This window comes from Salmo salar, chromosome 15, assembly GCF_965601325.2.
Source record: "Salmo salar chromosome 15, fSalSal1, whole genome shotgun sequence".
Taxonomy (NCBI): domain Eukaryota; kingdom Metazoa; phylum Chordata; class Actinopteri; order Salmoniformes; family Salmonidae; genus Salmo; species Salmo salar.
The window spans coordinates 91,179,018-91,249,261 of record NC_138305.1 but is presented as its reverse complement, the minus strand read 5'-3'; the positions used below and the strand labels follow the sequence as shown (position 1 = coordinate 91,249,261).

At 43.1% G+C, this 70,244-nt stretch overlaps 6 protein-coding genes and 1 non-coding gene across 9 annotated transcripts in view; 3 read left to right on the top strand and 4 right to left on the bottom strand.

Moving 5' to 3' along the window:
* The window catches only part of LOC106572493 (voltage-dependent L-type calcium channel subunit alpha-1D), a 33,029-nt gene extending 31,904 nt beyond the window's left edge, over window positions 1-1,125 (bottom strand). Inside the window, 2 exon segments of the mRNA XM_082961503.1 lie at window positions 825-930; window positions 1,115-1,125. Of these exon segments, the coding sequence (XP_082817629.1) occupies window positions 825-930; window positions 1,115-1,125 (117 nt within the window).
* A 14,171-nt stretch (window positions 1,126-15,296) lies between these two features.
* On the bottom strand, window positions 15,297-18,161 carry LOC106572442 (PRA1 family protein 2). The gene is made up of 3 exons (XM_014146626.3): window positions 17,886-18,161; window positions 16,635-16,852; window positions 15,297-16,467 (listed from the first exon to the last, which is right to left on the bottom strand). Exons 1-3 carry the CDS (start codon window positions 18,089-18,091, stop codon window positions 16,328-16,330), a joined length of 564 nt encoding a protein of 187 aa, XP_014002101.1. The 5' UTR covers window positions 18,092-18,161; the 3' UTR covers window positions 15,297-16,327.
* Window positions 18,162-18,268: 107 nt separating this feature from the next.
* Window positions 18,269-21,498, bottom strand: LOC106572441 (mitochondrial import inner membrane translocase subunit Tim17-B). Its single transcript, XM_014146625.2, has 6 exons — window positions 21,334-21,498; window positions 20,135-20,234; window positions 19,977-20,040; window positions 19,739-19,867; window positions 19,383-19,493; window positions 18,269-19,274 (listed from the first exon to the last, which is right to left on the bottom strand). Exons 1-6 carry the CDS (start codon window positions 21,357-21,359, stop codon window positions 19,201-19,203), a joined length of 504 nt encoding a protein of 167 aa, XP_014002100.2. The 5' UTR covers window positions 21,360-21,498; the 3' UTR covers window positions 18,269-19,200.
* On the top strand, window positions 20,603-23,433 carry LOC106572440 (polyglutamine-binding protein 1). Of its 3 annotated transcripts, none has more exons than XM_082962153.1 (7): window positions 20,603-20,914; window positions 21,976-22,043; window positions 22,128-22,233; window positions 22,370-22,470; window positions 22,589-22,726; window positions 22,845-22,902; window positions 22,990-23,433. In XM_082962153.1, exons 2-7 carry the CDS (start codon window positions 21,977-21,979, stop codon window positions 23,150-23,152), a joined length of 633 nt encoding a protein of 210 aa, XP_082818279.1. In that variant the 5' UTR covers window positions 20,603-20,914; window position 21,976; the 3' UTR covers window positions 23,153-23,433. The 3 variants fall into 3 exon arrangements, with proteins under 3 accessions (XP_082818279.1, XP_082818280.1, XP_082818278.1); XM_082962154.1 differs by lacking the exon at window positions 20,603-20,914 and adding an exon at window positions 21,449-21,728 and having other exon boundaries at window positions 22,592-22,726; XM_082962152.1 differs by lacking the exon at window positions 20,603-20,914 and adding an exon at window positions 21,449-21,728.
* A 147-nt stretch (window positions 23,434-23,580) lies between these two features.
* On the bottom strand, window positions 23,581-32,826 carry LOC106572439 (G-patch domain and KOW motifs-containing protein). Its single transcript, XM_014146623.2, has 11 exons — window positions 32,587-32,826; window positions 30,087-30,280; window positions 29,824-29,963; window positions 28,707-28,813; window positions 26,423-26,624; window positions 26,023-26,155; window positions 25,265-25,442; window positions 24,553-24,664; window positions 24,356-24,425; window positions 24,155-24,240; window positions 23,581-23,988 (listed from the first exon to the last, which is right to left on the bottom strand). The coding sequence occupies exons 1-11, from the start codon at window positions 32,787-32,789 to the stop codon at window positions 23,860-23,862; spliced, it is 1,554 nt and encodes a 517-aa protein (XP_014002098.2). The 5' UTR covers window positions 32,790-32,826; the 3' UTR covers window positions 23,581-23,859.
* A 21,345-nt stretch (window positions 32,827-54,171) lies between these two features.
* On the top strand, window positions 54,172-69,859 carry LOC106572438 (membrane-associated guanylate kinase, WW and PDZ domain-containing protein 3). The gene is made up of 4 exons (XM_045696102.2): window positions 54,172-54,454; window positions 57,647-57,763; window positions 63,245-63,364; window positions 69,507-69,859. Exons 1-4 carry the CDS (start codon window positions 54,175-54,177, stop codon window positions 69,851-69,853), a joined length of 864 nt encoding a protein of 287 aa, XP_045552058.2. The 5' UTR covers window positions 54,172-54,174; the 3' UTR covers window positions 69,854-69,859.
* Window positions 60,365-60,460, top strand: trnap-ugg (transfer RNA proline (anticodon UGG)). The gene is made up of 2 exons: window positions 60,365-60,404; window positions 60,425-60,460. It is a non-coding gene; the product is annotated as a tRNA-Pro (tRNA).
* Window positions 69,860-70,244: the final 385 nt, after the last annotated feature.

The window sequence follows — 70,244 nt, the reverse complement described above, 5'->3', positions numbered from 1 at the left end:
CCAGTTAGCGGTGCGCGTTAGTTGTGTTTCAGTCGGTGACGTCACTCGCTCTGAGACCTTGATGTAGCTGTGGCTTTTGTGGAGTGATAGGTAATTATGCTTATTGGGTGACTGTTGTCGATGTCTTCAGAGGGTCCCTGGTTCAAGACCAGGTTGGGGCAAGGAGAGGGACTGAAGCAATACTGTTACACAAGGACTGACCATCCACGATATCAGTATTATATTTTTAACCATGTTTTGAGGCTATAAAGTATTTGTTTACTTTTATTTATAAACAATGGATTAAAACAAGCTGATATTTTGGGTTCTGATGGTGTATGACAGTTGAACTGAAGTTCAAGTGGCATTTATAAGTTATATTGTTCAGGAATCAATGGGTTCATAGCATACATATTTATAAGACAATACATGGATGTAGAAATTGCAGATTGCCCCTTTAACGGCATTATTCTTTAGGATTACACCCCTACCTTCACAGAAGCTGTTGTAGTCTACCTGTTGGATTTTCCCTAGACTTTTGATACCACCCTTTGATGTGCCACATCTCACTTCATAAAAGACCTCCAGGTTTTCCTGAAGTTGTTCAAATACTTTGAGCATTTGCTTGTGCCTGCCTAGAGTCCCAGATGGGTTTTGCACTTTTAGGTGTATTCCACTGATTCAGTTGTGCCAAGTAAGCTCAGCTAAATTAGCTAAGATTTCAAATACAGTATATCTATTTGAACCCAGGTTTGGCCATTATATAGCACTCCCAATAACCCAGCCTCTATGATCTCCCTGACTGACACCTCAGCCTCTATATCAGCCGCCTTGCACCAACTCACCAGGTTGTGGTTGGTGGAATTGGAGTCCTCCTCTGGGAAGGGTTTAGATACACCCAGGGCCACACAGTTGGCAAAGATAGCAAGTAGAATGAAAATATCAAAAGGTCTGCAGGACCACAGTTAAGGGTAAATACTACACACCACAGTGAATGCATGATTGACTTACAGTTTTTCTCAATTGCGTACAAGCAATTTTTGGATCTTCGTTTAAATGTATCTATTGCAGAACAGCAATGATCAAATGCTCAAAATACATTTACAAACGTCTGATAATTTTCTTGCCTTTGTACCTGACGTGCATATCTTAGACCACCTTTTGAAAAACGTTAAATACAAATGTCATCAGTAAATACAAAATTCACTGTTAGGTGTTTTGTTCACAGACATTGTCTTCATTAGAAGAGAAATGTGTGCAATTGTCTTCACTGTTTCCTGCTATCAGTAAATACTACTGCACAAAATTCCAAATCACCCCATCAAGGTCATTCCATGTACTGTACAATGTAGGGAAAGATCTAGGCAATGGGGACTGTCTAATTTTTATGATTTTGTACAATATTGCTGTTATGCAGAGATGTAGAGAATGAATGAGGTTACTTTCTAAGTATCTTTGGGTCATCATGTCTAACATTGTGACCTTCTATTATAGAGGCCTCCACATTCATAGCAGTTGTGTTACTCCATTGTACTCACCTTTCCTTATTTATATTGTGGATTGTGTTTCTGTGTGCCGATGTAAAGTCTACAAAACTGTGAGCAAACCAGCCTATGTATTGAACACATGGAATTGAATTGTGATAATATCAATGAATGAATTCTGCACACAATGTGCTTATTTTTTTATTGATTTGATGTGTATAAAATTATTTGGTGAAATATGCATAATAGGAGATGAATTGACCATAATTCTGCACCTTTGGATAGTTGTACTTCCAATTTTGATCACCGTGATTTGGTGACTGCAAAGAAGATGTATTGTTCCCTTTCAGCCAGTCACTCAGCATAACATACTATGGGGAGTTAATGACCAATCATATCCACCTGAAGAAAACTGAAATCACACCACACGGGCCAATGGAAGCCGAGCCCACCCTCGGAAGCCTCGCCTTCCTGGCTGTAATACCGGGACTTGCATTATTTTTCTCAATTCTTGCTCTTCAGCTTGCCTGAAAGAAGAACATGTCACACAATTTACAAACACAAATACTACGAGATTTGGCTCAGACTAAGGTGTCTATTACTGGGGGGAGAGTACTCGTCCCCCTAGATGTTGTGAGTTTTGGGTCTTGGTATCGATTTTTGTGTTTGCTAAAAACCCACTACTTTCTGCTCTGCTTGTGTAGCCAGTGATTCCTTGCATGAGTAAGATGGCCAGTGGTAAGTGTAAATTAAAAAAGGCTAACCTGCCTTTTCTAACCTGTTTGAACCTAAAACGTACTCTAGGGCATGTGGTTTCACAACTTAAATTAAAGATACTCACGAGTGCTGTCCTGTTTGTCTAGGTTGGAAACATGCTCAGGAGGCTTTGGCTCGGACCAGTTCATGTGACCATTGTCTCCGGCTGGGTTCAACTTCCAATGGGTGTCGGGCTGACTTTGTGAGAAAGATTGGGTCTGCTGGTGAAGGGTCTTCCGGTGAAGCGACCTCGGGAATGGGGTTGTCTGAGGCCGGGAGAGAGCAGCAACAGTGGTGGGAGTTGACAGCTTTGGATTCGGCGGGTGAGAGTGAACCCTTGCTGAAGCTGTGTTATAGGGCAGCAGATCACCTGGGGGCGGATTGGCCATCTTCTCCCTAACAGCAGAGTTCCTCCAGGTTTGGCTCGGCTATGGAGTCCTTACAGGCCCGGTTCGAGGTGAAACAAAAACAGGACGCAGCTCTACGGGTCCTTTTCCCACAAAACTCCTTTGCGGGGGTGGCTCGGCAGTTCCCAAGGCGTGAAGGAAAGGGTCCAGGCCAGATGCGGGTAGCCCCGGGCCAGGGAGCGGCTTCGAGTTCATTTAATAACCATCTTGTTGCTTCTGAACAGCGGGAGACGCCTTGGCACAGACGCCAAGCTGGGTCGAAGGAGAGTGGGGTGAATGCTGATTCTTATGCAGTGCTGGGGAAGGAGCAGACCCCGCAACCTTTGCTGGAAGCCGGGGAAGGGGCCCTGTTCTTGGGGCCCTCCTCCCCAAGCATTGACTGTGGCAACAGTGCTCCCAAGTGGCTTGGTCAATGGGGGCAAGTTACTGGTTGCTGAAGTCCCCGAACCCAGTGTGGGCCGGGTATCAGAACGGCGGTTCCACAAAAGCACATTGTTTTTACCCAAGGTTCCTCTGTGTTCAAGTGTATTGAGGGTGCGGTATCATCCAGGTGTGGGCATAATAAACACAGTTCCTTCCCTACATTCAGACATACAGTTGTCAAGAGTGGTGGATATCAAAAGAAGCATGAAAAAAAAACTGATCATCCCAGTCCTCAGAGTGGTGCTCTACCCATTCAGGAGCTAATTTATGGGAGACTGGCAGCGTGCTCTGTCCAGTGGCGGGTATGGGGGAGGACAGTGACAAGGGGGTACGGTCTGCAGTTGGCTGTGCGTCCTCCTTCTTTTCGTGGCGTCATCAATGTTCCCCGAGGTCCTAGCGCCTGTCTTGAGAGAGATTTCCTCTCTCCTTCAAAAGCAGGCTATTTGGGTGGTCCCTGTGTTAGAAGTACAGAGCGGTTGGTACAGCCGGTACTTAGTTCCCAAGAGCAATGGAACGTTGCGTCCCATCCTGGACTTGCGTGTTTTAAACAAGCACCACAAGGCTTGCGAGTTTAAAATGCTCACACTTCGCCGGCTATATTGGTTCACGTCCATAGATCTGAAGGATGCGTATTTTCATGTGGTTTCTCCCTGGCCTCCCGAGTAGCGCAGCGGTCTCAGGCACTGCATCACAGTGCTAGAGGTGTCACTACAGACCTGGGTTTGATCCCAGGCTGTGTCACAGCCGGCCGCGACCGGGGGACCCATGAGGCCCTGTGTCGTCCGGGTTAGGGGAGGGTTTGGCCGGCCCCATATCCTTGTCCAATTGCGCTCTAGAGACTACTTCTGGCGGGCCGGGCGCATGCACGCTGACTTCGGTTGCCAGCTGTACGGTGTTTCCTCCGACACATTGGTGCGGCTGGCTTCTGGGTTAAGCAAGCAGTGTGTCAAGAAGCAGTATGGTTTGGTGGGGTTGTGTTTTGGAGGACGCATGGCCCTCGACCTTCGCCTCTCCCGAGTCTGTGCGGGAGTTGCAGGGATGGGACAAGACTGTACCAATTGGATACCATGAAAACGGGGTAAAAATAAATAAATAAATAAAAGATATGGGATCTGGGGGTTTGGCCCCTGAAAGGTTTATTTTTATGGCTAGAGGTTTACCCTCGAACATGATTACTACTATACAGTCGGCGCGTATGCCCTCTACGAAAGGGTTGTAAACATATAAGTGGTGTGCGTTTGAGGCTTGGTGTCAGGTTAAAGGAGTTTCTTCTTTTCAGAGCTCTTTAGTGGAGATTTTCATGTTCTTGTAAGAGCTTTTTGAGCAGGGCCTTTCTTTTTCCACATTGAAGGTTTATATGGCAGCCATCTCGGCGTGTCATGTAGGGATTGACTGCTCTACCCCGGGGTCTCATCATCTGGTGGTGCGGTTCCTGAAAGGCATGCGTTGGCCCAGACCGGTGTCTAAGTCTATGGCTCCAACCTGGGACCTGGCTTTGGTCTTGTGTGAGCCTCTGTTTGAACCATTGTCGTCTGTGGACCTGAAGGTCCTTTCATACAAGACTGCTCTGCTCATAGCCTTGGCTTCAGACGAGCGCATTGGGGATCTCCACACACTATCAGTACACCTTTCCTGTTTGGAGTTCGCACCTGGCGAATCCAAAGTGATGTTATGTCCTAATGCAGCTTTTGCCCCCAAGGTCCCTGGCGTATGAAAGCAAAGGATGAGGGTTGCCTAGCAGTGTGTGTGCTCATTGTTTAGGGGCATGAGGATTTGTGATATCTGTGCTGCAGCGAGTTGGGATTCCCCAGATACATTTGTGAAGTTTTATTGCTTGGATGTAACTGCTCCCAGTGTGGCTCATAGAGTTCTTATGCCTGGGTCCGGGAGTGGGTGTTAGGCAGCATGCAGGTTGCGCATTTATCCGGGTTACAACAGTTCTCTGTAGGTTGGAGCCTTAGGCTGCCTTGGCAGCATGTGAGTACACTGTTTCCAGGTTACTTCAGGTTTCCTGTGGGTTTGAGACTCGCGTTGATTCTATGCAGCGAGTGTGTGCAATTTACCAAGTCACGACAGGTGTTCTGTTGTTTTGGACTTGCGGTTCCTTGTACGAGTTCTGGCATTTTGGGCTTGCAAGGTAAGCATTGTTCTTGGAACCTTGGGGTCTATGGACTTGGTATTCAGTGGCAGAGTGTCAATGCGCATAGCCACTTAGCAGCAGGTTCTGGTTCCCTATATGGAGCTCTGACAGTTCAGGCCCCATGAGGCTCTGACAGTTCAGGCTTCTCGGGTAAGCCGGTGGAACCTGTGTGTGCTTGGGTTGCCATGGGCCTCCTAGTTTGGTACCCTCTGAGCCAGCTTGGCGTGTGATTGTATGTCTCCATCGTATGTTATACTGAGTGACCGACCGTCAGGGGATTTGGCTTGCTGAAGAGCGGTACTGAATTTAATAAATGAATGCGATCCCCGGTATTACAGCCAGGAAGGCAGGGCTTCCAAGGGAGGGCTCGGCATCTTTTTGACTGTTGGGCGTAATTTCAGTTTTCTTCAGGTGAATATGATTGGTCGTTGACTCCACATACTATATTATTTTCACACCCTGATCTGTTTCACCTGTCTTTGTGATTGTCTCCACTCCCCTCCAGGTGTCGCCCATCTTCCCCATTATCCCCTGGGTATTTATACCTGTGTTTTCTGTCTGTCTGTGCCAGTTCGTCTTGTTTGTTCAAGCCTACCAGCGGTTTGTTTCAGCGCCTGCTTTTCCCCAGTCTCGCTTTTTCTCGCTCTCTTGGTTTTGACCTTGCCTGTCCTGTCTCAGAGCCTGCCTGCCGTCCTGTACCTTTGCCCAACCTCTGGATTACCGACCTCTGCCTGACCTGAGCCTGCCTGCCGTCCTGCACCTTTCCCCAACTTCTCTGGACTATTTACCACTGCCTGCCTTGACCGGTCTATTAGCCTGCCCCTTTGGGATTATGAAACTATTGGTTATCTGACGTGATCTGCATCTGGGTCTTACCTTCATATCTGATAATTATAACTCATTCCCTCCTTCAGGGAACAGTAGTGATATTCATAACTGTACGATCTACTGAGATTTCTTTTTTTTTTTTTAAACAGATGAACTTTCTGTTTTGTCTGTTTGGACTAAGTACGGTTGCGCTATTTTTGCAGGCAGTTTTTTTGATGAAAGTATTTGCAATTTGGATGGTATATAGTTTTAATGTATGTATGTTTTGAAGGCCACTTACATTTACTGTTTTGCAAAAGGCCACAGAGTTCTGTGTCTTGTGGACAGTGTTTTGAAATCGACAACATTTCAAAACACGAGGGGGTTTAACATGCATGCACACACACATGCGCACACACACACACACACACAAATGCACACACACACACGTGTTCACACACACACACACAGAGGTACATCATCATTGAAGGATATTTCCATTCAACAAGGGCCAAGGCAGCCATGCGGATGGGGTTACTGAGGGTGAGGCAGCAGAGAGCTCGAGGAGCTCGGAGAGCAGATTTGTTGGCTTGCATCTGCTTCTTCTGTCCTCCACCTCTCTTCTTGCCCGAGGCAGCAGAGCCGAGGGTGTCGGACTTGTCCCCGGCAACCGAGCCAGCCAAGGAGACTCCATCCTCTGCAGGAGACAGAGGGAAGATAGTCACCATTCATTCATCAAATTTATTTTCTAGGTTATTGCTATGTAGTTACTATGCACTACTGTGTGTACACAATGTTGTGTATTATTTATTTGTATTTACTAGTCTATCAGGTAGCCTACTCTTTAATATTGTGTCAATTACTCAAACTGACCAATAAAAATTGACAGTGAAACGAAAATATTATAAACATATCAAACCTGGGAGTTCATTTGGATCCTTCTATGTCCTTTGATACCCATATAAAACATACCTGAAAAGCATACTTTTTCCATCTAAGAAACAGTGCCCGGCTCAAACCATTGCACTCCCAGCCAGATGCAGAGAAACTCGTCCCAGATCGACTACTGCAATGCTCTGTTCAGGGGCCTTCCAGCCAAATCCCTTCAGAGGCTACAACTCCTCCAGAATAGTGCTGCCAGAGTCCTGACCAAGAAGTCAGCCCACATCACCCTCATCCTTACTGAACTCCACTTCCTACCGGTCAACTATAGGATTGACTTTAAAATCCTCCTCCTAGTGTTTAAAGCCTTGAATGGATTGAGTCCCACCTATAACAGCGACCTACTTTCTATCAATGAGCCACCTCTGACTTTCCGCTCCAGCAACTCACCACTGCTTCAAGTTCCAAAGACACGTCTCCGAACTATGGGGGACCGAGCCGTCTGCTGTCTTGCCCCTCGCCTATGGAATACTCTCCCTGACATCTGAGAGCCGCTCAATCTGAATTTTTAAAATTAAATCTGGAAAGTACTTTTAGCACCTAGCTTACTATTGCCATTTCCTGTCTTGATTGTAAATGCATGATGTTATATTCTATTTTTTCATGATAGGCCTACAAGGTACAGTAAAGTATGATAGACTTACATAGCACAGTAAGGTGCCATATTGAGCAGAACAGCCACAGGTGTTGGTTATTATTTCCTATTGTGTTTCATGACAATGGTATGTAGGCCTAATGGCTTTAAATTGGATAATGACATTGACAAAGCCGACAGAGTTGTTTTTAGAGTGACTAGGACTAACAATCTATATTGTAAAAGATCCTTGGGTTACAACTGCTGTTCAATATTATTTCAATACATTATATTACATACATTATACCCATTGATTCATGAAGAATATTCAAAGCCTTATGAGCTTATCCTATTATAACACAAAATCTGACATTGTTTTACACCATTGTTTATGTTGCTTTTGCATTGTCATGTGTAAACAAACAAAGTATAGCTTCAAGATATGTTTAGAAGTATGGTATCATGTCAATCTCATTCCACTGGGATCACCACGTCATTTCAAGGTGGATAATATTTGGTCGAGACATTGATCAATGAGATTACAACCTATATTCACCCACTCAAAAAGAGAACCAAAAGTTAGTTGAATTTCCAATGTGTTATCATTATGCTTTCAAACAATTAAAAGGACAACAAAATTCCAACAACAGATATTTGGTTTAGTTGTCACCCAAATGTCTGTCACTGCACTTTCAACCATTTAAAAGCACAAAGTTCAAATGGGAATACAATGTCAGATATTTTGATAATTTATACAACAGATTGTGTTATCACTGCGCTTCATCTAATAGCACAACCAAATTACCTGAATTGAGATTACATTAAAAGTACAGTACCAGTCAAAAGTTGACACACCTACTCATTCAATTATTTTTCTTTATTTTTACTATTTTCTACATTGTAGAATAATAGTGAAGACATCAAAAATATGAAATAACCCACATGGAATCATGTAGTAACCAAAAAAAGTGTTAGTCAAATCAAAATATATTTTATAGTTGAGGTTCTTCAAAGTAGCCACCCTTTGCCTTGATGACAGCTTTGCACACGCTGGCATTCTCTCAACCAGCTTCATGGGGTAGTCACCTGGAATGCATTTCAATTAACAGGTGTGCCTTATTAAAAGTACATTTGTGGAATTTCTTTCCTTCTTAACGCGTTTGAGCCAAACAGTTGTGTTGTGACAAGGTAGGGGTGGTATACAGAAGATAGCCCTATTTGGTAAAAAACCAAGTCCATATTATGGCAAGAACAGTTCAAATTTGTATTTTTTTACATTTTATTTCACCTTTATTTAACCAGGTAGGCCAGTTGAGAACAAGTTCTCATTTACAACTGCGACCTGCTCAAGATAAAGCAAAGCAGTGCGACAAAAACAACACAGAGTTACACATGGGATAAACATACATACAGTCAATAACACAATAGAAAAGTCTATATACAGTGTGTGCAAATGAAGTAAGATTAGGGAGGTAAGGCAATAAATAGGCCATAGTGGTGAAATAATTACAATTTAGCAATTAAACACTGGAGTGATTGATGTGCAGAAGATGAATGTGCAAGTAGAGATACTGGGGTGCAAAGGAGCAAAAAAATAATCAGAACATTATGGGGATTAGGTAGTTGGGTGGGCTATTTACAGATGGGCTATGTACAGGTGCAATGATCTGTAATTTGCTGAGTAGAGTGTTGGAGGCTATTTTGTAAATGACATCGCCGAAGTCAAGGATCGGTAGGATAGTCAGTTTTACGAGGGTATGTTTGGCAGCATGAGTGAAGGATGCTTTGTTGCGAAATAAGTAAAGAGAAACGACAGTCCATTATTACTTTAAGACATGAAGCTCAGTCAATGCGGAGAATTTGCGACTGCACGCAAAAATGATCAAGCGCAAAACTGGCTCTCATGAGGACAGCCACGGGAAAGGAAGACCCAAAGTTACCTCTGCTGCAAAGGATAAGTTCATTAGAGTTATCTGCATCTCAGATTGCAGCCCAAATACATTTTTCACAGAGTTCAAGTAACAGACACATCTCAACATTAACTGTTCAGAGGAGACTCAGGCCTTCATGGTCGAATTTCTGCAAAGAAACCATTACTAAAGGACACCAATAAGAAGAAAAGACTTGCTTGGGCCAAAAAACACACGCAATGGACTTTAGACCGGTGGAAATCTGTTCTTAGGTCTGATGAATCCAAATTTTAGATTTTTGGTTCCAACCGCCGTGTCTTTGTGAGACGCAGAGTAGGTGAACGGATGATCTCCGCATGTGTGGTTCCCACCGTGAAGCATGGAGGAGGAGGTGTTATGGTGTGGGGGTGCTTTCCTGGTGACACTGTCAGTGATTCATTTACAATTCAAGGCACACTTAACCATCATGGCTACCACAGCATTCTGCAGCGATACACCATCACATCTGGTTTGTACTTAGTGGGACTATCATTTGTTTTTCAACAGGACAAACACCCAACACACCTCCAGGCTGTGTAAGGGCTATTTGACCAAGAAGGAGAGTGATGGAGTGCTGCGTCAGATGACCTGGCCTCCACAATCACCCGACCTCAGCCAAATTGAGATGGTTTGGGATGAGTTGGACAGCAGAGAGAAGGAAAAGCAGCCAGCAAGTTCTCAGCATATGTGGGAACTCCTTCAAGACGGTTGGAAAAGCATTCCAGGTGAAGTTGGTTGAGAGAATGCCAAGAGTGTGCAAAGCTGTCATCAAGGCAAAGGGTGGCTACTTTGAAGAATCTAAAATATATATGGATTTGTTTAACACTTTTTTGGTTACTACATGATTCCATATGTGTTATTTCATGTTTTTGATGTCTTCACTATTATTCTACAATGTAGAAAATAGTTAAAATAAAGAAAATTAGTAGTTGAGTTGAGTTGAATGAGTAGGTGTGTCCAAACATTTGACTGGTACTGCACATGCTGCAAGTGATCAATGCTGTTTGAGAATCTGCACAGATTATTACAGCAATTGTGAATGTCTCCACAGAACTGTGGAGCTATGCATGCTATCTTGAACATGCACACTTTATATGATTACATAAGGAGAAATGTATAGTTACAGTAACCTCAAAATGATTAACACATCCATGGCCAGATTTTAAAGTCGAATGTTACATTAGTTTTTAAGCTAGCCTTAACTTTAAACTATTAACTGTTTTACAAAAGTAATGTTGAATTGTGTTTGGTTGACATTTACATAACGTTTAAAGGAGATCTACAGCTTGGATAGTTCCATCTAAACCACTGGCTTAATCACATTCATTAACTTTTATTTTTGGTTGAGTTGGAGACCTGAATCCAACATATATAATTTCTTAGCCTATTAACTTGTCGACAAGCTATTTATTGTATTTCAAAAATGATATTGAATTGTGTTTGGTTGTCAACGCAACCAAATATCAACATTTATCTTCTTGGATAGTTCCATCCGTGCCACTGACTTAGTCTGGATTTAATTCCAATTTGTCTACAAATGTATAGTTGATGTTGGATTCACATCTCCGGCTCAACCAACAATCTAAGTCAAAGAATAGACCTAAATCAAATCAAACTTTGAATGCACTTTAAATAAAGTTTGATTTAATTTAGTCCTATTCTTTAACTTTGATTGTTGGTTAAGATAGTAGTAGCAGGAGGTGGCCGGTAGCCTTGCAGTTAAGAGTGTTGGGCTAGTAACCGAAAGGTTACTGGTTTGAATCCCTGAGCCGACTAGGTGAAAAATCTGTCAATGTCACCTTGAGCAACACACGTAACCCTAATTGCTCTGGATAAGAGCATCTGAAATGAAGTGAACATATAAATTATTGTTTTGTAGAAAAACTGGAATAAAAGTCACACTACTGTAAATCAGTGGCGCAGATGGAACTATCCAAGCAGAAGAAACTTCTTCAAATGTTGATATTTGGTTGTGTTGACAACCAAACACAATTCAATATCATTACAATCAACCAGAGCTTGAAACCCTATGCCTATTGCATTGTCTATTTTTAGTTGAATTCTGAGTTGAATTCAAACAATTGCTGTTGATCGCTTTGAAAATGCTATATAGGTCTAAATAGCATAATTGATGATTGATAAAGTATGGTTACCTTTCATTTGCTCTGTTAAACCCACCCTTTGGAATAACTTTGATAGCAACAGTGAATCTATTTAATTTTGAAGTGGAGACCTCTCAACAATCCTTCTCACAATAGTACATTGGTAATAGATTCCCCAATATCAAAGCTAAGCAGGGCTGGGATTGGTTAAAACCCTGGATGGGACAACAAAGGGTAGCTGTAGATCAGTGGTTCCCAAACTGTTTATAGTCCTGTACCCCTTCAAACATTCAACCTCCAACTGCGTACCCCCTCTAGCACCACGGTCATTGCACTCTCAAATGTTGTTTTTTTGCCATCATTGTAAGTCTGCCACACACACACACACACTATACGATACATTTATTAAACATAAGAACGAGTGTGAGTTTTTGTCACAACCCGGCTCGTGGGAAGTGACAAAGAGCTCTTATAGGACCAGGGCACAAATAATAATAATCAATAATTTTGCTCTTTATTTAGCCATCTTATATATAAAACTTTATATATTTATTTGTTCATCGGAAATTGTGAATAACTCACCACAGGTTAATGAGAAGGGTGTGCTTGAAAGGATGCACATAACTCTGCAATGTCGGGTTGTATTGGAGAGAGTCTCAGTCTTAAATAATTTTCCACACACAGTCTGTGCCTGTATTTAGTTTCCATGCTAGTGAGGGCCGAGAATCCAGTCTCACATAGGTACATGGTTGCAAAGGGCATCAGTGTCTTAACAGCACGATTTGCAAAGGCAGGATACTGTGCAGCCCAATCCAGAAATCTGGCAGTGGCTTCTGATTAAATTAAATTTTCACAGAACCGCTTGTTGCAATTTCGATGAGGCTCCCTTGTTCAGATATCGGTAAGTGGACTGGAGGCAGGGCATGAAAGGGATAACAAATCCAGTACCAATTTGTAAGTCGCTCTGGATAAGAGCGTCTGCTAAATTACGTAAATGTAAATAACACACTGTGGCTGAGGAAAGGCACTACTCCCAATGTAAGTGAACCCCAAATCAATGTAGTTCTCATCATATTTGCGTCTCTTCGATGGTTCAACGTCCCTGTCTGTTGTTCGGTGCTTTTCCGGATAAGTGGGCAGTAGCTCTCGGGCTGCATCAGATTCATAACTGTCAGTGTCCATGCTAGCTGGGCTAACAACAAATGTAGAATTACTGATGCTAGCATTGGATGTGCTCGTGTCAGCAGAACAACTTGTGTAGTCGACAGGTGCAGGTGTAGTACTACTGGTAGTAGCAGTAGTACCAGTAGAGCTGGTATGTGTCTCTATGGACGCAGGCCGTACTTTTTTTTAACCTTTTATCAATTTTCGAGCAAACGGAATGAGCAGCAGCTCAAATGTATAGACCCGTTGGAAAATATAAATGGACTGTTTTAAAATGGGGTCTGGCACACAAATGTGAATCACATTTTTATTTGGCATACCCTGACCGCATTGCGCGTACCCCTGATGTAGATAGATACATTTTCCAGTTCTAGGTGCTGCCCAGCCCATTTTGTTTTTGTCTGATAATGGATAAAACTTTGAAGATTTGACATTGTTTTAAAAGGTAAAAATATAACATATGTTATGCTGAGTTTGTCTGTTGAAATTTGGTTACCACAATGACATAATCCTGTGGTTTAAATTTCACCCTCAAAGCAACAGTTGATTACATTTTTCAAATCCAATGTATTCTTCCATAAAGATGCCACGTCACAATATGTTGACAAATTATGTTGAAACAACGTTGATTCGACCAGTTTGTGCCCAGTGAGTTAGTTTCCTTCAATTTGTAGCGTACATTTTGCATCATTCCATTACATCGTCAGTTTCCCTTTCTTTCCTCTGTCACGTCCGTACGTGTTGTTGATCCTGATGGTTGGTAGCCATAGTGGATGTTATGCTAACGCAGCGTAGTGGATAATATTACGCTAACACTACACAGCTGATTCAAATGATCAAAGCTTGATGATTAGTTGATTATTTGAGTGCTAGGGTAAAAACCAAATGTGCACCCCTTGGGGTCCCGAGGACCGAGTTTTGGTAATCATGGGCTAACATATTACAAGTTGTGCATTAGTTTCGACATGTAGCCTATTTGAATCACGATGGAATGCAGACCATACATAGCGGTTTAAACCTGGTGCCTGGCGCATGGTTCACGACAACTGGACTGTTGTCATCACAGTTCTATGATTAGTGAGGATTAGGGTACATTTATAGGACTATTGTTCCACCCATATTGTACACTTTTCTCACCTTCCAATATTTAATGGATTGAACAATTTCATATGTCAACTTTCAGGATATATTCAGGATATATTTTTGATCCACCTATATATTTAGTGCGTAAAGGCTCTCCAACCCTGTTTATGTACGACTCATAAATACTTCCCTAACCCTAAATAAATGCCCTAAGTATTCTTTTAAATCTAATTGGTGCTGAAAATGAGACGTATATGCGTGTATTTAGATGGCTTTCTTTCATTGATCCCTATTCTTAACTTGTCTCTAGATACATTGTAATGAGTCTGTCGAGAAAATTCGAATTAACGGTACACCATATTTAAAGGATTGCTTTAGATAAATGTACTGAATGAAAACTCCAGGAGAAAATCTATTGGCCAGCAAGTGGGAGGGTTTTCAGCGGTTGAATTAAACGTATTCAGTGTGCTAGGGAGCCACATGTGCCTGCAAAGCCTGTTACACACCTGCATACCAACTATTGACAAGTACTTAAATAAAAACGCATAAAAACTCAATAGATTTCCTAAGTCTGAATTGGGCCAACAATGCATAAAAGAAACAACCAAAATACATTTTGCATGGTCTACATCTTACCTTTTCCTGCCATGTCGCAGTTCAAAACCACAATATGCCTTCAGGGAAAGAGCCACCATCAAATAGTTGTGTAAGTTGCAGAGTTTGACTGACAACCAATTTCAAAATTGGCTGTGCATCGCGTATTGACTATTAACAAAACAAACACTTAAGAGTTAGCAAGCCATTTCTTAATCGTGTCAGTGCGCCACACCGGTAATTGGTTACATCCTTGCCCATTAATTTCTATAGGAAATTACTCATGAAATCTGATCTTCTTATTTATTTGATCCAATGCAGCATCTTTTTGACCATGTATGCCGATACAAATGGAACAAGAATAATAAACTCGTCCCCACACACTCTACAGGTTGCTAGCTACCTGCTGTGGTCAGCCTTGAATCAGGATTAGAGTAATTGAGCCGTTTAAAAGGATGACCGTCCTGAAATCTTTAAGGGGAGGGCAGTGGGGACGTAGAGAAACTTCTGGTCAGTGGATATACATTTCAGCACCGTGGACAGCAACCGACCACTCAATAACAGGGAAGAGGGGCAAGTGTTGCAGTTGACACCTTGTGGGGGCATACTTTTATAGTATATTGGTTCTGGTACACAATGTCTCTTACTTCCAAGTGCAGCAGCATTCTCTTTACATTCATTTCTATATAGTTGATCATTAATAACAGTTGCATGCTACAGAGAAAATGTGTGATTCTATTTAGAAAAAGCTTTGTGTGCTTGAGCTTTTCCCAGCTGTGCTGACCAGGTACATGTTTTCAGTTATTGTGTGACCAGGCAGGCAGGATGAATCTATTCTTCTACTTTTATCATCAAATGTAATAAGTTATAATAGGCTGATTGAAAAATAAAATCATGACAAGATATTGCATATGTATTAAATAGAGTGTAAATACATTTTGACAGCATTGGAGAAAAAAAAAACATAACCGCAATAGTATAAGTCCATAGAAGGCACTGCTAAAAAGAAATACAACATTCTCAATGGAATAACATTTTACACAATGAAGGCAAACTGACATTAATGTTCTTGGCAACACATAATGCTTGGACAGAGACACATACATAATCCTGGTAAAAATGATTGGAATCCTAGCATCATAGAAGTAGAATTCATTGTATTTCTATTAAAAGCATACAGTTGTTCCACAATTGTCCTTGATCTGTCCCAACTCATTGAAACTTTCAACTGCATCAAATAGTAAAACCCAACAGCAGTAGAGGATGGACAATAACATAAAAAGTAGTGTGTTCAGAAGTTAGAGTAGTGGCTCATCAAACACCAGGTTTCCATGTAAAAAAAAAAATTGTAACCATAACGCTGGCGTTTCAATTTCATTTTAAAAACCATCTTATTGTAGCACTCTCCACACTCCATGTCTGTTAGGAGGACACATTTGCTTCTCAGAGCAGTATTTTAGCTCACATAATGTCAGCTTTCTGAGGATAAAATGCAGACTCTAATAAGGAGCTTGTCAAAGTGTGCAATATGACTTGTGGGGGAAAGAACCCATGACAGTTAGTGTGTGCATAAAAAAGGCTGCATAGAGTCCATAGAATTTGCAATCTGTAACACCACATTCGTGACACTGTGATATCATAATAATTTCACCACTGCTTTACTGTACTTCCCTCCTCTCTTCCTCTACTTTCCTCAGCCTCCCTCACCACCTCCCTGTCTCCCACTCTTAGTTTGAGAGGACTCGTTCCATTTAGGTCTCTATCCCCTACCACTGTGATTACATATCAGGACAGGATATGTAAAGGAACTTAGCTCAACATATTGATAACATTTATCCAGTCCTTTCCGATGTGTGAATAGGGATAGGTGCAAAAGATTGAAATAGAACCAGGCATCTCTCTACCCCTTCCTCTCCTCCCCCTCTAGGACCCAGCCTCCTGTTCCTGTCCTAGTGACTCCAGTAGGAGCCCCATGGGTGTTCTCTTCAGCCCAATGTTCTCCAGCTTGTTCTCCAACTTGTTCTTGAGGGTCCTCAGCCTAACAGAGGCGTGGATCAGTATCACTGTAAGAGAGATAGAGGTAGAGAGAAAAGAGAAATCAGGGGCATAACAAAGGGAGAGAGAGCCTGAGAGTGTTATGTTACAATATTGCTATAAGCCGAAGATTGATATATGTTTACGTTGTGGCAACAATAGTGGGGGCGAGGTGAAAGAGAGAATAAATACTAACAGAAGATGGGGAAGGCTATGCCGAAGAGGAAGACGGATACTCCTCCGAGCACTGTGATGAAGAGGAAGCTGGCCCCCAGGATGGCACCCAGGGCCAGGGATGGGTGGTTCCGTCGCAACTGTCTGATGGGGGCCTGGTTCTCTGCTGCCCACACAAACCCCATAAATATCAACGTCACCACTGTGGCCCCCAAGAAGAGGTGGAAGGGCCAGAAAAACCTGTCAGAGCAGGAGGGATATCATATGAATTCGTATTGGTCACATACACATGGTTAGCAGATGTTATTGCGAGTGTAGCGAAATGCTTGTGCTTCTAGTTCTGACAGTGCAGCAATATCTAACAAGTAATCTAACAATTCCACAACTACCTAATACACACAAATCTAAGTAAAGGAATAAGAATATATATACATATACATATATGGATGAGCAATGACCGAGCAGCATAGGCAAGATATGAGATGAGTATTGCAAGATATGTAAACATTATTAAAGTGCCATTTTTAAAGTGACTAGTGATCCATTTATTAAAGTGGCCAAAGTGTTCAAGTCTGTATGTAGGCAGCAGCCTCTCTGTGTAGAGAAAAGGCTGATAGTGGATTTCTCTATATAGGTTAACTAAATTGTGTGTCACATTGATAAGGCCATGAATCCAATAAAATGATTAATCAGTGCATTATCACAGCCAATGGCTTGTTAGCTAGCTTATACATGATTATGTTGATTATGGACCCAGCACATCCATTTCCACAGAATTTGTGATGGCTCACATTACAATAGTAGCTACTATAGAGCTTTCCAGCTTGTAGTCCTAAAAAACGGAAATGAGTTACCTCTTGTTGGTTCAGTCATTCCTATTGGGAAAAGCAATGGGGAAAGAATAGGGCTTTGGGATGAACGCCGAAAATAAGGTCTGGGGTTAACACAGGCTTAGATCTTATACGTTTTGTTCTATGAGATAATATTAATATGTTAACATGACCTTTATGACTTATGAAGCCTTTATATACTTTTTGTATTACATAAATGCTTCAAAATTCACAAAAAGTTAGGTTAGCCGATTAAGATTATCATAGAACAAAACGTATAAGACCTCCTAAACCTGTGTTGACAACAAAACCCTACTAAAACGCCATTAATTTCCACATAGTCTTTGTCCAACGAACCATGGAGCAGCCTACAAAAAGACGCCATTACTATTTATCTCCATAGCTGTGGTTTCATGCAACAAACGACCACTTCAGAAACATACCCTACTATTCCCAGGAATGTCAAAAACGAGACGAAATAGTTGGACTGGTAATACAGCAAGTTATTTATGATCCGATTGTTCCATCTCTCCAGATGACGAATGTCTCGCACGGCGAACCGAGACGAATTCAAAACAAAATCATCCAAGGTTCGGATAGGAGGCGGCTGCACGTCCATTTTCACAATTTTCAATCTAAAAACGAACATCTCCCATTACTCAAAGCGGCGGTAGGGGCGTGTTCGATTACGGACTTGTTCAAGAGAATCAACTGCTGCTTACTTGATCGCGTCAGAGGCTGATTAATGCCACAACCAGTGCGGCAATCAATATACGGTCATTGATTAGAAGGAATTCAGGAGCCACACAAGAATCAACAATTTCAATAATTTTCCCAGTCAATTACACTGTAAACATTTATTTTTCTGCATCATAAATACATTAAAACAAACAACTATTGTACAGCATTCTATACATTACAAAACATATCTTCATTGTGTCACAAAACCATCTCATTTTTCTCAACACAATAACACAGAGATGGAGTAAGAAAGTGCTTTGGTTCATCAAAGTGGATAGACCTTATAGTGCTTAGATGGTGGGAATGTCTAGTAATCCATGGCATAGTGGCAGGCATCCAATGAAGGTAGTGACATAAACAGCAGAACAAATGAGCCGTGACTGTATTTGGTCATGACATGCCATTCCATCACATTTGTGATGTGACACAGACCCTTATAAGCCATACAATTATAAAAGAGGAGAGGAAATGAAATGATAGTGCAGTTCTCCTCCCTCAGTGCATTGCATTTTAAAAGCAAGAGAAAATATATCCGTTTTGAACGGCATTGATTGTGCCATAACTGACACACTTCTGATAAGATTGAGGGAATTTCTAATCCTAAATCTTGGCATCCCATACTTGTATGCCTGTATTAATGCCTATACATTTTCAGCTACCCATTCTATTTCTGTAGCTGTGGTAATAAAGCACCAACATTCTTACAGTCACCATAAATGTATCTGATAAAAGTGTGTATTATTCGGGACTACTCAGAAGGAACACTGGTGTACCGGTATACACAAACATATATTCATAAATAACTCAAATCAACTGTAATCTAGCCCTGAGGAATAACACTAAAGTGCATCTACATTCTTATTGCCATTGAGAGGATGGGGGCTTAGATTAGATATTTCCATTCCCCTGAGGATGCTGACACCTGTGTGGTCAGGTGATAGAGCGCCTCTCTAGTCAGAGACTGTCACAGTATGTAGGGCTGTAGCTAGGCTCAGTAGCTCCAGACCAAGTTGGGTTCTACTGGAACCCAGTCTGCTGTTGGCTGGCATCCTTCGGAGGAAGCTGTCTGGGGTCATACACAAAGGGATTCGCTGGATAGGAGAAAGAGACATAAAAAACTGATTTGTCATGTCTACTAGTTACTGCTGTGTGGTGGTTTTTCATTCTATAGCTAGAGGCTCTCTCTAAACATTACTTACGGTTCTGAAACTGCTGTGCTGTGTATCTGGTGAGAAGGATCCCAAAGCCCTCGATCAGGGCCAGTAGGATGCCCCCCATCATAGCTGACCCCATCATAGCCAAGGGCCCACCTGAGAAGAGCACAAAGCCAACAGTCAAACCCTTGAGGTAATCTGACTTTGTTGGGTCGGTGGGGCAAGATGGTCAGGCAGGGGGTGGGGATGTTCTCAGATTAGAGGGTCTAGAAAAAAAAAAATATATAAATATATATATATATATATATATATATATATATATAAATATATTCGCTGGATAGGAGAATATATTTATACCAAATTTAAATTATTGTCAAATAAATGTTTGCTTCAACACTCACTGCGTGCAGCCAAGACTGCCCCAGTCATCGCTCCACTAGTTATAGAGTTCCAGGGATCCTCTTTCCCTCGAATATGGACCAGACCACAGTCGATCGTTGAGAAAAGTCCACCCCACACAGCAAAGCTACCTACAGGAACATCACATAAACTGTTAGTGAGAAATAAACAAACAGTGATGATGGGGTTTGTACTTTGTGCTGTACGAGAGAGAACTCCTGTAGAGACAGTGACCCTTACCGCCAATCTGTGGAGCTCTTATTCTCACAGCATTGGCACTACCTTTTAGTCTGTGCTGAAAGCCCTGTGCAGAGATGGAAAAAAGGATTGAATCACTGTGCTGATATTGATCTTAAAATATATTTAATATGCTCAGAGAAAGTATTTTAAAAACTCACCACAGGAGCGTTCCGAAAGCCCTTGATTGACTGGAATACCCCTCCGCCAATTGTCCCCATGGTGAATGCACCACCACAATCATCTACTATTCTCCAGGGACTGATAAGTGTGTGTAAAAGACATGGGTAAATAAACCACAATACTGACAGATTCAACAGAAATCCTTTGTCTATCTATGCATAAATGTGTAGGCTTATTACCGATTTAAACGTTATATATATATACACACACACACTACTATAATATTTAAATAGCTAATATTATTATTAGGATACTAATTAAAAACCATTATCAAACATTTTATAAAGACCATTTATAAAAAGGCTATTTTAAAGAGCAACTGAATGCACCGATTCTGCCTGTGTTTTTCTGTTGCTCATTACGAAAAACGAGATTTCAGTCTTTGGAGTGTGGTTTGATGTGGCAGTTACTAATGTTTGTCCCCCATGAGATACCATAGGAACAAAGCTATATCCCTTCCTCAAAATAGTCTGAACTAATCTAAGAATACTCAAGAAAATCTGTAATTACTTTTGAGTTTTTTTTCTGATAAGGTTTTATTCACGCAATTGTACATCTACCTAAAGTGTTTGCTGCGGTATTTCTCAGGTAAAAACATGCACAGTGTTGTCTTAAGTAAACAAAGTCCGATTCACTGAGCTGCTGGGCAGGTCTGTGTGTTCTGCAATATGGATTGGATAAAGTGCAAAGTGTAATCACCGCAGCAGTATATATCCCGTATTGGTGGGCATTATAGGAAATAAAAAAACAACCCTAAAGTAAGTCCTGACGAACTCTTGTACACAACATTTTATAAAACTCACCGTTAAAAGATACTGACTTTACGACCAAAATGTATATACTTACACTTTGTCAATTTTTGGCACTGGAATAAATGTTTGATATGCCATATGCCGTTTTCAACGAGAGAAGTTGGTTCTCGATTTCAATTCTCATTTAAAGCAAGGAGTTAAATAAAGGTTAAATAATTCTTTTTTAAAAAGGACAAGTAAGCACCAGATTTCTCTTAAGGTTACTGATAGCTAATTCAACCATCATTTTTGTAATGACTCAGGCATGAAAGGCATAACCATATGGGGAAGCGTACTCTTTAACCATGTATGTTGGCTAAAGAGAGATCGGACCAATATTGAAAACGGTTTACTTAATTCTCTGCCTAATCTGAAATGTACTTTACCAAGGTTCACGGGCATATTCCTCCATGTTTGTTGTTGCTGTGACGACACATTTATGAGACGAAGGAATTGGGTTGGTTCACGTGCGTTCTTTTCGCCAGTCTGAAGCGACGCTGCGTAGGTGGCTAGTTGTTTGCAATTTTGCATTGTTTCTGGTAGACTGGCAGCCACAAAACTGGATAGAGCCATAGCTTCAAAAATCAGGAGACTGCGTTTCTATATTTCCCGACTTCAAAATAGAAATGCAGATACAGCAGACATGTTAGCACGTGAACCTGGACCCACCCGCAAATAATGACATAATCCTAGTGCTGTTTCTATTATCACTGAGGGGGCTAGCTAGCTAGATTTCACTCCACATCTGAAATTAAGTAGCTAAGGACAATTTTGGCTGCAGGTAACTATAAACCGGGCTTTTAGTTGTATTCACATTTGATTACATTAACGTTTCCCTTAAATTACGGCTAATTTGGATTGTCTGGAAACGTTAGTTTGCAGGCTACAATACTGATGCTTAGACGCGAGTGAGCTAACGTTAGCTACACGTACTTTTTTTTTTTTTTTTTATCTAGCCAACTACCGGTAATGTCTTTTGGCAATAACTGTGTGAGTGAGGCTAGTTATAATCATGTATTTTCTCTTAGGATGCCTCTACCCTCGGCGTTACTGGCTCGCCTAGCCAAAAGAGGGATTCTTAAGCACTCAGATGAAGGTATGGCAACAAACTGTTCCAAACAATGTAATTTATACTCACTAAAAATGTTAGCTGTCATTCACCAGCACTACTTGTCTCTAGATGTGGAGATCATTGCTGAGGACTACGACGACAACAATGTAGATTATGAGGCCACTGCCCGTGAGAATTTACCTCCCAACTGGTACAAAGTATTTGACCCTATTTGGTAAGCACTCTTTCAGATTCTCTACTAAATCTGTAAATTGTACAACACCCATTGGCTATGGCTACTGGACAGCAGCTATGATGGAGTGATTTATTTTTGTTCATAGACTAAGATTCCATGTATTTTGTATCTTCAGTGGTCTGCCATACTACTGGAATGTGGACTCTGACCTGGTTGCCTGGCTGTCCCCAACCGACCCCACATCTATGATAACCAAAGCTGCCAAGATGTTGAGGGGTAAGAAGAGTCCTAGCATGACCCCCCAGTAGGAGACTTGTATGTATTCAGACTCAATATTTAGGATGGATTTGATTGACATTCATTAACCCCAATATTCTGTTTTTCTGTCTTACAGCAGAAGTTGGAGAGGACAGAGAGAGGGAGCGAGAACCTGAAATGGATAGGGAAAGAGGAAGGAATGATGGGAGGGAGAGAGACAGACGGATGCAGAGAAGAGAAGACGCTGCCCCTTATAGCAAGAACAAGCGAGGAGGTAAAGATTCATAACCTTCCTCCGGAGGGACGTTGCATTTCTTGCTCCAAACAAATATTGCAAGCATAAACAATTGAATGAATTGTATACACTTGCTAACAGGTCTCAACTCTTTCAGGGAGGAAGGTTGAGGAGATGGACCCAATGGATCCCAGTGCTTATTCCGATGCTCCCGCGTAAGGCCACTGACCCAACCATAGTGGTCATTCATCACCACTCTTTTCCCCCTGCTCTGTATCTAAGATTTATTTTCCTTCCCACAGGGGCAATTGGTCCACTGGCTTGCCCAAGCGCAATGAGGCGAAGACGGGGGCAGACACCACGGCATCAGGGCCTTTGTTCCAGCAGCGTCCGTACCCCAGCCCTGGAGCTGTACTCAGGGCCAACGCTGCCAATAAAAAGCCCCCCAGTGATTATGATGACTGACCACAGGGCTACAAACTGAGGGAAACACAGAACTGTGGGCTCCTGGTCTGCACGTTTGTCTCTGACGTTACCGTTCTATTCTCAATCCATACACAACATGGAATGTGAGACTCCTGACCAAGCTTATCCAGTGAGGCAAATACATTCATGTGCTTCAGTACATGTGTAAATATTACTTGGATTTATTTTTCTATTGCTCAAATGTTACCTGCAGGCTACCTTTTTAATGATCATCAGATGAGTGGCATTTCTAAATAAATGACTAATTTTGTTTAAAAGAATTGACTTGAACTGGTGTTTTTCCTTTGGAGAGGCTATTGCAGGAAACCTAGCAAATAAAAAATAAAAAAAGGCATAATTCTGAATATTGTAGTATGGCCAACATGATTTTGCCACATTTGAGTTAGGACAAAGCACAATAAAATGGCTTTGCTTTTGACATGATTTTATTAAAAAAGGTACTCTGTGTACATACAGAGAAACTTGCATTTTATAACAAAGTGTAAAATGTAGACATTACATATCCACTAAGAGGACGTTGGGGCATCAGTGTTGTAGTAGAGGGTAAACACCGTTTACACACTTGTGCACAAGAGTTCACCCACCTAACACGGGTAAATGCATTGAAAGTACAGGGAATGTTACTTTCTTCACACTTTCTTTTTTAACCACTGCATCACGAGTTGAGCAGGTAAGACCAGAGAGGGTCAGTGATCTCCCCCTCCTACATAATGGCAGATGGAGTCATAGTCCAGGGTGAAGACTTTCTCCTCATATCTGTCCAGCTGCACCATGGCTCTGCTTTGGTCTTTGTCCCTCTGGAGGATACGGCCCACCTGAAACACCACATAATTGACAACGGACCCTTTAAAATATGTACTTAAACATACCCAATCTTGTAGGCCTTCAATCCAATCAGTAATGAAAGCTATGAAACAGAAATCAGCATGGATATTTTACAGGCAAAATGATAATGATGAGCCAGCCAACCCATCCACTCACCTGCCCTCTGTGTTCACCGAGTACAACCATGATGTCCTCCGAGTCACTCTTTGGCACAATGGTCTCTAGCATTGTCTGTTTAACATCTACGTTATCATAAAGACAAGGGCATCATTGAGTAAAAAAAATACCATTTAAAAGCATATGGGTTGGAGTGAGTAGAATATAATTCAGCAGTAAACCGAAGACTCATGAACTCACCATCTAAGAATCTGCCTTCCTCAGTACGACACACACAGATGTTTGGCGTCAAGACATCCTCTATTCGCATCTACAAGAAACAAACATGGGATATTAAACTGATTCTAATGATCAACAACAGAACTGTTGTGGGCTGTAAAGTGTCAACAGGCAATGAGTTGCGATGATTTGTGTACCAGCGCCCCTTGTGTTAGTACCTTTGAATTGTAGTATCTTCCCCCTTTGAAGGCTTTATCTACAAAGCGAACTTTCAGGTCTCTCTGGAGCCAGGGGGGAGAAGCAGGGGGTAGCTTCGCCATAGGCTTCTCTCTGAGGAGAGAAGGAAAAGGTGATATGCGAGGATCAAGAAAAAATTACATTACAAAATCTGAAGCAATCTACCCATACCTTTTCATTATTTGTTAAAAGCTGCAATATGTAACTTTTTGGGCGACCTGACCAAATTCACATAGAAATGTGAGTTATAGATCTTTAATTGAAAGAAAGTCTAAGAAGCGGTAGATATGTTCTATTTCTATGCTTCCCGGTCTTAAGTTTATTTTCGCATTATACTTTCGGTTTTGTACACCAGTTTCAAACAGCTGAAAGTACAATATGTTTGGTTTAATGAAAATACATTTCACAGCAGTTTAGATGGTACAATGATTCTCTACACAATCTATTGCTTGTTTTATCAAACTGAAATTAGGCAAACTATTAGAATTTTAGCAACCAGGAAATGGCGGAGCGATTTCTGCATATTGCACCTTTAACAAATTAAATGGCGTGAGTAAATAATTGCTTCATATTTGTATTTCTATGAACGAGTACTATATTTCATTATAAACTAATCCAAGTCATATTCGTTATCCGCTTGTATTTATTATAAATATTACACTTCCAACATCAAATATTTTCAGGATACTCTACCTGTCCTGACTTGAATCCTGATGTTTCCTTTTTCTTTGATCCTTCCCTCCATCTCTGTCCCTCTCAGAAGATCTATCTTTCTTCCTCTCATCTTCATTATTCCTTTCTTTCTCCTTCTCTTCCCGTCTCTGCCGTTCCTTCTCTTTCTCCTTTTCTTTGTGGGCCCTGCTGAGGCGACCTGTTTTGAAGAAAGATAGTATTACAGGGGACTCCATTAAACAGTTGCATAAGCATTATCAAGTAGTCTCATCTGCATCATCGATAATAATAGTGCTGATACACATTTACCTGTTCAGCAATAACAAATAAGCCACAGAAGAGCAGTAAAATTAGCCTGTGCATAAACACATGAGCACCAGTATTATTTGACTGGTATCCCTGATGTGTGAATCTCCCTCCACTTTTGGAACAGGTCTGTCTGATTACTGATAATAGAAGCAGTAACAGCATGGCTGTTTGTGGTTTAAATGGATATGGCCAGATTGCTCCTTTTCACACAGTGGCTCAAATGTCAGTTAGCTAGAGAGAGCTCAGCTCATCACTCACCCGACCATTTTTTGCCCTTCTTGTCTGGAACCTTCCATCTTATGTAGAGGGGGTATCTCACAATATTGCACAGAAGACAATAATATTGGAAATAATGACGGAAAGAAAATTTCCATGACTCCCTGTTTGCTCAATTTGTCCAGTATTTTACTGAGAACAGGTTCAATGTCATTTCATAGAGCATTCACAATGATGTCAGAAGACAGACTTACTGAGGTCTTTGCAGTTTTTATCATATTCTGTGCGGTCAACCAGTTTCAGTGCATATTGACTGATTGTCACTGTCCTGCTACCAATTGCGAGCTTAACCACTACTCGTGCATTGTCCGGATCAACCCCTTCAATCTGTAACAAGAATGGTATGGTAATGAGAAGGAGGGCGAGACAAAACAGTCAATCCCTGTGAAAATGCACAAGTAGAGGGGCAATAACATTTTAGCAAAGTGAAGTTAATTGTCTTGCTCTTTTTAAATAAGTCATCAAACTAGAACAACTATGACACAGAATATTGCCAGAATATAGACAGTGATATACCACAATGTCATGGTCTCAGGAGATTGCTGTTGCTTTCTGTGGTTTCAGACTCCAGACACACAAAGTCAGATATCTCACCTTCCCGTAAAGGTCCTTGTGTGCTCCAGACTCAACCAGCACATGGCTTCCAGGCCCCAGGACGAGGGTCTCCTCCTTCCGCTCCTCGCCTGGCTTGGGGGGCCTCCGGGGCCCACTGGGCTCCAGGTCTCTTATGGAAGAGCGATCAGCTCCCAGACCAAGACCCTTAGGCCTCAGCTGGTGCTCTATAGGCTTCACATCTCTTGAGAAAGAAAAAGACAAAAGAAATACTGATGCAATAAGCATGTGTAACCGATGTGAAATGGCTAGCTAGTTAGCGGTGGTGCGCGCTAATAGCGTTTCAATCGGTGACGTCACTCGCTCTGAGACTTTGAAGTAGTTGTTCCCCTTGCTCTGCAAGGGGCTTTTGTGGCGCAATGGGTAACGATGCTTCGTGGGTGTCAGTTGTTGATGTGTGCAGAGGGTCCCTGGTTCGAGCCCAGGTAGGGGCGAGGAGAGGGTCGGAAGCTATACTGTTACACATGGACACTATTGACATTATAAATAAAGCAGACAGAGAAACCTGGTTCTAAAAAGGCATTAACAACTATTTATAATAAATACACACACACACACACAGTACCAGTCAAAAGTTTAGACAATTACTCATTCCAGGGTTTCTCTTTATTTTGACTATTTTCTACATTGTAGAATAATAGTGAAGACATCAAAACTATGAAATAACACAAATGGAATCATATAGTAACCAAAATAGTGTTAAACAAATGAAAATATATTGTACATTTGAGAATCTTCAAAGTAGCCACCCTTTGCCTTGATGACAGTTTTGCACACTCTTGGCATTCACTCAACCAGCGTCATGAGGTAGTCACCTGGAATGCATTTCAATTAACAGGTGTGCCTTGTTAAAAGTTAATTTGTGGAATTTCTTTCCTTCTTAATGCATTTGAGCCAAGGTAGAGGTGGTATAGAGAAGATAGCCCTATTTGTTAAAAGACGAAGTCCATATTATGGCAAGAACAGCTCAAATAAGCAAAGAGAAACGACAGTCCATCATTACTTTAAGACATGAAGGTCAGTCAATCCGGAAAATGTCAAGAACTTTGAAAGTTTCTTCAAGTGCAGTTGCAAAAAATATCAAGCGCTATGATGAAACTGGCTCTCATGAGGACCGCCACAGGAAAGGAAGACCCAGAGTTACCTCTGCTGCAAAGGACAAGTTCATTAGAGTTAACTGCACTTCAGATTGCATCCCAAAAACATTTTTCACAGAGTTCAAGTAACAGACACATCTCAACATCAACTGTTCAGAGGAGACGGCGTGAATCAGACCTTCATGGTCAAATTTCTGCAAAGAAACCACTACTAAAGGACACCAATAAGAAGAAGAGACTAGCTTGGGCCAAGAAACACGAGCAATGGACATTAGACCGGTGGAAATATGTCCTTTGGTTAGATGAGTCCAAATTTTAGATTTTTGGTTCCAACCGCCGTGTCTTTGTGAGACGCAGAGTAGGTGAACAGATGATCTCCGCTTGTGTGGTTCCCACCGTGAAGCATGGAGGAGTTGGTGCGGTGTGGGGGTGCTTTGCTGGTGACAATGTCTGTGATTTATTTTGAATTCAAGGCACACTCAACCAGCATGGCTACCACAGCATTCTGCAGTGATACTCCATCCCATCTGGTTTGCGCTTAGTGGGTCTATCATTTGTTTTTCAACAGGACAATGACCCAACACACCTCCAGGCTGGGTAAGGGCTATTTGATCAAGAAGGAGAGTGATGGTGCTGCATCAGATGACCTGGCCTCCACAATCACACGACCTCAACCCAATTCAGATGGTTTGGGATGAATTGGACAGCAGAGTGAAGGAAAAGCAGCCAACAAGTGCTCAGCATTTGTGGGAACTCCTTCAAGACAGTTGGAAAAGCATTCCAGGTGAAGCTGGTTGAGAAAATACCATGAGTGTGCAAAGCTGTCATCAAGACAAAGGGAGGCTACTTTGAAGAATCTCAAATATAAAATTTATTTGGATTTGTTGAACACTTTTTTGGTTACTACATGATCCCATATGTGTTATTTCATAGTCATGATGTCTTCACGATTATTCTACAATGTATAAATGGTCAAAATAAAGAAAAATCCTGGAATGAGTAGGTGTCCAAACTTTTGACTGGTACTGTATATATTTTTATTGTTAACTCCGCATTGTTAGAAAAGGACCTATAAGTAAGCATTTCCCTGTTAGTCTACACCCGTTGTTTACGAAGCACGAGACAAATACAATTTTATTTGAAGATTGACCATGAGAGAGAATACTCACTGTTTGAAGGTCCGTCCAATTCCCTCTCCTGCCTTCCAGCCCATCCCCTTCAGCATGGCTAACCCGTACGCCTCCACAGGAACACTGTCATAGTCTGCCTCTGTGGACTGAACATACAGCAACTGATCAGAAACACATCAGTCTTGATGCAGTCCCAGAAAGGGAGAACATTTTACATCACTCTTTACACACCCACTGGTAGTCTAAGGCTCTGTACATCTGATTGTGTCAGCCTGCCAGACAGTGCTTCCATAGACTGACAGATGCTTGTGTACGTCCGGACTCCATACACAATAAAAGTTGATGCCAATGTTGTTCTTATACAATCCTTTGGCTTTGGCTCAAGGCTCACAGACTCAGCCAGTCCAGGCTGACTGATGTCACCAACCACATCACAGCAGACCACAGCAGTGTAGAGAGATGCTGCCGCCATTAATGTGTGTACTCTCTGTCCCAGTGGTCATGCTCATCACTAGCTCCCTTGTGGGCTCTGTCTGCTCTAGGAGGAGCTGGGATCACTCTAATGGGGGGAGAAGCATGAAAGTGACCCAGAGGTGGAATGAGCCAACCCCTTCTGCATTTCTACAGTCAAGACAGATGTAAGATGACAGTGATGAGAGGGCGGTGGGAGGGGTATTGAGGAAGAGATGCACAAAGGAAGATGACTGTTGGTCTCTAGGTAGAGGGAGGGCGAGCAAGTGTCATCTCGTTCTTAAGACGCTGCCAGATCTGAAGTGTGTAAATATCCTGCGGTCAGCACTTTCACACAGTCTATGACTTCAGTCCCAGTTAAACTGGTCAGTCCACATGCCGCTGTCATTGTACACACTGTTGACCTGACTTACACACACTCTTGGTAATCCATCTCGCTCTTATTCACTCACCCTTATCATAACTTTCCATCTCTGTTTATGAATCAACTTCTCTCTCATGAGCTGAACCAATTTTCAATCCCCCTCTGTAAAAGTTGCCTTCCCTAATTCGATTTCACACATAACATTTGCTGTGAAAACACATTGAAGTTACTTTACAGCCCAATGAGAAAAGACCTAAGACCCAGACAACAAGAATCAGGCAGTCACAGACAAGGTTTCTCTGACCTTTAACCCATACTTACAGACTCTGGTCGCAGGTCCACCTTGATGTGGTCTCCATCCTCAAACCCCTGTGGAGCCTGGTTCTGCATCAGCAGGGGGATGGTGAGGTTGGGGTCTGCCTGGTCCCCATTTTTCCACTGGTCAAGCTGCCTCTGGGATTCTGAAAGATAGATGTGAAGTTGAAAGAGTGCTAACAGACTATACCCTGTGGATTCACAACATTAGGATAATTTCTCAGAGGCTATTTTCACTGAAGTAGTAACTGAAGCTGACGAACACAAACCTTCAATAATTTCTTTGACAGCCTGTGATTCCACTGAGTCCTGCTCCTGAGAGGGGGGTTGTGTTTTGGCTTTAACCCCTCCTCCATCACCGTGCCCCTGGACCAGGCCAGCTCTGTTTTCCTGCCTGCTGCACCAGCGGTTCCTTTGGATGAGTGGAATGATCAGCTCCTTCGGCTTCTCCACAGGATTGGTACTATGACAGACAAAACAGACAGAGGTAGAAAGCATTTACTAACTAGACAACAATTAGCTATACAAGGGCTACATCCCAATTATCTCTCCTTTCCCCCAGTGTGTGCCCTTGTTCACTTTCCTTCACTGATTTAATGACTGGTCTAAAAGATATTGTTGAAATTCCCACTAGCCCATGCCTCCACCAATCCAGATTTGTGGGAAATAGGGAACGATTGTACACACTTTAGGAGAAAGGAGATATTATTAGGACGCACCCCCAGTCTCTCGTGGACAGGCATCACATCGAGAAGCTGGTCGGCGCTCACGTGGGAAAACTGGGCTATGAGATTACTAGCTAGTATGCAAGGCTAACAGCCAGCAGAGCACACCAGGCGGGGGGCAGTAGAGTAAACAGCGGGTATTGAGGGGCCTTCGTATTGGGAGGAATGACGGATGACGAGATGATGCGAGGCAGAAAGAAGGGCGCTAGGTACAAACCGTACAAATCTAAGTCCACGCAACACAAACCAAGTACTTTGTCCTGCTTTGCTCTCCAGAGCAGAGCGCCGCTGAAAGGAGTGATAGCTGGGGTGGGGTGGATCAACTGAAGCTGAGGATCCCCGGTGTCTGTAATGCACGCCGTTTGGTGCAACGCAGACCTGGTGGTGAGCACGAGACTGAGGAGACAGTGTCCTTCTGAGTTTTGATGCATTGTGTTCACTGGATAAAGTCATGCTAAGGTACTGTATATAAATTATCCTGTAAGAGCTTTTGTTCCGAACCCACTATGGTGTTTCAAGTTTATGGTCATGTTGCAGCAATATGTACAGTACCAGTCAAAAGTTTGGACAAACCTACTCATTCTTTATTGGTACTATTTTCTACATTGTAGAATAATAGTGAAGACATCAAAACTATGAAATAACATAAAATACTGTTCAAAAGTTTGGGTTGACTTAGAAATGTCCTTGTTATTGAAAGAAAAGCACATTTTTAGTTCATTAAAATAACATGAAATTGATCAGAAATACAGTGTAGACATTGTTAATGTTGTAAATGACTATTGTAGCTGGAAACTGCAGATTGTTTATGGAATATCTACATAGGCGTACAGAGGCCCAATATCAGCAACCATCACTCCTGTGTTGCAATGGCATGTTGTGTTAGCGAATCCAAGTTTATCATTTTAAAAGGCTAATTGATCATTAGAAAACCCTTTTGCAATTATGTTAACAGAGCTGAAAATTGTCTTTCTGATTAAAGAAGCAATAAAACTGGCCTCTTTTAGACTAGTTGACTATCTGGAGCATCAGCATTTGTGGGTTCGATTACAGGCTCAAATGGCCAGAAACAAAGACCTTTCTTCTGAAACTCATCAGTCTATTTTTGTTCTGAGAAATGAAGGCTATTCCATCTGATAAATGAAGGCTATTCCATGTGAGAAATTGCCAAGAAACTGAAGATCTCGTACAACGCTGTGTACTACTCCCTTCACAGAATTGCGCAAACTGGCTCTAACCAGAATAGAAAGACGAGTGTGAGGCCCTGGTGCACAACTGAGCAAGAGGACAAGTATATTAGAGTGTCTAGTTTGAGAAACAGATGCCTCAAGTCCTCAACTGGCAACATCATTAAATAGTACCTGCAAAACACCAGTTTCAGCGTCAACAGTGAAGAGGCAAGTCCGGGATGCTGGCCCTGTAGGCAGAGTTGCAAAGAAAAAGCCATATCTCAGACTAGCCAATAAGAAGAAAATATTAAGATATATGGGGGGGTGGGGGAGGAGAAACACAGACACTGGACAGAGGAACTCTGCCTAGAAGGCCAGCATCCCAGAATCGCCTCTTCACTGTTGACATTGAGACTGGTGTTTTGCGGATACTATTTTTATTTAATGAAGTTGGCAATTGGGACTCCCAATCACGGCCAGGTGTGATACAGGCTGGATTCGAACCAGGGACTGTAGTGACACCTCTTGCACTGAGATGCAGTGCCTTAGACCGCTGCATTTAGGGTTAGATGGGGGGGATAAATTGCACCTCCATTTCCCATTTTTGTGAACAAAATGTGCAATTCACTTTCCGAACTGTGAAAGGCTGCAATACGCAACAAAGCGTCTAGTCTGCCGGAAAACCACATGGAGAAGAAGATCGCACCAGGTTCAAACAAGTGTAGCTAATACATAGCTAACAAACTAATACATGAATGGGCAGCAACATGTTTATTCAACACAGACTAGTAAAGTTATTAGCTAACTAGGCAACAACATGTACCTAATGGAACTGTATTTAGACACCAACGTTAGAAGAAAGCTAGATTTCTTACCTTAGCAATTCTTTCCCATCGACTCCGGTTAAATAATCTCGCTCATCTGCATCTATAGCTTCATCCCGACTAGATTTAAATTTACTTAAAGTTTTGCTAAAACCAAAAGATATAGCCCCTGCTTTTCTATCTCCTTGCTGCTGAACACTAGATGTTGAAGTATCAACATTACTGCAGTATTGTTCATGTTGCGACGACGCCATGTTTGCAATGTACGAGAGGAGACAAGAACAGAGAGCTTTGGGCAATATAGTTTTATATGCACCGACAGCGACTTGATGGATGCGTGAAGACACTACATTTCCCAAAATGCAATCGGCTAATGCCTTCATTATAGGGAATATTGTTATAGGCGGGTTTATTGCACATGCAAACAGGTTTTGTTGTTGTTGTTGGTTGTAGTCTATTTTTCCTTTCATATATGTTGTATTTTATATTAGAATAAACTTTAACGATTTTATGTCCAACCTGAGTTAATCCAATGAAAGTTCTGTGTATGGTCCATTACTTCAACTACAGCGTACTGTGTACTCATGTCAAAGTAGCCTAATGCTGAAAGACGAGCGCATCAGACAAACTAAATAAAGTGTATAATACTGTACACCACTTTCTCTAGGGGCAGTTCTTTCCCCCCATTTTCATTCCCTCCCCTCCATGCCCCACATCCCTTGGTGCTCATTTGCTTCATCACGTTTTTTTTCTCAGCTTTTTGTGACCGACAACATTATGCCAAACATAGCATGCAATTTTGACTTGTTCAATTGCCTCAAGCCATGGGTATCGCGCTCTGACAGCATCTCATCTGCAATTCCGTAACACCTCTGTCCAGATAAAACCAATTTCGTCGTCGTGTCTTTTCTTTACATGAATGGTCTCAACTACAGTGTAAAAATCGTTTGAAAGTCTATAACCACACTGATATATCAAAAGAAGATCAAAAGCTAAGGAATATACCTAGAAGAAAGCAGGATATTATGAAGGTGAGCGTCAGTGACCGGGTTCGTGTGTTAGCTTATCGATATTGTATCCCTTAACAAACAAGTAATATCCCACTGTACACAGACGTCAATTCAACGTCTATTTCACGTTGGTTCAATGTAATTTCATAGACATTACGTGGAACCAACGTTGATTCAACCAGTGTGTGCCCAATGGGATAGCCCCATAATAAATGAAAACACCCATGCCATGTACCATTATCATAATTAACAACAGCCCGGTGTATAGACTACCGGCTCAGGCTCTTCATTTAGAGTAAACCTGTCAGATGTTTCGCCTGACAGTTTTTTTTCGTCTGTCAGATCATCGCGGGTCTCGTGCTCAGCTGTAGAGCATCCTCGTTGTTCATGACACACAAGTCTCCACTACAGTGTCCAAATACTCTGTCTGGCGTGCACATTGGGTCTGAGTGTCTGCAGAAACTGTCGATAACAGCTGTCAATAAACGCGCGTTAGTCCGATTTCAAATAGCTTGTATTGAATTAATGTAGAATAGAAAACTATTTGGCATTTATTTTGTAATATTCAATTCAGTGACCGTTGGGGTCAAGTGTAGTTTCGGTCGGGTGAATGTATATAGACGCGTTTAAACGGCTCCTCTTTGAACGGCTAAATTGCTTGAAAAGAATGTGTGTATGTCAGCGCCAAGGCAGGTCAGTATTTTACCCTGAATATTACGTATTGTGAGACTGTGGGCTCGTGAGACAGAGAATAAGGGAGGGGAGATCTTATTGATAAATGTAACAGTTGACTGGTCAAAATGGACCCGTAGACTGTAGCTTTTAATTTTGTTTAGGTACTTTAATGTTTTGTTATTACAGTATAGTCAGAATGTGATTTTGTTTCTCACCATAAAGTACGTATTAGGCATAGCCTAATTATTTTCTAAGAAGTAAGTGTTATTTGTGTTTCTGTAATTAAGACAGTCTCAACATGCTAAGAAATATAATTTCCTTTTATTGTTGGATTCTGTGTTATACCCAAACAAAAATGTAAAAGGTAATAATGACAAAAGTGTATTATAAGTTTGTCTACTGTAACAGTGTTTACATAGATACAGCTTTGACATATTTCATGCCTACAACATCTAGTGTGCTTGACAAACAGCTTGTATGTTGTTGATGAAATGATGTGTGCAGATGTGCTTTATTATCTGTAAGAAAGCCTTTGTGTTATTGTGTGTGCTTCACTGTCAATTGGTGTGTAGGGTGTGTCCCTGCTTGTGAGAGCCTGACTTCACACTGAGCATTGCTCTGGGTTCTAGGAGCAGTCAAGGTTATAGTGGTATTATGAATCATTAATTAAGTCCAAGAGAACCAGAGACATGTGTCACTATCTCAGACCCTTGTGCTTTGAGAACACTGTCCCTCGCACCTTGACAAACACTGTATCTCAGAGAGACCTGATCTGACCTGATCTGATCTCAGAGAGACCTGATCAAACACTGTATCTCAGAGAGACCTGATCTTTCCCTCTCATACCCCCAAGTTTACCCTTTTTTTTTTTATTATTATTTTTTTTACATTTTAGTCATTTAGCAGACACTCTTATCCAGAGAAACTTACAGTAGTGAGTGCATACATTTTCATTTGTACTGGTCCCCCATGGGAATCAAACCTACAACCCTAGCATTGCAAGTGCCATGCTGCACCATCTGAGCCATACAGGACCACAGTTCTTGAGTGTTGACTTTTCAGGATCTTGTTTGTGGAATCAATCAATCAATCAATCAAATGTATTTATAAAGCCCTTTTTACATTAGCCAATGTCACAAAGTTCTGTACAGAAACCCAGCCTAAAACCCCAAACAGCAAGCAATGCAGATGTTGAAGCTCGGTGGCTAGGAAAAACTCCCTAGAAAGGCTGGAACCTAGGAAGAAACCTAGAGAGGAACCAGGCTCTGAGGGGTGGCCAGTTCTCTTCTGGCGGTGCCGGGTGGAGATTATAACAGAATATGGCCAACATTTTCAAACATTCATAGATGACCAGCAGGGTCAGATAATAATAAGCACAGTGGTTGTAGAGGGTGCAACAGGTCAGCACCTCAGGAGTAAATGACAGTTGGCTTTTCATAGCCGGTAATTCAGTGTTAGAGACAGCAGGTGCGGTAGAGAGAGTCCAAAACAGCAGGTCTGGGACAAGGTAGCACGTCCAGTGAACAGGTCAGGGTTCCATAGCCGCAGGCAGAACAGTTAAAACTGGAGCAGCAGCATGACCAGGTGGACTGGGGACAGCAAGGTGTCATCAGGCCAGGAAGTCCTGAGGCATGGTCTTAGGGCTCAGGTCTTCAGAGAGAAGAGAGAAAGAGAGAGAGAAAGAGAGAAAAATATATAGAGAGAATTAGAGGGAGCATACATAAATTCACACAGGACACCGGATAAGACAGGAGAAATACTCCAGATATAACAGACTGACCCTAGCCCCCCGACACATAAACTATTGCAGCATAAATACTGGAGGCTGAGACAGGAGTGGTCAGGAGACACTGTGGCCCTGTCCGGCGATACCCCCAGACAGGGCCAAACAGGCAGACTATAACCCCACCCACTTTGCCAAAGCACAGCCCCCACACCACTAGAGGGATATCTTCAGCAACCAACCTACTACCCTGAGACAAGGCCTACGAAGATCTCCCCCACAGCACGAACCCGAGGGGGGCGCCAACCCGGACAGGAAGATCACGTCAGTGACTTAACCCAGTCAAGTGACGCACCCCTCCTAGGAACGGCATGGAAGAGCACCAGTAAGCCAGTGACTCAGCCCCCGTGATAGGGTTAGAGGCAGAGAATCCCAGTGGAGAGAGGGGAACCGGCCAGGCAGAGACAGCAAGGGTGGTTTCAGTGCCTTTCCGTTCACCTTCACACTCCTGGGCCAGACTCTACTCAATCATAGGACCTACTGAAGAGATGAGTCTTCAATAAAGACTTAAAGGTTGAGACCGAGTCTGCGTGTCTCTCACATGGATAGGCAGACCATTCCATAAAAATGGAGCTCTATAGGAGAAAGCCCTGCCTCCAGCTGTTTGCTTAGTAATTCTAGGGACAGTAAGGAGGCCTGCGTCTTGTGACCATACGTGTAGGTATGTACTGCAGGACCTTATCTCGGAATATTATAACGGAATAGCAGATTAAGTGGGAAGTGACATGCTTTTGTGTAGTATTAGTGTATGTCACCAGGAAGTTGTTGATTCTGTAATGATGTGCATGTTGTGCCCTTCACACTCATGCATTTTCATGACAGGGATTTAAGGTGTGGTTAAGGAGGAGGAGGCTGCAGAGGGAAGATGTGCGTCTGTTTACCCTTGACAGGGCAGGGCTACACAGACACTCCCCCCATCTTTGGACCAAACCTTTGCTCTCTGTTACTGCATTGGAATTCTGTAGCTGTAGCACTCACTGTCTATTGTCTTAAGTATAGCACGTCTGGCTGTACAATGTGATAGACATACTGTATACTTTGATTAGATAAATGTTTGCTAAGTGTGCAGGTGTAAAAAAAAATTATACTCAAATTGGCGGACAAATTAATTTAATGACATATCAGCTTGTGAAATAACAATTGCACAGCAATAATTTTGGAAATGTCAATAAGGCCCTGAAAAGGCCCTGGTGGTGGTATCCTTGTGATCAGGTGATGCAGGGAGGGATGCGGTAGGAGTGGAGGGAGGGTCACCTTCACCCATCCCTACTGAATCAGCACAATCCCCCACACCCACACACTAGAGACTCATATATATACACACACTCTCTCTCTGTCTCTCTCTCACACACACAAACACGCACACTCACCAACTACCGATCGGTTTCGCCTTAAGTTACCGTACTGTGACCTCGTAAAACACAGAACCACACCTCTCCTGCTCCTCTTTATCAGTTCATTGCTTCATCAGAAAAACAGCCAGTCCTTCCTTTATTTCCTGGTCTTCTCTCTTCTTTTTTTTTACTTTCCTTTCTCCTCTTATCCCATTTTCTTTCATTCTCTCTCTCCTTCTAAAAGTGAGCCATCTGCGTGGTGATGAGAGCTCATCGTTGACCTCACTGAGGAGTGATATGCTTCCCGGCAGACTTAAGGAATCTGTTGTTGCATTTTTATTCCTAGGAGTACTGGACGGCTAAATAACACTGCTTACTTGCCCTATGCCCTATTGTGTTCATTTGAGGTTCAACGGAACGTTCCCTACTTCACTCCTTAGGGAGCCCCCTTTACTGAGACTGCCATCTATAGACAGACAGGTGTTGTATTTGTCAGTATGTTTTCATTTTGCGTCTATCCTCAGATCTCTCATTCTGTACTGTGTGTTAGTCCCTAAGCACCATTGTGAGAGGAGTACAAAAGGACGCCATGAATAGACTAGAGGCACACACTACTCTAAATTCATGGATGAGAAGAGAACATCTCTGATTGAGGATATTGAATGTAATATCTATCAGATAGACGGGTTTACAAACAAATGCATCTTACATTGGGGTTTATGTATGCCACAGGTTTGTTTGTGTGTGTGTGTGTGTGTGATATTGTGGTTGGGTGCGTGCGGTTGTGTGTGCATGCTAGCGTGCGTTTGAGACAGAGGGAGTTATTTTATGTTTTTCATCCCACAGACATTTAATCTTTTATTTTTAAATCTGCCACTGCTGTCTGTTTTGTGTTGAACACTCCTGTGCCCTAGATTCAATAGTGAGTGAGCACCCCATGTTGTTGCACTGTCACGGTTGTCGTAGGGTTGAGACCAAGACGCAGCGGGAAAATGTACACTCATCTTCTTTTATTAAAGTGAAGAAGGAAAAACACCAAAAACGTATACAAAATACAAAAACGAACTTGACAGTCTTGTCAGGCACACATAGCTAAACAAGAACAATCTCCCACAAAATACTAAAACAAACACATACCTATTTATAGGACCCTCAATCAGAGGCAACTAGAAAACACCTGCCTCCAATTGAGAGTCCAACCCCCAATTAACTAAGCATAGAAATACAAATGACTAGACTGAACATAGAAATACATTAACATAGAACAGCGCCCAAAACCCGGAATAATAAATCAAACACCCTATTACTAACACAACCAGCCCGAACCACATAAAACAAATACCCCCTGCCACTTCCTGACCAAACTACAATAACAAATAACCCCTATTACTGGTCAGGACGTGACATGCACAGCTAGTTTAAGTAAATATTCTGCAGGGGGGGTCAAAAGAAAGATGCTGATCAAGATGAACATTGAACCCTAGGATAAACCCTAATTTGCATTTCCTGTCTGTTAAAGAGAGTATGGGCTTCCTGTATCCATTTTATTAGTTACAATGAATTTAAGGTCACTGGTTATGGTTGGCTGACCTCCAACACAGACAAGCCACAGGAGGATGGTGTAAGATTAGGAGCAGAGGACTTAGAGAAATACAGGTTAGAATGAATGAAGGAAAGGGCTTAGTGCAGTAGTAGGGGGAGATGTTGTGACAGCAGCTTAAATACTTGTACAGTGATACTTAAATAGTTTTAATGCTTATAAATGTGTGTAAATAGTTCAAAATGGAATCTCCTACCACCAGCACTTGAAAAAGTGTTTTGTCTTAGTTTCTCTTCTTTACAAGATCTGATGTAGCTTTACATCTCTTTGACATGGGTGAAGGATGACCGATAGATTGACATTAGAAGCACTGAGATAATCATCAAACCTGACAGTCTCTTCACCATGAAGACATTGTAATATCGCTACAGAGGTGATACTGGGTGAGATACCGGATGAGATACCGAGTGAGATACCTGGTGAGATACCGAGTGAGATACCGGGTGAGATACCGAGTGAGATACCGGGTGAGATACTGGGTGAGATACCGGGTGAGATACCGGGTGAGATACCTGGTGAGTTACTGGGTGAGATACCGGGTGAGATACCTGGTGAGTTACTGGGTGAGATACCGGGTGAGATACCTGGTGAGTTACTGGGTGAGATACCTGGTGAGTTACTGGGTGAGATACCGAGTGAGATCCTGGGTGAGATACCTGGTAAGATAGCAAGAAGCACGAGGCTACTGTATCAGTACTGAGATTGGTTATCAAGACAGGCAATTGAGATAGCCTATTGCCTATGAGTTGTGTCTGGACCAATGGCTTTATAATGTACACTGAGTGTACAAAACATCAGGAACATCTTCCGAAATTTGAGTTGCAAACCCTTTTGCCCTCAGAACAGACTCAATTCGTCGGGGCATGGACTCTACAAAGTGTCTGAAGCGTTCCACAGGGATGCTGGCCCATGTTGACTCCAATTATTCCCACAGTTGTGTCAAGTAGGCTGGTAGTAGATCTCAACTCCAAATATCTTGTTTCATCTCATCCCACAGATGCTCAATTGGATTGAGAGCTGGTGACTAGGTAGGCCACTGCAGTAAGCTGAATTCACCATCATGTTCGTGGAATTATTCCTGGACAATCCTAGCATTGTGGTATGGGGCATTATGCTGCTGAAAAAATACATTTGCAGATGGATACACTGCTGCCATGAAGGGATGCACCTGATTGGCAATGATGTTCAAATATCCTGTGGCATTCAAACGTTTCACTTTTTTCAATGGGCCCAATGTGTGCATGAAAACACCCAACACCATCACACCACCACCAGCAGCCTGTAATGTTGACATGTGGCATGATGGATGCATGTACTCATGTGGTTTTCTCCATACCCTAGTCCTCCCATCAGCGTGAAACAGCAGGAACCGGGATTCATCAGACCAAGCAATGCTTTTCCAATTCTCCTGTGTGTTTTCGTTCCTTAGCCCACTGCAACTGCAGTTTCTTGTTTTTTGCTGAAAGAAGTGGAACTCCGTAAGGTCGTAATAACAAATAACCCATTTGTGTCAAGGTATGACGAGTTGTGCATTCTCTTATTGGTCTTTGGGCACCAATGTTGTACTGGACCGTCAGTTCACTAACTGTATCCCGTCTGTTGCTCTGCACAATTCGTGTCAGCCTCCTTTGTCCTCTTTCATCAATTACCGATTTCGACCACTGTCCTGCCGTTGGCTGGATATCCTTTGGTTGGTGGATCATTCTTGATAAACACAGGAAACTGTTGAGCGTGAAAAACCCAGCAGCATTGCAGTTCTTGACACACTCAAACCAGTGGGCCTGGCATCTACCACCATACCCCCCATACCCCGTTCAAAGGCACTTAAACAAGTTGTCTTCCCCATTCACCCTCTGAATGGCACACATACACAATCCATGTCTAAACTGTCTCAAGGCTTAAAAATCATTCTTTAACATGTCTCCTACCCTTCATCTACACTGATTGAAGTGGATTTAACAGGTGACATCAATAAGGGTTCATAGCTATCAAGTGGATTCACCTGTTCAGTCTATGTCATTTAAAGAGCAGATGTTCCTAATGTTTTGTACACTCAGTGTATATAGCATGTGATGATCCAACTGATATGTGTCTAAATGCTCTCTCCCCCTTGTTTTCCCCTGTCTTGTCCTGATAAATCTGCAAAGCAACACAGTTTTTCTATTTTCCAACGCCCTGCAGGAGCTGCTTAGCTGTGGTATTCAATTAGCCACTGTCTTAATTGAAGTGATTTGCTTACACCATTTTCTTGAAGGTCTTTGAAGATTTTATGGCCTCCAATGTCAAACACAGTGTCTCGCATCCTTTGTTCTTTCTTTTAACTTGACAATGAATTATTGAACTGAACTGAAGGCCTCATCTGAAACGGTGTTCTCTTTAGTTGGGAACTTGTGTTGTAAATAGGTCTAACCTGAACTGAAAGAAGCGCCAGGATAATGCTTCCCAGTATGCAGTTTCTCTCTGTTTTGGGTACTGTTTGGTGGCATTTGTAGTACAACAAAAGGGTCAGGTGAGCTTATGAGTGTGTGATATGTGAGTGTTTGAGTGGTTTTGGTTTGACATTAGTATGCAATCTTAGTACTGTTTTAAGTGCTGTGATTAGTGGTTTTGTTTGAGTGAATTGTTCAGTATTCAGTGCAAGAAAACAAGCATGTTGTATGTTCCTCAGGATTAAAAAGCACATACTGTGTATTTGGAAAGTATTCAGACCCTTTGACTTTTTCCACATTTTGTTACGTTACAGCCTTATTCTAAAATTGATTAAATCATTTTTCCCCTCATCAATCTACACACAATACCCCATAATGACAAAGCAAAAACATAAAAAAAAAAAAACATTTTAGCAAATGTATTACCAAATAAAAAAACTGAAATATCTTCTTTACGTAAGTATTCAGACCCTTTGCTATGAGACTCGAAATTGAGTTCAGGTGGATCCTGTTTCCATTGATCATCATTGAGATGTTTCTACAACTTGATTTTAGTCCACCTGTGGTAAATTCAATTTATTGGACATGATTTGGAAAGGCACACACCTGTCTATCTAAGGTCCCACAGTTGACAGTGCATGTCAGAGCAAAAACCAAGCAATGAGGTCAAAGGAAGTAGAGCTCCGAGACAGGATTGTGTCGAGGCACAGATTTGGGGAAGGATACCAAAGAATTCTGCAGCATTGAAGATCCAGAAGAACGCAGTGGCCTCCATAATTCTTAAATGAAAGAAGTTTAGAACCACCAAGACTCTTCCAAGAGCTGGCCACCCGGCCAAACTGAGCAATCGGGGGAGAAGGGCCTTGGTCAGGGAGGTGACCAAGAACCCAATGGTCACTCTGACAGAGCTCCAGAGTTCCTCTGTGGAGAAGGGAGAACCTTCCAGAAGGACAACTATCTCTGCAGCACTCCAACAATCAAGACTTTATGGTAGAGTGGCCAGACGGAAGCCACTCCTCAATAAAAGGCACATGACAGCCCGCTTGGAGTTTGCCAACAGGCACCTAAAGGACTCTCAGACCATGAGAAACAAGATTCTCTGGTCTGATGAAACCAAGATTGAACTCTTTCGCCTGTGTGCCAAGTGTCTCGTATGGAGGAAACCTGGCACCATCCCTACGGTGAAGCATGGTGGTGGCAGCATCATGCTGTGGGAATGTTTTTCAGGGCAGGGACTGGAAGACTAGTCAGGATCGAGGGAAAGATGAACGGAGCAAAGTACAGAGAGAGATCCTTGATGAAAACCTGCTCTAGAGCGCTCAGGACCTCAGACTGGGGAGAAGGTTCACCTTCCAACAGGACAATGACCCTAAGCACACAGCCGAGACAACGCAGCAGTGCCTTCAGGACAAGTCTCTGAATGTCCTTGAGTGGCCCAGTCAGAGCACGGACTTGAACCCGATCGAACATCTCTGGAGAGACCTGAAAATAGCTGTGCAGCAACGCTCCCCATCCAACCTGACAGAGCTTGAGAGAAGAACAGGAGAAACTCCCCAAATAAAGGTGTGCCAAGGTTGTAGCATCATACCCAAGAAGATGCTTCAGCAAAGTACTGAGTAAAGGGTCTGAATACTTATGAAATGTGATATATCAGTGTTTGCTTTTGTATACATTTGCAAAAATGTCTAAAAACCTGTTTTTGCTTTGTCATTATGGGATATTGTGTGTATATTGAATGGAAACAGGATGCACCTGAGCTCAATTTCGAGTTTCATAGCAAAGGGTCTGAATACTTATGTGAATAAGGTATTTCAGTTTTTTTCTGTTTCTTTAATAAATGTGCAAAATTTCTAAAAACCTGTTTTCGCTTTGCCATTATGGGATATTGTGTGTAGATTGCTGAGGATTCGTGTTTATTTAATCCATTATAGAATAAGGCTGTAACGTAACAAAATGCACTGTACTTAAAATGGAGAAAAAAAAGAAAAGCCTTTGCTGTTTATGCTTTTCACGTTTTTCTTCTAAATGTGGCCTGAAACAGTAGCTATTCATACTTTCTCAATAAAAGAATAACGATCGTATAGGAATGAAGATTGACCTCCAAGAATAGCTTCCTCAGGGAGATGACTACATTGAGGTCTTTGTCAGGCGGGACTGGTATGAAATTACCTCAGAAAGACAGTAAGGCAAAGCAGAGAGCCTAAACAGATCATTGGAAGGAGGAAGCCTGTGAAATAGGATACGTATTGGTCAGCTCTTCCTTCTGCTAAAGGTCAGGATTTTCAATACTGGGTGCTTTTTATAGGGCGAGATATCCTTGAGTCTGTATAGTGTGTTCTCCTCTGTCAAGCCGTTTAATTGCAGTCCGAAGTATTGCTGTTTTTATTTGTGATAAGAGCCTTCCCAGTGGGCACAGACGTCATTTCAACATATAGTTTTGATTTGGTTAAATTGTCAACTAAGGGAAAGGGGGATACCTAATCAGTTGTACAACTGAATGCATTCAACTGAAATGTGTCTTCTGCATTTAACCCAACCCCTCTGAATCAGAGACCTGTGGGGGGCTGCCTTAATTGACATCCTCATTATTGGTGCCCGGGGAGAAGTTGTTGTTGTGGGTTAAATGCCTTGCTCAGGGGCAGAACGACAGATTTTTACCTTGTTGGCTACTGGCCCAATGCTCCTACCCGCCAGGCTACCTGCCGCCCCAACTAACGTGAATTCAACGTGAAATCAACCAAAAAGGTCACCTTGTCATCGGATTTAGGTTAAAAGTTGGGTGAAAAAATCCGAAATTCCCTTACGTTGATGACATTTTGCAAATCCAATCAGTTTTCCACGTTGATTCAACTTCATCACATTTCATTTTTGTTTGTTGAAATGACGTGGAAACAACGTTGATTCAACCAGTTTTTGCCCATTGTATTTGTATTCATTAAGGATCCCCATAAGCTGCTATCAATGTGTTGTTAATAATCATTTAACCCTAAAAGTGCTAAAACGGGTAAATTTTGACCCCAAAGGGTAAAAATGTCATAATTTCTAAACCATTTTTTTTTTTTGCAACTAGTAACCGACAAAATAAACACAATTTACCATGATTTCTGTGTTTATGTGGAGGACTGAAAAATAATCTCTCTTTTGTACATTGGTGGTGCGTGGCTAGACTGAAAATGCGATCTCAATGGTAAACTTTGTGAACATTTGCCACCGAGGTAGTATATACCCTGAAAAGATATAGATATGGAGCCACCCTAGATTTGGCCCATGGTGGGTGTGGCAGCCACTATATTTAAAAAATGACTTAAATATTTAAATACATATTTAGTTTAGAGTCAATGTATCTATACTAACTGGAGAGTAGCATCTTTCAGATGCAATTGGAACTGAGTTGGTAGCCCTTAGCGTTCCAAAGTTTGATCTAAAAGTCTAATGGCACCAGCACCAACAGTGCTTTCAGAAAGTATTCAGACCCCTTGACTTTTTCTACATTTTGTTAAGTTACAGCCTTATTCTAAAATGTATTAAATAAATACAAATCGTCAGTAATCTACACACAATACCCCATAATGACAAAGCAAAAACGTTTTATTTTTTATTTTAGCAAATGTATTAAAAATCAAAAACAGAAATACATTATTTACATAAGTATTCAGACCCTTTACTATGAGACTTGAAATTGAGCTCAGGTGCATCCTGTTTCCACTGACCATCCTTGAGATGTTTCTACAACTTCATTGGAGTCCACCTGTGGTAAATTCAATTGATTGGACACACACTTCTCTATATAAGGTCCCACAGTTTACAGTGCATGTCAGAGCAAAAACCAAGCCATGAGGTCAAAGGAAGTGTCCGTAGAGTTCCGAGACAGGATTGTGTCGAGGCACATTATTCTAAAGTGAAAGAAGTTTGGAACCACCAAGACTCTTCCTAGAGCTGGCCACCCGGCCAAACTGAGCAATCGGAAGAGAAGGGCCTTGGTCAGGGAGGTGACCAAGATCCCGATGGTCACTCTGACAGAGCTCTAGAGTTCCTCTGTGGAGATGGGAGAACCTTCCAGAAGGACAACCATCTCTGCAGCACGTCACCAATCAGGCTTTTATGGTAGAGTGGCCAGACAGAAGGCACTCCTCAGTAAAAGGAACATGACAGCCCGCTTGGAATTTGCCAACAGGCACCTAAAGACTCTCGTACCATGAGAAACAAGATTCTCTGGTCTGATGAAACCAAGATTGAACTCTTTGGCCTGAATGCCAAGCGTCACATCTGGAGGAAACCTGGTACCATCCCTACGGTGAAGCATGGTGGTGGCAGCATCATGCTATGGGGATATTCTTCAGCAGCAGGGACTGGGAGACTAGTCAGGATCGAGGCAAAGATGAAGGAGCAAAGTACAGAGAGATCCTTAATGAAAACCTGCTCTAGAGCGCTCCGGACCTCAGACTGGGGCAAAAGTTTACCTTCCAACAGGACAACGGCTTCTTGACAAGTCTCTGAATGTCCTTGAGTGGCCCAGCCAGTGCCCGGACTTGAACCCGATCGAAACATCTCTGGAGAGACCTGAAAATAGCTGTGCAGCAACATTCCCCACCCAAACTGACAGAGCTTGAGAGCTTGAGAGGATCTGGAGAGAAGAATGGGAGAAACTCCCCAAATACAGGTGTCAAGCTTGTAGCGTCATACCCAAGAAGACTCGAGGCTGTAATCGCTGCCAAAGGTGCTTCAACGCTGTACTGAGTAAAGGGTCTGAATACTTAAGTAAATGTGGTATTTCTGTTTATAATTTTTTTTAAATTAGCAACAATTTCTAAAAAAAATAAATTTCTTTGTCATTATGGAGTATTGTGCATAGATTGATGAGGAAAAAAACTATTCATACATTTTAGAATAAGGCTGTAACCTAACAAAATGTGGAAAATGTCAAGGGGTCTGAATACTTTCCGAAGGCACTGTATATCGCACATATCGTTAACAGTATGTCAGATTAGCTCAATTGCCAATTTCTGAGTCTCTGAGTATCACAGAAACACACCACTTTTAATGAATACCAGACGCATGTTCATAACAAGTGGCTATGGATGAAATTGATCAAAATATCTATTCAAAATATTTTATGTTTAAGGTCAGGTTTTCTTTACTGTTTGTTATATTAAATACAGGACAGGACAGGGACAAGCACACAGTTTTCTGTATACAGTCAGGGGTATCATGTGTTCATAGAAAACAACCTTCTCTTGTTTCTTAGGGAAACATTGTTATGAATAACCAGTTGAAAGAAGAAGGACATTTCAGTACAAACCCACAGCACTAGAAACAGTCTAGGGAGCTGTGGGGCAGAGTGGGGCCAGGAAAATAACCTCTCTCTCAATGTCAACAAAACGAAGGAGCTGATCGTGGACTTTAGGAAACAGCAAGGGAAGCACACCCCTATCCACATCGACGGGACCACAGTGGAGAAGGTGGAAAGCTTAAACTTCCTTGGCGTACTCACTGACATCACTGAAAAACTGAAATGGTCCACCCACATAGACAGTGTGGTGAAATAGGTGCAACAGCATCTCTTCAACCTCAGAAGGTTGAAGATATTCGGCTTGGCCCCTAAGACCCTCAGAAGCTTTTACGGATGCACAATTGAGAGCATCCTGTCGGGCTGTATCAACGCCTGGTACGGCAACTGCACCGCCTGCAACCGCAGGGCTCTCCAGAGGGTGGTACGGTCTGCCCAACACATCACCACGGCCACACTGCCTGTCTTCCAGGACACCTACAGCACCCGATGTCACAGGAAGGCTAAAAGATCATCAAGGACAACAACCACCCGAGCCACAGCCTGTTCACCCCACTATCATCCAGAAGGCGAGGTCAATACAGGTGCATCAAAGCTGGGGCCGAGAGACTGAAAAACAGCTTCTATTTCAAGGCCATCAGCCATCAGACTAGCCGGCTACCACCCAGCCACTCAACCCTGCACCTTAGAGGCTGCTACCCTATATACGTAGACATGGAATCACTGGCCACTTTAATAATGGAACACTAATCAAATCAAATCAAATTGTATTAGTCACGTGCGCCAAATACAACAGGTGTAGTAGACCTTTCAGTGAAATGCTTACTTACTAGCCCCTAACCGACAGTGCAGTTTCAAAAAATATGGATAAGAATAAGAGATAAAAGTAACAAGTAATTAAAGAGGAGCAGTAAATAAATAACAATATATACAGGGGGGTGCGGGACAGAGACAATGTGTGGGGGCACCGGTTTGTTGAGGTAGTATGTACATGTAGGTAGAGATAATTAAAGTGACTATGCATAGATGACAACAGAGAATGACAGTGGTGTGGAGGGGTGGGGGTGGGGGGGCAATGTGAATAGTCTGGGTAGACATTTGACGAGATGTTCAGGAGTCTTATGGCTTGGGGGAAGAAGCACTAGTCACTTTAATAATGTTTACATACTGCTTTACTCATCTCATATGTATATACTGTTTTCTATTGTACTGTATTTAGTCAATGCCACTCCGACATTGCTCGTCCTAATATTGAAATATTCTTTTACTTTTAGATGTGTATATTATTGTGAATTGTTAGATACTACTACACTGTTGGAGCTAGGAACACAAGCATTTCGCTACACCCGCAATAACATCTGCTAAATATGTGTACGTAACCAATACAATTTCATTTGATTTGTACTAAGCTGTGTTGACTGGCACAGTAAGACTCCAAGCCTCACCAGAGCTGACACAGTTGCGACTGAAGGTAAGAGACCAAGATAGCAGCCACCACACCAGAACACCACACCACAGCGGGCAACCCTGGTAAATCTAAACCACAGCCAGAGCCATGCGAAACCCAAACATCATAGGATAGTTGGTATTTTTAGCGTGAGCATGGATAGCTCAGAAGATGAACATCTTTAGATAGAGCATTTGGGATCTCAAAGCTTATTGAACTTGTATTAAAACATGATGGAGTCAGGGTACTGCTCTCAGAAAGATGTAAAGATCACATATGTCGATGCTAATACAATTTGTTGTGCGTTATTATTTTCGTTCTGTATTAGATGGCCTGACTGCCTCTTTTTGTGTTGATTCTGTATTTGGTGCGTGTGTTTTATTGGTTGTGTTCGTGTGTACTCTGTGTCTGGGTGGAAGGATGGGTGGTTGGGAGGTACAATTTCAGCTGCAGAAGGTCTCTCAGTATGTCAGAAAGAGAGAGAGAGTGAGGGCACAGAGAGGACAATTAGGGATAAATTAAGAAATAAGCATAATATCTAAAAACAAATTCAGAAACAACACCTACTCATGACTTTGCTTTTTATCAATTAAATTCACAGACTCACTTGTCTCTGGACCAACAGAAGCATAGAACAAATAGAAGTTATTTCCCCATGGAGCAGACCAGACTGTAATCAAGCTCTGGCTCCTGTCGCCCTGCAAGGTCAAACCGGCGACTCCACTGCCAACCCCAGGCTGTGTAGTGCCTCTCTCTCTCCCCCATTCTCTCTTTTTTCCCTCTCCCCCACTCCCCCCTCTCTCTCTCCACCCTCACCCCCCTCCCCCGCTCGCTCGCTCGCTCTATTTCCAGCTCTCCCTCCCCGCTCTCTTCCCCTCCCTGATAAACATTACATTGGGGATCTGTGGAGTTGTCCTTCTTATATTTCTATTTTTCCTGTCTTTCATTATATGTCAGTCTCTCTGTGTTGTGTATCTCATTTAGAGTCCATCTTTATGTTTGACTGTCTCACAAAGCCTCTCATCCATGCACCCACCCATCCCTGTGTAGATCAGTGTGTGTCCTGTGTAACCGTGTGACAGTGCTGCTCCAGTCCTGTCAGACCAAGGCACTCTCTCTGTCACGGTGTAGGAGCACCTGCCCTCTCTCTGAGCCACCCATCTGTCACTTCACTGGCTCTCAACAAAGACCTTTAAAAGTCAACTGTTGGAAGAGGCATCACTCTTAACTTACAATTTTGTCATTTTGGAATTCTAGACAGTGGTGAATCATGTAAATCACCTAGCCACAGTACAACATGTCCTATGAACAGCAATGTTTGACTGCAGTGCATACTCATTTCCATAGGTTGCGATATGTGACTCTAAAGCAGACATTACCTCAACAGGAGCTTCAGTGAACATGGAATAGTCTTCATTATTCACGTCTGACAAGACGATTTATAGATGCATATTACTGTAAGTGCAATTCATAGTGGAAATGAAGGAGGCCCAATCACCATGATTCCTTACAGGAATCATTAAAACAACAACACTTAGCTGTCAATTTATATGAAATATTTTACCCATATCAATAATGAGTATTAATTTACCTTGTCTGGTCTCGTCAGTATTGACCTGTTCATCTGATTGTGACAGTTTGTTTACTGTATTTCAGTTCAACCCACTGCCAAATACCACATACACACAAATACAGTTTCCAGGTTAGTCTGCTTCACATGTTCTAAAGGAGGGAATAGTTTAACTTGTACTGCAATTATTTTCTATCAGAGGCATGCTGTGTTCTTTACCTTTTCTCAACAGTACCTTAGATAACTTCTGTGTTAAAAACTATTTCAGGGCAATGAAATTCTGAGCTTAAAGACATGAAATCACACCTTAACACGATTGTGTGAGTGACACTGCCTTCCCTCTGTGTCTGTCTCATACTCTCTCTCTCTCACTCTCTCTCTCTCTCACTCTCTCTCTCTCTCTCTCTCTCTCTCACTCTCTCTCTCTCTCTCTCTCTCTCTCAATTCAATTTAAATTTAAGGGCTTTATTGGCATGGGAAACATATGTTTACATTGCCAAAGCAAGTGAAATAGATAATAAACAAAAGTGAAATAAGCAATACAAAATTAACAGTAAACACTATTCCAAAAGAATAGAGACATTTCAAATGTCATAGTATGTCTAAATACAGTGTTGTAATGACGTGCAAATAGTTAAAGTACAAACATAAATATAGGTTGTATTTACAATGGTGTTTGTTCTTCACCAATTGCCATTTTCTTGTGGCAACAGGTCACAAATGCTTTGATTGCACACTGTGGCATTTCACCCAGTAGACATGGGAGTTTATCAAAATTGGATTTGTTTTCAAACTCTTTGTGGGTCTGTGTAATCTGAGGAAGATATGTGTCTCTAATATGGTCATACATTTGGCAGGAGGTTAGGAAGTGTATCTCAGTTTCCACATCATTTTGTGGGCAGCGTGCACATGGCCTGTTTTCTCTTGAGAGCCAGGTCTGCCTTCGGCGGCCTTTCTCAATAGCAAGGCTATGAGCTATCTGTACATAGTCAAAGATTTCCTTAATTTTGGGACAGTCACAGTGGTCAGGTATTCTGCCACCGTGTACTCTCTGTTTAGGGCCAAATAGCATTATAGTTTGCTCTGTTTTTTGTAAATTTTTTCTAATGTATCAAGTAATTATCTTTTTGTTTTCTCATGATTTGGTTGAGTCTAATTGTGTTGCTGTCCTGGGGCTCTGTGAGGTCTGTTTGTGTTTGTGAACAGAGCCCCAGGACCAGCTTGCTTAGGGGGGCTCTTCTCCAGCTTCATCTCTCTGTAGGTGATGGCTTTGTTATGTAAGGTTTGGGAATTGCTTCCTTTTAGGTGGTTGTAGAATTGAACGTCTCTTCTCTGGATTTTGATAGTTAGCGGGTATCGGCCTAATTCTGCTCTGCATGCATTATTTGGTGTTTTACATTGTACACAGAGGATATTTTTGCAGAATTCTGCATGCAGTCTCAATTTGGTGTTTGTCCCATTTTGTAAATTCTTGGTTGGTGAGTGGACCCCAGACCTCACAACCATAAAGGTCAATTGGTTCTATAACTGATTCAAGTATTTTTTTGCCAGATCCTGGTATGTCGAATTTAATGTTCCTTTTGATGGCATAGAAGGCCCTTCTTGCCTTGTCTCTCAGATCGTTCACAGCTTTGTGGAAGTTGCCTGTGGCGCTGATGTTTAGGTCGAGGTATGTATCGTTTTTTGTGTGCTCTAGGGCAACGGTGTCTACATGGATTTTTTATTTGTGGTCCTGGCAACTAGACCTTTTTTGGAACACCATTATTTTTGTCTTACTGAGATTTACTGTCAGGGCCCAGGTTTCCAGAATCTGTGCAGAAGATCTAGGTGCTGCTGTAGGCCCTCCTAGGTTGGGGAAAGAAGCACCAGATCATCAACAAACAGACATTTGACTTCAGATTCTAGTAGGATGAGGCTGGGTGCTGCAGACTGTTCTAGTGCCCTCACCAATTCATTGATATATATGTTGTAGACATTTAACACCATAGTTCCCTCCAAACTCGTCATTAAGCTCGAGACCATGGGTCTCGACCCCGCCCTGTGCAACTGGGTCCTGGACTTCCTGACGGGCCGCCCCCAGGTGGTGAGGGTAGGTAACAACATCTCCACCCAGCTGATCCTCAACACTGGGGCCCCACAAGTGTGCGTTCTCAGCCCTCTCCTGTAATCCCTGTTCACCCATGACTGCGTGGCCATGCACGCCTCCAACTCAATCATCAAGTTTGCAGACGACACTATAGTGGTAGGATTGATTACCAACAACGACGAGATGGCCTACAGGGTGAGGGCCCTCGGAGTGTGGGGTCAGGAAAATAACCTCAATGTCAACAAAACAAAGGAGATGATCGTGGATGTCAGGAAACAGCAGAGGGAGCAGCCCCCTATCCACATCGACAGGACAGTAGTGGAGAAGGTGGAAAGTTTTAAGTTCCTCGGCGTACACATCACGGACCAACTGAAATGGTCCACCCACACAGACAGCGTGGTGAAGAAGGCGCAGCAGTGCCTCTTCAACCTCAGGAGCCTGAAGAAATTCGGCTTGTCACCAAAAACACTCACAAACTTTTACAGATGCACAATCGAAAGCATCCTGTCGGGCTGTATCACCACCGCCTGGTACGGCAACTGCTCCGCCCACAACCGTAAGGCTCTCCAGAGGGTAGTGAGGTCTGCACAACGCATCACCGGGGGCAAACTACCTGCTCTCCAGGACACCTACACCACCCGATGTCACAGGAAGGCCAAAAAGATCATCAAGGACAACAACCACCCGAGCCACTGCCTGTTCACCCCGCTATCATCCAGAAGGCGAGGTCAGTACAGGTGCATCAAAGCGGGGACCGAGAGACTGAAAAACAGCTTCTATCTCAAGGCCATCAGACTGTTAAACAGCCATCACTAACGTTGAGTGGCTGCTGCCAAAATACTGACTCATCTCTAGCCACTTTAATAATGAAAAATGTATGTAATAAATGTATCACTAGCCACTTTAAACAATGCCACTTTATATAATGTTTACATACCCTACATTACTCATCTCATATGTATATACTGTACTCTATACCATCTACTGTATCTTGCCTATGCCGTTCGGCCATCGCTTATTCATATATTTTTATGTACATTTACATTTACATTTACATTTGAGTCATTTAGCAGACGCTCTTATCCAGAGCGACTTACAGTAGTATACATATTCTTATTGATTCCTTTACACTTGTGTGTATAAGGTAGTTGTTGTGAAATTGTTAGGTTAGATTACTTGTTAGATATTACTGCATAGGTCGGAACTAGAAGCACAAGCATTTCACTACACTCGCATTAACATCTGCTAACCATGTATATGTGACAAATACAATTTGATTTGATTTGATTTGTTGAAGAGGGTGGGGCTTAAGCTGCATCCCTGTCTCACCCCCTGACCCTGTGGAAAGAAATATATGTTTTTTTGCCAATTTTAACTGCACACATGTTGTTTATGTACATGGATTTTATAATGTTGTATGTTTTTCCCCCCAACACCACTTTCCATCAATTTGTATAGCAGACTCTCATTCCAAATATGGTCGAAAGATTTTTGGAAATCAACAAAGCATGAGAAGACTTTGTCTTTGTTTTGGTTAGTTTGTCAATTAGGGTGTGCAGGGTGAAAACCTGGTCTGTCGTACGGTAATTTGGTAAAAACCAATTTGACATTTGCTCAGTACATTGTTTTTGCTGAGGAAATGTACGAGTCTGCTGTTAATGATAATGCAGAGGATTTTTCCAATGTTGCTGTTGACGCATATCCAACGATAGTTATTGGGGTCAAATTAGTCTCCACTGTTGTGGATTGGGGTGATCAGTCCTTGGTTCTAAATATTGGGGAAGATGCCAGAGCTAAGGATGATGTTAAAGAGTTTTAGTATAGCCAATTGGAATTTGTGGTCTGTATATTTTATCATTTAATTTAGGATACCATCAACCCCACAGTGGTTTTTGGGTTGGAGGGTTTGTATTTTGTCCTGTAGTTCATTCAGTGTAATTGGAGAATCCAGTGGGTTCTGGTAGTCTTTAATAGTTGATTCTAAGATTTGTATTTGATCATGTATATGTTTTTGCTATTTGTTCTTTGTTATAGAGCCAAAAAGACTGGAGAAGTGGTTTATCCATTCATCTCTGTTTTGGATAGATAACTCTTTGTTTTGTTGTTTGTTTAGAGTTTTCCAATTTTCCCAGAAGTGGTTAGATTCTATGGATTCTTCAACTACATTTAGCTGATTTCTGACATGCTGTTCCTTCTTTTTCCGTAGTGTATTTCTGTATTGTTTTACTGATTCACCATAGTGAAGGCATAGGCTCAGTGGATAGGTTTCTCAATTTCTTTCTTAGGTTTTTTTCCATTCTTCATCAAGCCATTTGTCATTGTTGTTAATTTTCTTAGGTTGTCTGCTTGAAATGTTTAGATCTCTCTCTCATCCTGCCCACCCCCCCTTCGCCCTCTCCCCTCCTCAGCTCATTTGCCATGTCTAAGGCAGCCGCGAGGAAGCTGCACTGGCACTCCAAGGTCCAGGATAGCTTCATCCCCCTGGTTGGTTCCTCGGGGGATCTGGGCGTGGCAGTGGGCGGTGGAGCCGACTATGGAGAGTTCCCATTCGTCACAGCAGCCCCTGGAGGCGGGCTCACAGTGGGCGACGTAATCCTTGAGATTGGGGGAACCCCTGTGTTAGGGATGACACTAGGAGATGTCCGGGGAGTCCTTCACTCCTGCCTCCATCCCATCCGCATCAAGACCGTCTCACCAGGTGCTGTAAGGCTCAGTGTGGTAACTTACTCCTTGGTCTGGGGACACATTGTGAATGCTGCTGCTTCCTCTATCTCTTAAACCGATTTAACCAAATTGAGTTATAGACTTTGTCTGAGGGGGAATTGTTTTTTCATGTCTGTTGCATATTCAAACATCTTATACAGTACATGTATAACAGCATTGTAAACCTCAACTCCTCCTTCACATGACAACACTATGGGATTGGTCACACTGCATTGCTCAGGCAACTCATAGAATAACACTTTACCCAAGTGGTTGTCCAAACATTGCTGAATAATCACTGTTACTGAAAAAACTAACTTGACACACTTTTAACATTCTGGTGTTGAAGTTCCTTTCAATTTGCCCGGAGATCACAAAACATTGGGTCTGAGTTTGGCCCTGGGAGGGAAGTGTTATAATTCCCGATGACACATGATAGAGTCCAGAGAGGGCTGTGTGCATGTGACGATACAGTTGTCTGTCACCCTGGAGGAGCCTTGATATTTATAGGGGGGGGATGTCTTTGTTAGGTCTGAACAGAGCAATATGTCACCGCTATATCACCTGACCGAGGCTCCCCCATGGCCTTGCTGGGGTAGATTAACGTCTGAATCGCCAGCAGTACTGTAAATGGGGCCCTTTACTCCTGGTCCCTATGCCACTGGTATATCCATAATCATTCTGTGAGCCAGGCAGCCAGGTAAACCTCTCTCCCTGGGTATTCTGACTGCATGAACTGTGGACAGTGATGGATGGGCTGAGCTGTATGGTGCTGCTGTACTGCCTGTACTGTAGGACTACTCCTCCTCCCCCTTCCCCTCCTCCTCTCCCTCCTCCCACTCCTCCTCCCCATCCTTTCCCACTATTCCTCCTCCCCCTTCCCCTCCTCCTCTCCCTCCTCCCCATCCTTTCCCACTATTCCTCCTCCCCCTTCCCCTCCTCCTCTCCCTCCTCCCACTCCTCCTCCCCATCCTTTCCCACTATTCCTCCTCCCCCTTCCCCTCCTCCTCTCCCTCCTCCCACTCCTCCTCCCCATCCTTTCCCACTATTCCTCCTCCCCCTTCCCCTCCTCCTCTCCCTCCTCCCACTCCTCCTCCCCATCCTTTGCCACTATTCCTCCTCCACCTTCTCCTCCACAGTTCACGCCATCAGGGACTCCATTCTGTTGTCAGGCTTTATAACACTAATGATATGATGTGAGAGTGTCACGATTCCCACCGACGGTGGCGCCCTCTCCTGCTCGGGTGGCGCTCGGCGGTCGTCGTCACCGGTCTATTAGCTGCCACCGATTCCCTTTGCTTTTCCCTTTTTTTTATTTTACACACCTGTAGTAAATTAGCCATTAGAAGGGCTATTTAGGTTAGCTGGCCCGCTCCTTTTCGTGCGGGATTAATTGTTGTTTCCGACTGTCTTGTTCATGTTCGGCTTGGCATTGTCACACTTTATTTATTCCCCTGTGTTTGGGAACTTTGATTTTCTTTCTCAAAGTGTTATTAAAAGAACAACACTCCCTGTGCTCGTTGCTTCCTGCGCCTCATTCCTAATCACGACTACCAACGCCGTTACAGAGAGTAAATAAGTGTGGTAAATGATCCCTCCATTGTGACACAAGAGGATTAAAGGTACCAACACTGTTAATGTTTTTGACAGACAGACACATAATTACGGTTTATGACAACCTTGAGAGCAGAAGTACAGTGTAGGGAAACACTTTGTGGTGATGCATTGGTCATGGATGTTCATCATATGTGTTTTTGTCTAGGGCATTCTGTTGTTTCTGTGAAAACAACATGGCAATTTGAAAGCAAGCACTCTAGTTCATTTTACTTACAGTCTATGCCACATCATTAGTCTGATGTATTTTTTATATTCATAATAAAGCACAATGCTGGACAGCTGTTACACAATGCCAGTAAAAGCCTCTCATTATTACTCCCAGAAAGCTGCACGTCATACTGACCATATGTGGCGGGTCATGCGTGTGTGTAGGAGACTGCCTATGCTAATAACGTTTTATTACAGTGATGTTTTAATATCATATCATACTCATATCTGGGCCAGGCTAGATTCCAGGGGGTGGGGAGCAGCAGCAGCAGGAGCAGGGGGGTCGTCCGTCAGTGTGACAAGCAGGAAGACGTATTCAGGCCATCCATAACACCAACTGACCTGTCATCAGAGGCCATAAAGCACTTGAGATGAAATGAATAGATCAGAGAGTGGAATAAGTGCCTGACCATTAGCCCAGCCTGCTGTGTGACAGCACCACACTGTTGTGTTTTATAGCACTGCCTCTGTGTTATTACTTTATGCATGAGAGGCTGGGAAATGCCATATTATGTACTCTGGATGGCTGATCAAGTGTTTAGAAGGAAATGTACACTCTTAGTGTCACGACTTCTGCTGAAGTCGACGCCTCTCCTTGTTCGGGCGGTGCTCGGCGGTCGACGTCACCGGTCTTCTAGCCATCATTGATCAATTTTTCATTTTCCATTGGTTTTGTCTTGTCTTCCTACACGCCTGGTTCCAATCCCATTCATTACATGTTGCGTATTTAACCCTCTGTTTCTCCTCATGTCCTTGTCAGAGATTGTTTGTGCATATGCTCGTGTATTATGGATTGGTGCGCGAAGGGTTCTTGTACCCACTTTTATTTATTAGGTACTTTGGTTTTGGAGTTTTAGCAACGTTATTAAAATACTCCATTTATACCAAGTTTGATTCTCCTGCACCTGACTTCCCTGCCACCTACACACACGACATTACACTTAGAAAAAAGTAGTCATAAAGGGTACTTTGGCTGTCCCCATAAAATAACCCTTTTTGGTTTCACGTAGAAACCCTTTTTGGTTCCATGTAGAACCCTCTGTGGAAAGGGTCCTACATGTTAGGTTCCCTTTAGGTTCTAGATACAGTAGCAAATGTTTTTCTAGGAGTGTATTGTGTTTTAGATAGGGGTAGGAATGATATAAGAGGAGATTAAACCTACTGTAGCGATACAGTCTCATTTCTATTTGGGAATGTTAGCTTGGGCTGTCACTCCCTTTTTGACGGGGTATACAAATATTTAGACATTTCGTCAGTTTTTGACTGTTGAGCTAATATTGCAATTTCTTTCTGTACGTCTTCGTCTCCTTCCGCTTCTCTCTCCCCCCTCTTTCTTTTTCTCTCTCCTCTCTCTCCCTCTCAGGCTCTGTATTGTGTAAGGACCTCAGGTTGTATCTGAGTAAGTGTTTTACTCCAGGATCCATGGACAGCCAGCTTCAGCAGGTCATCCGGGAGAACCTCTACCTCAGAGCAGTGCCATGTAAGTCCCATGTTGCTGTGCTCTCTACCTCTCTCTCTAGCTGTGTTCTCTCTCTCTAGCTGTGCTCTCTCTCTCTCTATGCTCTCTCTCTCTCTCTCTCTCCTCTCTCTCTAGCTGTGCTGTCTACCTCTCTCTCTCTAGTTGTGCTGTCTACCTCTCCTTCTAGCTGTGCTGTCTACCTCTCCTTCTAGCTGTGCTCTCTACCGCTCCCTCTAGCTGTGCTCTCTACCTCTCCCTCTAGCTGTGCTCTCTACCTCTCCCTCTCCCTCTCCCTCTCCCTCTCCCTCTCCCTCTCCCTCTAGCTGTGCTCTCTACCTCTCCCTCTACCTCTCCCTGTAGGTGTGCCCCGTCACGGTCCCCTGTTGCTGCAACCTGCAAGTCCCCTTTAAGTCCCTTGCAGCTCTGCCTTCTAAATCCACTGGGACTCTAATAGCTGTGCTCCTGTATGTGTACCTTGTAAGCCCCCTGTAGCTGAAACATGTCATTCCATTATAGGTTTCCATTTCATAATGGAAATAGGAATTAGTATCTTGATGCTCATTACCTATGCTGGACATCACGTCTCAACATTTCATCACTTCAACAAGTTCCTTATCTAACACATTCATTTTGATTTAGACCTGCATGGCTGTCACCATGAGAACCGTGTTAATTGGTGTGCAATCACAATCAGAGCCCGGGGAAGCTGTTTTTGCCACATCTCTGTGACAATGTATGCAAATGGTAGATGTGTTGAGTAGATTTTAAAATGTAGTTGTTACCCTGGCTTCATCAGCCAACCATTACAAGTTTAGGTGATAGGAGGAGTATTCCCTAGAACATTTCCATGGCTACTGTCTGTATGGTTTAGAATACTCTCCGGCCTGTATCGGTGCCTTTTTCTGTCATTATGCTATTTCACAGAGACATATGTCTGGTCTCTCCTTCTTCTTTGGTAACATATTCCCTTTTCTCTTTATTTCAGATGTGTTTTAATCTATTTTTACACTTAAAGTTATCCAAAACATTTGTCAAAGTCTCTTGGGTATATAGTATAGAGCATCTGTTTCTGTCTTAATAATCCATTCGCTAAGGGCCTGAATGATGTCACAGTGAGAGTGGACTGGAAAGGACTATGGTGTGGATTTCTGTGAAGTGACTGGTGTAATATCTGTCTGATAGGTTTGGCTTGTGTCATGTTGTCTCTCTTACACAGTCATTAGTCTGTCTGGCTGGGCACAGACCACCCTGGCCGGCCGTAGCCTGGCCAGCCCAGCAGCGATGGGGAGTTTGATGCTAATCTCTCGTTTAGCCAGGAAGTAGGTCATGTGGAACAGTCTGCCAGACCAGTCAGCCCTTCGACTACGTGTCGCTCTGATCCGTTGAAAGAGCAAGACGCAGGTCACTCCCAAGAATACGTAAGAAAACAAGACATTCTGTGCTTTTGAGCTTTGAACAACGTGACATAAAAAATACACATTAAACAGGCACACATTCTCCAAGCCATTTTACATAACAATTCCATTTATCCAGTTTCTAATTAGCTAGATGGGGGTGGAGGATGGTGGATCAGTTTGATCCTAGTCTATACATTTTTAGCATCTGTACTATAAATATACTCAGCATTTATGGTGGTAGAGTCATGTGGCGATAGACTTGTGACACAACTTCCTGCCTGGCTCTAAGTTGGAGTGACAGCGAGGCAGCAAGCTCAGCCTGTGGCTGTGTAATCCTCTGATCTGCAGGAGATGGATGACACAGTACGATGTTGCTGCTGCTCTCTCTCCTATAGGCTAATGACACAGACAAACATTGGAACAACGTTTAAACCCGTCCAAGTTTGCCCACGTGCAAAAACACAAGTAAGCAAGTCAACGCAACTGACTCTATTTTATTGGACCTTATACCTCCCATGCTTGGTTTGAGACGTAGTGGTATTGTTTTTCATGGTGGAAGAATACATAGTGCTTATGACTAAAACTTCAGCCTAAGGAGTAGAGTGCAACAGTCGCTCAGTGTCACCCCCTTCAGGAGCTGTGTTGCTCCTGACATTACGTTATTTATACTAACTTAAAACTGTTGAGTTAAATGAAGCTAAATACCAACTGTAGATCACAGAATGGAGTGAATGGTGAGTAAATGTAGTCAACAGTGACCTTATAGTGTGAAGTCACATCATATTATATTCAAATTTGATGTATTGCCTTTTCAAATAAGTATTACATGTTTGGAATACTTTTTTGAAAGATATGTTTAACAAATGTGTTAATTTCTATTTGAACAGTGAAGTGAGTGTGCATAGCATCACTGTATTTAATTTTGTTCATAGGGGACCTGAACATTTATTGATTTTGATTTTGATTTGCACTTCTCACCATTTAAAACACACTGTGTACTCTACTGTACTCTGCATTCTGTTGCCACTGGCAAGGAAAATGTTTACTAAGTGACTTTCATAAGAGCAGGGCAATGCTCTTATGAAATGCTGAACAGAATTAAGTAAACACAGGTCATTTATCAATAATTTAGCGGCAGAATTAAATGAAAAGCAGGCGTGTGGTTGTGTCGGGGGAAGGGCGGGCAGTAGATAGCTGGCTACCTAATGTCTCTATGGGTTGTTATGGCTTCCCTGTGGCTCAGTTGGTAGAGCATGGTGTTTGGAATGCCAGCATGGTGTGTGCAACGCCAGGGTTGTGGGTTCGATTCCCACGGGGGCCAGTACAATTTATTTATTTTTTTATGTATCAAATGTATGCATTCACTACTGTAAGTCGCTCTGGATAAGAGCGTCTGCTAAATGACTAAAATTTAAATGTATAAATGACACACACACAACGTTATCATTATTCATTTGGGAACTAGATACTGTATGATGCGCTCTTCTAGGAACTGTTTGTACATATGCCTTTATCCTCCCACCCCGCCCCTAGAGGCATCATCAGTGCATTGGTATATGGTATCTGCCCTTGACTTTACATAGGATGATTCAAAGTCAGGGAAGACCTCCATGAATTCTAAATGACTCAGAGATGGGAAAAAAAGCACTTGTACTGGATTATTTACATTATTTTCCATTTGGTTACGTGATGTCCAGTTCTGGGGTTGATCATGGCCTGTCTTTGACTGACAGTTGTGTCTTGGTGTTTAATTACCCCTCTACTAACACTCCTGCTATCTCTCTCCCTCCCTCTGTCTGTCTGCCTGGCCCAGTGGGATCAGTGGGGGGGCCTGAAGGGAGACGCATGGAGGAATATGTCAATAATCCCAGCTATCTCCTGCTGACTTGTCATATATATCTCAGAGAAGGGCATGGGTAATGATTCCCAGCCCCATCCTTCACACACACACGCATGCACACATGCACACGCAGGCACACACGCACACACACGCATGCACGCACGTACACACACTTTTGCTATCAGATTTGCTATCAGAAATTTTCATTACAGACAGAGCCTCATCTTCTGTTGCTGATTGGGACCTATTAACAGGCTCTCAGGGTATAAAAAGGATAGGTGTGTGTGTGAGTGTGTGATCTGTGTGTGTGAGTGTGTGCGTCCGTGTGCTCTCTCCTGCCTGTGTGTGTCATTGTAGTGTGGAGTGCTGTGCCCTCCCTGATGGTGAGACGGCAGTGCATTAATCATATGTTTTATGGAGTAACTGGGTTTGTCCTCCTACTGGCCCCACACTGCCATGTGTGTTCCTCCAGGAGAAGGAGAAGGACAAGGATTTGACCTTCGCTTGCTGTTTGGACAGTACCGACGTGTGGGTACAGTACTGGGGAAGCCAAACCAGGAAAAAAAGCTATATTAAAAACGGTGTTAATTGCGTTGTTTGTTCTATAATCTGTCAGTTCATATGCCTTGCCACCGTGATATATAGGCCTAAAGGCCGAGACAATAAGAAGACACAGTGGTAGAATAAATTCAATCATACCTTTGTTTCATCACAAAACCGGAGAGCAACATCTGTCCACAAAGCATATTGCATGTAACAAACAGTTACATGACCTACAGCATGGTCAAGCAAGTTAATGTTTACGACATTTTTGGACTACTAAACAACATTCATTTAGAACCACAGAGTTACAGCAAGTCGCAAAGAAAACAGGAGCTTCCTCCACTATTCCAGAAGCATTTCAACTTCAACATTTCAACATCATTAAATCACGTATGCTTAGTCTAATACAGTGACAATTAAAATACACCAAAAACAATTTAGTCCAATCAACTTAAGCTAAATATGATCTGTCTCTCCATGGTAGACTACTGATTCTGTGTGTGTGTGTGTGTGTGTGTGTGTGTGTGTGCGTGCGTGCGTGCGTGCAAGTAGAAAAAACATGTTGACTCACCTTCCTCTTCTCGTTAATGTTGCTGAAACGGTCTATGACTCTGCCATACAGTAGGCTACATGCTTTCAGTTTTTGTTGTCCTGACTAAAATGCTTGCTCGCTAGCCTAACTTCCTTTCGTGGGCAACGATGAGCTAGCTAGTTAATAACATCAGCCTACTACATCAAGCTACATATTGAACTTCTATCCTCTCAGGCCAGAGGCACAAAGTATGAATTTATGGTTGAATCAGAATCTCTGTTATAATCATTGGCCAGTACGGATTATTAAGTAAAACCTCAAATCCAGATCCCTATCTCCGTCCATGGCTAATTTAGGAAAGGGCCAATTTTGCTAGCTAGCCACCGGAGGACAACAGAATGAGATGCAACAATTCGTTTTTTCTGTAAATTACGTTTGGCTTTTGTTGTGATGTGATTGGTGTAAATCCAAACTAGCTTTCCTTTTTTTGAGCTCCAAGACCATTCGCAGTTGAGCTCACTCAGTTTAGCTCAATGTTGATTGGTTATTATTTTATATATTTTTTTATCAAGGGAGGCCAAATGCCCGCTAGCTTCCCTTGCATTCAATGCTACAGGCAGCAACAATATTATACTATTTTTGACTTGACAGCATCAGATAGATGGGTTACACATACAGAGACAGAGGGGCACTGTTTTGCTCGCTCGGATGCTTTCTCCAGTGAGATACTGTACATTCAGCCTCTTGTGAAATGAAGGAAAATTCTGAAACATAGTGAGATGAAACATAAATTATACAGTATATATATTTTTTAATGCATTGGTCAATCTTTTGGGGAAGCCTGGTTTCGCTTGGCATCCATGAATACATGCCACTGTGTTTGGAAAGGAATCATTTCGGACAGATTAGAAAGGTTTACAAGCAAATTGCACACATGCTGACAAGTAACATGCAACTCACAAATAAGCGTTCATTTAATAATGAACCTACCTCCCTTTCATCTTTATAAAAGAATATGAAATGCTGGAGTCTACATATCCTAGTTGCAAATGCTATATACAGTATCAGTTTCAATACTTTGTTTAATTTCATTAGGAGTATATTAATGTATTAGGTTGTAACAGTGAACTGTGGAGACAGACTGGGATGTGTAACGCTCTGTTTGTCTGGATTCATCTGCCCCTCTCCAGGCACGACCAGACTGCCCCGTGATGGGGAGATATCTGGGGTGGACTACAACTTTGTCTCCATAGAAGAGTTCTTCTCTCTGGAGGAGTCAGCAGCGCTGCTGGAGAGCGGCAAATTCAAAGGTGAGCAGAGAAGAGGCCCAGGTTGGTATTCATTCACTCAGTCATCTCTCTCTGGCCTCAAATGCATTGTCATTTCACATACATTCTTTCGTGATCAATGCACTATAAGTTGTATACTGTATATTGCAGATAGATAATGATGATAGTTTATTTACAGTATAGGGTTAGAGTACTAACCCACAACCCACAAACCAATACACACAGCCTCACTTACCAGGCAGTCTCATGGCTGGTGAATGTCACTCATACAAATCAAATTAAATGTTATTCATCACATGCTTCGTAAACAAGTGTAGACTAACAGTGAAATTGTTACTTAGGGCCCTTCCCAACAATGTAGAGAGAAAAATAGAAAAAGAATAACACAAGGAATAAGTATACAATGAGTAACGATAACTTGGCTATATACACGGGGTACCAGTACCAAGTCGATGTTCAGGGGTACGAGGTAATTGAGGTAGATAAAAAATAAACGTCCCTTTTTCAGGACCCTGTCTTTCAAAGATAATTCGTAAAAATCAAAATAACTTTACAGATCTTCATTGTAAGGGGTTTAAACACTGTTTCCCATGCTTGTTCAATGAACCATAAACAATTAATGAAAATGCACCTGTGGAACGGTCGTTAAGACACTAACAGCTTACAGACAGTAGGCAATTAAGGTCACAGTTATGAAAACTTAGGACACTAAAGAGGCCTTTCTACTGACTCTGAAAAACACCAAAAGAAAGATACCCAGGGTCCCTGCTCATCTGCATGAACGTGCCTTAGGCATGCTGCAAGGAGGCATGAGGACTGCAGATGTGGCCAGGGAAATAAATTGCAATGTCCGTACTGTGAGATGCCTAAGACGGCGCTACAAGGAGACAGGACGGACAGCTGATCGTCCTCGCAGTGGCAGACCACATGTAACAACATCTGCACAGGATCGGTACATCCGAACATCACACCTGCGAGATAGGTACAGGATGGCATCAACAACTGCCCGAGTTACACCAGGAACGCACAATCCCTCCATCAGTGCTCAGACTGTCCGCAATAGGCTGAGAGAGGCTGGACTGAGGGCTTGTAGGCCTGTTGTAAGGCAGGTCCTCACCAGACATCACCGGCAACAACATCGCCTATGGGCACAAACCCACTGTCGCTGGACCAGACAGGACTGGCAAAAAGTGCTCTTCACTGACGAGTCGCGGTTTTGTCTCACCAGGGGTGATGGTCGGATTCGCGTTCATCGTCAAAGGAATAAGCGTTACACCCCGAGGCCTGTACTCTGGAGCGGGATCGATTTGGAGGTGGAGGGTCCGTCATGGTCAGGGGCTGTGTGTCACAGCATCATCGGACTGAGCTTGTTGTCATTGCAGGCAATCTCAACGCTGTGCGTTACAGGGAAGACATCCTCCTCCCTCATGTGGTACCCTTCCTGCAGGCTCATCCTGACATGACCCTCCAGCATGACCAATGCCACCAGCCATACTGCTCGTTCTGTGCGTGATTTCCTGCGAGACAGGAATGTCAGTGTACTGCCATGGCCAGCGAAGAGCCCGGATCTCAATCTCATTGAGCACGTCTGGGACCTGTTGGATTGGAGGGCTAGGGCCATTCCCCCCAGAAATGTCCGGGAACTTGCAGGTGCCTTGGTGGAAGAGTGGGGTAACATCTCACAGCAAGAACTGGAAAATCTGGTACAGTCCATGAGGAGGAGATGCACTGCAGTACTTAATGCAGCTGGTGGCCACACCAGATACTGACTGTTACTTTTGATTTTGACCCCTCCCTTTGTTCAGGACACACTCCGGGCAGCCGAGTGGAAATGGAGGAAAACTAGCCTCCCTGCGGACCTGGCATCTTTTCACTCCCTCCTCTCCACATTTTCTTCCTCTGTTTCTGCTGCTAAAGCCACTTTCTACCACTCTAAATTCCAAGCATCTGCCTCTAACCCTAGGGACCTCTTTGCCACCTTCTCCTCCCTCCTGAATCCTCCTCCCCCTCCCCCCCTCTTCCCTCTCTGCGGATGACTTTGTCAACCATTTTGAAAAGAAGGTTGACGACATCCGATCCTCGTTTGTTAAGTCAAACGACACCGCTGGTCCTGCTCACATTGCCCTACCCTATGCTTTGACCTCTTTCTCCCCTCTCTCTGCAGATGAAATCTTGCGACTTGTGCCGCCCAACAACCTGCCCGCTTGACCCTATCCCCTCCTCTCTTCTCCAGACCATTTCCGGAGACCTTCTCCCTTACCTCACCTCGCTCATCAACTCATCCTTGACCGTTGGTTACGTCCCTTCCGTCTTCAAGAGAGCGAGAGTTGCACCCCTTCTCAAAAAACCTACACTCGATCCCTCCGATGTCAACAACTACAGACCAGTATCCCTTCTTTCTTCCCTCTCCAAAACTCTTGAGCGTGCCGTCCTTGGCCAGCTCTTTTGCTATCTCTCTCAGAATTACCTTCTTGATCCAAATCAGTCAGGTTTCAAGACTGGTCATTCAACTGAGACTTCTCTTCTCTGTGTCACGGAGGCTCTCCGCACTGCTAAAGCAAACTCTCTCTCCTCTGCTCTCATTATTCTAGACCTATCTGCTGCCTTTGATACTGTGAACCATCAGATCCTCCTCTCCACCCTCTCCGAGTTGGGCATCTCCGGCGCGGCTCACTCTTGGATTGCGTCCTACCTGACAGGTCGCTCCTACCAGGTGGCATGGCGAGTGAATGAGCCCTGGTGTCCCCCAGGGCTCAGTTCTAGGCCCTCTCCTATTCTCGCTATACACCAAGTCATTTGGCTCTGTCATATCCTCACATGGTCTCTCCTATCATTGCTACGCAGACGACACACAATTAATCTTCTCCTTTCCCCCTTCTGATAACCAGGTGGCGAATCGCATCTCTGCATGTCTGGCAGACATATCAGTGTGGATGACGGATCACCACCTCAAGCTGAACCTCGGCAAGACGGAGCTGCTCTTCCTCCCGGGGAAGGACTGCCCGTTCCATGATCTCGCCATCACGGTTGACAACTCCATTGTGTCCTCCTCCCAGAGTGCTAAGAGCCTTGGCGTGACCCTGGACAACACCCTGTCATTCTCCGCTAACATCAAGGCGGTGACCCGATCCTGTAGGTTCATGCTCTACAACATTCTCAGAGTACGACCCTTCCTCACACAGGAAGCGGCGCAGGTCCTAATCCAGGCACTTGTCATCTCCCGTCTGGATTACTGCAACTCGCTGTTGGCGGGGCTCCCTGCCTGTGCCATCAAACCCCTACAACTCATCCAGAACGCCGCAGCCCGTCTGGTGTTCAACCTTCCCAAGTTCTCTCACGTCACCCCGCTCCTCCGCACACTCCACTGGCTTCCAGTTGAAGCTCGCATCTGCTACAAGACCATGGTGCTTGCCTACGGAGCTGTGAGGGGAACGGCAACTCCGTACCTTTAGGCTCTGATCAGTCCCTACACCCAAAGAAGGGCACTGCGTTCATCCACCTCTGGCCTGCTCGCCTCCCTACCTCTGCGGAAGCACAGTTCCCGCTCAGCCCAGTCAAAACTGTTCGCTGCTCTGGCACCCCAATGGTGGAATAAGCGCCCTCACGACGCCAGGACAGCGGAGTCAATCACCACCTTCCGGAGACACCTGAAACCCCACCTCTTTAAGGAATACCTGGGATAGGATTAAGTAATCCTTCTAACCCCCAATTTGTAAGTCGCTCTGGATAAGAGCATCTGCTAAATGACGTAAATGTAATGTAAATGTCTGTTAGTCACATGTCTGTGGAACTTGTTCAGTTTAGTCTCAGTTGTTGAATCTTGTTATGTTCATACAAATATTTACAGATGTTAAGTTTGCTGAAAATAAACGCAGTTGACAGTGAGAGGACGTTCTTTTTTTGCTGAGTTTATGTACATATAGGTAGGGGTAAAGTGACTAGGCAACAGGATAGATGATAAAAAGTAGCAGCGGTGTATTTGATGAGTCAAAAGAGTTAGTGCAAAAAGGGTCAATCTAGATAGTCCGGGTAGCTCTTTGGTTAACTATTTAGTAGTCTTATGGCTTGGAGGTGGAAGCTGTTTAGGGTCCTGTTGGTTCCAGTCTTGGTGCATCGGTACCGCTTTCTGTGCGGTAGCAGAGAGAACAGTCTATGACTTGGGGGCTGGAGTCTTTGACAATTTTTAGGGCCTTCCTCTGACCCCATCTGGTATAGAGGTCCTGGATGGCAGGGAGCTAGAGCCCAGTGATGAACTGGGTCGTACGCAGTACCCTCTGTAGCGCCTTGCTGTTGGATGCCAAGAGTTGCCATACCAAGCGGTGATGCAGCCAATCAACATGCTCTCAATGCTGCAGCTGTACAACTGTTTGAGGATCTGTGGGCCCATGCCAAATCTTTTCAGCCTCATGACTGTGATGGTGTGTGTGGATCATGTTAATTCTTTAGTGATGTGGACACCAAGGAATTTGAAGCTCTAGACCCGCTCCACTACAGCCTCACTGCTCATTGATTGTCTGTATTGTTATTGTAATTGTTTTTAATAACCTGCCCAGGGACTGCGGTTGAAAATTAGCTGGCTGGCTAAAACCGCCACTTTTACTGAAACGTTGATTCATGTGTACTGTCCCTGTAAAAATACAAATAAACTCAAACTCAAACTTGTCGATGTGGATGGGGGCGTGCTTGGCCCTCCATTTCCTGTAGTCCACGATCAGTTCCTTTGTTTTGCCCACGTTGAGGGAGAGGTTGTTGTCCTACCACGACACTGTCAGGTCACTGACATCCTCTTTATAGGCAGTCTCCTCGTTATCGGTGATCAGGCCTACCACTGCCTTGTCGTCAGCAAACTTAACGATGGTGTTGGAGTCATGTGCGGCCACGCGGTCGTAGGTGAACAGGGAGTACAGGAGGGGACTAAGCACGCATCCCTGAGGGGCCCCGTGTTGAGGGTCAACACGAGGGTCAACACGGGGTGTGTTGTTGCTTACCCTCACTACCTGGAGGAAGCCTGTCAGGAAGTCCAGGATCCAGTTGCAGAGGGAGGTGTTCAGTCCCAGGGTCCTGAGCTTAGTGATGAGCTTGGTGTCAATGAACAGCATTATCACATACTGTAGATGTTCATCTTGTCCAGGTGGGAGAGGGTAGTGTGGAGTGCAATAGAGATTTCGTCATCCGTTGATCTGTTAGGGCGGTTTGCGAATTGGAGTGGGTCCAGGGTGTCTGGGATGATGGTGTTGATGTGAGCCATGACCAGCCTTTCAAAGCATTTCATTGCACCGATGTGAGTGCTGCGGGGCAATAGTCATTTAGACAGGTTACCTTGTAATTCTTGGGCACAGGGACTATGGTGGTCTGCTTGAAACATGCACATATTACAGACGGTGTCAGGGAGAGGTTGAAAATGTCAGTGAAGACACCCGCGAGCTGGTCAGTGCATGCTCTTAGTACGCGTCCTGGTAATCTGTCTGGCCACGCGGACTTGTGAATGTTAACCTGTTAAAGGTAAAGGTCTTACTCAGGAGAGAGATATCACACAGTCTTCCGGAACTGCTGGTGCTCTCATGCATGGTAGATAGAAACATTTTCTCAGAGGTAGCCTTATTATTTCCATGTAGTTAATGACACCAGGTCTTGAACAGGTCTCAGTCTCTCCACCCCAGGAGGGTTAGAGTTGGACTGCTTTCTCTGATTAAAAAGACACCCCCCGAGTACAACAGCAATCTAATGTTTCCCCTTATCTCCTTACCCTGATCTGACTGCATGAGCTGGAGGAATACATTTAAGTAATTTGATTTGTATTATAGCTACCACAACAGAAGGATAGAATTGAAGGGGAAAATAGAGTAGACTTTACTGATCCTAAGGGTGGATGATAATCTATGTGATATATGCACTGCACTGGAACACTTCCATCATAATATTTAGGATTGACTGTATTTTCTATATTTCGTATAATGATAGCCTTTTCAGATGTGTGTTTGGGATCTCCATCTCTACGCTGAATTGCTTTACCTCTTACCCTTTTCGCAATCATATTTTTTCTTTCTCTTTTCCACATTCTTTCTTGGCACCAAGGACCAACAGTACAAATATGATTCTAACAATAACGTTGTGGCTTATTCACTCACTTTCTCTTACACCTCCTCCTCCTGCTCTCTCTCAGGGAACTACTACGGCACCCCACGGCCAGTACACATCGGTCCAGAGAGCCCTCCCATCACCTACCAGGAACACTGCAACCTGCTTCGGAACTTCCGGACACGCAGCAAGTCGCTTAGCAACCTGGAGAAAGCAACAGAGGAAGAGGAGAATAGCGAGGAGGTCTCTGGCCTGTCAGGCAGGTTTACCAAAGACAGGCCGCTCCCCCGTAAGACTATATGGGTGACCAATTTACTACAGTCATATATAGTGTTAATACGTGTTAGTAGTAGCAGTCATAGTAAGCATAGTGTAAGTAGTAGTAGTAACAGTAGTTGTAGTAAATTGTTTAAATTTGAAACCTTTTTGTGATTTTAAGTTTTCAAAATGTGTGCCAGGTATGGTGGCCTGCAGCTACTGTAAAGACTGTAAATACTGCATTGTCCTTCTGTACCTCAGAGTCTTTGATGGCCAAATTAATCAATGATTAGCATGATTAGTATGCTCCTGGCTCTATGTGGGGCTGTGGCCACATCGATCGCTGGACTTGCTCCAGAGGAGGGTCAAGCTGACCAAAGGAAGGCTGTGTGGCAGGCAGGGAACAGGGAGTTGTCTATGTTCCTGACCTGTGCTGCTGAGTCTTCTATCGCCTGGCTATGTGGTGCTGAACGGAGTGTTGGCTGGGCTGGCTCTGACTGCAGCTCTGGTTATGCAGCAGGCCACATCCTCCCACGCTTAGTACATTCTAAAGGACAGGAGGGTT

Coding starts and splice junctions, on each gene's coding strand:
- LOC106572438 (XM_045696102.2), top strand. CDS start 54,175: ATGTCTAAGGCAGCCGCGAGGAAGCTGCACTGGCACTCCAAGGTCCAG. Junction 54,455..57,646: donor CATCAAGACCGTCTCACCAG/GTGCTGTAAGGC, acceptor TCTCCCTCTCAG/GCTCTGTATTGTGTAAGGAC. Junction 63,365..69,506: donor GGAGAGCGGCAAATTCAAAG/GTGAGCAGAGAA, acceptor GCTCTCTCTCAG/GGAACTACTACGGCACCCCA.
- LOC106572442 (XM_014146626.3), bottom strand. CDS start 18,091: ATGTTCGTTTTTAGATTGAAAATTGTGAAAATGGACGTGCAGCCGCCT. Junction 16,853..17,885: donor ACATTCCTGGGAATAGTAGG/GTATGTTTCTGA, acceptor CTGCTCTGACAG/GTTTTTCTGGCCCTTCCACC. Junction 16,468..16,634: donor CATAGCCTTCCCCATCTTCT/GTTAGTATTTAT, acceptor TCTCTCTTACAG/TGATACTGATCCACGCCTCT.
- LOC106572440 (XM_082962153.1), top strand. CDS start 21,977: ATGCCTCTACCCTCGGCGTTACTGGCTCGCCTAGCCAAAAGAGGGATT. Junction 22,471..22,588: donor AGCTGCCAAGATGTTGAGGG/GTAAGAAGAGTC, acceptor TCTGTCTTACAG/CAGAAGTTGGAGAGGACAGA. Junction 22,903..22,989: donor GCTTATTCCGATGCTCCCGC/GTAAGGCCACTG, acceptor TCCTTCCCACAG/GGGCAATTGGTCCACTGGCT.
- LOC106572439 (XM_014146623.2), bottom strand. CDS start 32,789: ATGGCGTCGTCGCAACATGAACAATACTGCAGTAATGTTGATACTTCA. Junction 24,426..24,552: donor GAAGATACTACAATTCAAAG/GTACTAACACAA, acceptor TGTTTCTTGTAG/ATGCGAATAGAGGATGTCTT. Junction 23,989..24,154: donor TCGGTGAACACAGAGGGCAG/GTGAGTGGATGG, acceptor GTGGTGTTTCAG/GTGGGCCGTATCCTCCAGAG.
- LOC106572441 (XM_014146625.2), bottom strand. CDS start 21,359: ATGGAGGAATATGCCCGTGAACCTTG. Junction 20,041..20,134: donor GCTTTCGGAACGCTCCTGTG/GTGAGTTTTTAA, acceptor ATCTCTGCACAG/GGCTTTCAGCACAGACTAAA. Junction 19,868..19,976: donor AAGAGCTCCACAGATTGGCG/GTAAGGGTCACT, acceptor ATGTTCCTGTAG/GTAGCTTTGCTGTGTGGGGT.